General features: G+C 40.5%; 5 protein-coding genes across 13 annotated transcripts; 3 read left to right on the top strand and 2 right to left on the bottom strand.

Moving 5' to 3' along the window:
• Nucleotides 1-4,312: 4,312 nt before the first annotated feature.
• Nucleotides 4,313-8,063, top strand: nmu (neuromedin U). Of its 3 annotated transcripts, XM_028404437.1 has the most exons (10): nucleotides 4,313-4,505; nucleotides 5,362-5,417; nucleotides 5,495-5,542; nucleotides 5,624-5,677; nucleotides 5,754-5,783; nucleotides 5,917-5,967; nucleotides 6,716-6,787; nucleotides 7,407-7,460; nucleotides 7,548-7,589; nucleotides 7,966-8,063. In XM_028404437.1, exons 1-9 carry the CDS (start codon nucleotides 4,358-4,360, stop codon nucleotides 7,581-7,583), a joined length of 549 nt encoding a protein of 182 aa, XP_028260238.1. In that variant the 5' UTR covers nucleotides 4,313-4,357; the 3' UTR covers nucleotides 7,584-7,589; nucleotides 7,966-8,063. The 3 variants fall into 3 exon arrangements, with proteins under 3 accessions (XP_028260238.1, XP_028260239.1, XP_028260241.1); XM_028404438.1 differs by lacking the exon at nucleotides 5,917-5,967; XM_028404440.1 differs by lacking the exons at nucleotides 5,917-5,967; nucleotides 6,716-6,787.
• A 2,196-nt stretch (nucleotides 8,064-10,259) lies between these two features.
• clocka (clock circadian regulator a) lies at nucleotides 10,260-32,274 on the top strand. Of its 6 annotated transcripts, none has more exons than XM_028403332.1 (23): nucleotides 10,260-10,413; nucleotides 14,850-14,923; nucleotides 21,971-22,158; nucleotides 22,245-22,344; nucleotides 22,460-22,519; nucleotides 22,730-22,878; nucleotides 22,959-23,050; nucleotides 23,144-23,233; nucleotides 23,327-23,447; nucleotides 23,559-23,672; nucleotides 23,755-23,873; nucleotides 24,228-24,310; nucleotides 25,300-25,406; nucleotides 25,509-25,656; nucleotides 25,768-25,843; nucleotides 25,930-26,071; nucleotides 26,185-26,285; nucleotides 26,419-26,526; nucleotides 26,787-26,939; nucleotides 27,043-27,252; nucleotides 27,385-27,572; nucleotides 27,682-27,955; nucleotides 28,192-32,274. In XM_028403332.1, exons 4-23 carry the CDS (start codon nucleotides 22,325-22,327, stop codon nucleotides 28,432-28,434), a joined length of 2,598 nt encoding a protein of 865 aa, XP_028259133.1. In that variant the 5' UTR covers nucleotides 10,260-10,413; nucleotides 14,850-14,923; nucleotides 21,971-22,158; nucleotides 22,245-22,324; the 3' UTR covers nucleotides 28,435-32,274. The 6 variants fall into 6 exon arrangements, with proteins under 6 accessions (XP_028259133.1, XP_028259131.1, XP_028259132.1 ...); XM_028403330.1 differs by having other exon boundaries at nucleotides 26,416-26,526; XM_028403331.1 differs by having other exon boundaries at nucleotides 25,927-26,071.
• A 104-nt stretch (nucleotides 32,275-32,378) lies between these two features.
• tmem165 (transmembrane protein 165) lies at nucleotides 32,379-36,697 on the bottom strand. Its single transcript, XM_028403335.1, has 6 exons — nucleotides 36,361-36,697; nucleotides 35,871-36,099; nucleotides 35,612-35,787; nucleotides 34,895-35,077; nucleotides 34,588-34,693; nucleotides 32,379-33,945 (listed from the first exon to the last, which is right to left on the bottom strand). The coding sequence occupies exons 1-6, from the start codon at nucleotides 36,508-36,510 to the stop codon at nucleotides 33,869-33,871; spliced, it is 921 nt and encodes a 306-aa protein (XP_028259136.1). The 5' UTR covers nucleotides 36,511-36,697; the 3' UTR covers nucleotides 32,379-33,868.
• Nucleotides 36,698-37,364: 667 nt separating this feature from the next.
• Nucleotides 37,365-38,857, bottom strand: srd5a3 (steroid 5 alpha-reductase 3). The gene is made up of 5 exons (XM_028404290.1): nucleotides 38,610-38,857; nucleotides 38,321-38,472; nucleotides 38,050-38,235; nucleotides 37,852-37,977; nucleotides 37,365-37,689 (listed from the first exon to the last, which is right to left on the bottom strand). Exons 1-5 carry the CDS (start codon nucleotides 38,828-38,830, stop codon nucleotides 37,430-37,432), a joined length of 945 nt encoding a protein of 314 aa, XP_028260091.1. The 5' UTR covers nucleotides 38,831-38,857; the 3' UTR covers nucleotides 37,365-37,429.
• Nucleotides 38,858-41,396: 2,539 nt separating this feature from the next.
• On the top strand, nucleotides 41,397-54,302 carry kdr (kinase insert domain receptor (a type III receptor tyrosine kinase)). 2 transcript variants are annotated; one of them, XM_028404121.1, is made up of 30 exons: nucleotides 41,397-41,733; nucleotides 42,528-42,621; nucleotides 42,703-42,905; nucleotides 43,039-43,160; nucleotides 43,894-44,059; nucleotides 44,270-44,409; nucleotides 44,660-44,843; nucleotides 45,522-45,642; nucleotides 45,752-45,918; nucleotides 45,996-46,152; nucleotides 46,883-47,003; nucleotides 47,095-47,206; nucleotides 47,290-47,634; nucleotides 47,723-47,869; nucleotides 47,959-48,090; nucleotides 49,429-49,535; nucleotides 49,940-50,075; nucleotides 50,412-50,516; nucleotides 50,613-50,726; nucleotides 50,913-51,001; nucleotides 51,198-51,360; nucleotides 51,443-51,534; nucleotides 51,643-51,765; nucleotides 51,845-51,956; nucleotides 52,047-52,146; nucleotides 52,240-52,345; nucleotides 52,675-52,817; nucleotides 52,900-52,984; nucleotides 53,363-53,448; nucleotides 53,545-54,302. In XM_028404121.1, exons 1-30 carry the CDS (start codon nucleotides 41,667-41,669, stop codon nucleotides 53,759-53,761), a joined length of 4,056 nt encoding a protein of 1,351 aa, XP_028259922.1. In that variant the 5' UTR covers nucleotides 41,397-41,666; the 3' UTR covers nucleotides 53,762-54,302. The 2 variants fall into 2 exon arrangements, with proteins under 2 accessions (XP_028259922.1, XP_028259921.1); XM_028404120.1 differs by having other exon boundaries at nucleotides 43,891-44,059.
• The last annotated feature ends 4,141 nt before the right edge of the window (nucleotides 54,303-58,443 follow it).

Raw genomic sequence — 58,443 nt, 5'->3', positions numbered from 1 at the left:
AGCCCCAGTGACATGCACCACAGATGACATGCAGATGTTACATGCAAACAAAAGAGCTTCTCATAGTGATGCAGCAGCATCAGGGGAGGGCGATTACATCTGTGCAATCTACATTTGACATTCACTCTGCTGATTAAAGGAAGATAGCATTTTCTCTTTCTGTGTGGCAGAGTTGCTATCTGGATGGCATTTTCTGCAGCATTTAAAATGCTTGAAGAAGACCTCATCAGTGTTGTTTTCAACCTATATTTGCTTTATTGACAGCATCACACAGATGAATAAATCTGCATATTCCTCTGACCCTCTTTGATTACTTTGACTTATTGTTAAGGGTTTGAAATTACCCCAAACAAGTAACCTGAAGTATGCACGACTCCTCTTCAGACATATTGAATAGTGTCCTTCTGACACTGTTATGATATTGACCCCCCCTGCTGTGACCTTTGCAGGTATAGAAGTGTATATGTGATATTTTATGTAGACACCTGACTGTATCAGTACAAACACATTGTAGAAGTGAGTGTGTAGCTGTATGGAAACTTGTGCGAATGCCTGCTGCACTTTGGTAAACTCATCCTGAGGTGAGTTCTTTGCTCATCACTGCCAAATTACACACACAGGAGGACACGCTAGTCATCCAAAGTGAAGTAAGCATGAGAGCCGCTATTACATGAACAACAACGCTCCATGCAGAGCTCTCTGCTTGTTACAAGGGTCAATCATGTGTGCGATTTTGTTTTAAAGTAATCATGTAATTTAAAGTGTGTGTATGTGTGTATCAGGAGTGCTCTGCTGATTGTTTATGTAGCCTCCAGGGACTTGGAAAAATAAAAGTTTGGGATTTTCAGCTGTTAAAAGAAAAAATGAGTCAACTGGATGACAAAAAACATAAGGCTATTTTTGTGGCATGTGTGTTGGAGTAAATATCAGGACAACCTCTTTTTGCATTACCACAAATGTACAGATGGACATAGTCATTGGTAGCTTAGTATTAAGTCTCTGTGCAAACATATGTGAATGCAGTGCCAGTGTTCTTCAAATACTTACTGCTACCTTTCCCAAAAAGGTGTCATACATTGTCTAAGTATTAAGGGTCTAAAATTCCCTTCAACCGGTGGCTTATGAGGTCTCTGTGTGTTAACACCCATTCACTGATAAACCATACATCATAACCTTACTGGGGAGCAACCAGAAACCACAATAAAACCCACACTGCAATGATAAGACATAATGATGCTTACAGCTACGTAGTGGAACATAACTGTGCAAAAACCTTGTGTAACATGAGACAGTATCTCTAAGTGGTTTTTTCTTAGGCTACTTGATATAACCAGCATATCCACCATTATGAGTTGAAATTTGAAGCAGATTCTGAGGTGGAAGTGATCAGATTTATGACAAAGATCTCCTCCAAATGTTAATAATTAAGTTAATAATCACTTTTTATGGGCATGAAACATTAAACCCTTATTTTCTGATTAGGTTTGCAACCTAAAGCTGTAGAATATTAGAAAATCATAATAATAATAATATGAATATCATGTTCATTAATTTATATTAAACTCACTTTATTTGAAACTAGTTTTGTAGTGGTTTTTTAGTATTTTGCTGTCATGTTGCTACCTCTATGTGAGGTAGCAACATGACAACAAAATAATAAAAAAAATCACTGTAGTTTGCAGGATGTTGGTGGCTCGGTGCTGTTTGTACAAACTTATTTTATGATTTGTTTACAATTTGGAAATGCAATCAACTCAGCAGCTTGTCATTTTTATGGGGTTAACAAATCATCTTTGTAGGAGGATACAACTTGTTAATAGGTTACTCTCCCGGCTCATTTTCCTTGTTGCTGATCATGAACATTCGTCAAAGTGAGCCAAATGGATGTTTTGATGGGTCTGGTTATTGACCTCCTAATTGATGATGCTGGGTTTAGTAGATAGTATAAAAGTTTTTGGTGGAGAGTCTGGTTTTGGAAATTAAAAAATGATAAGGAAAGCTTTGGCCAGAAATACTAGACACAGAAAAAAACTTCTTTTGGCTATATTTTCTAGTTATACTAACAAACCTGGATGCTAGCCATAGCTTCATATTTAGTCAAATGTATTCTCTCCAATTGGAAATATGTTCATGACAATACCATAGGACACTAAAGAATTAAGAAGCAATCCAGGATAGCATTATGAGCAGAAAATAATTACAACGGAAGAAATGGTATGTACACGTTTTGAGAAATGTATTTCTAGGTTTGTGGATTAGAATTAGAATCAATATAAGACTTCTGTGATCTGTGTTGTTGCTTTAATGTTCAACAATGTGTGAATCATAAACAATAACCTTCCACCAACACCTCTGGGTTTAAACTAAAATAAACACCAATTAGATGAGCATATGCAAATGCCAGCGTCAAAATCATCATAATAAAATCTTTAAAGGTCATGACATTTCAAGACTTCTCCACAATGGTGGACCAATGGGGGATTTTCCTTAGTGCTTTCAAGACAGGATGCACTTCATGTTACGGAAGCAACTTTAATGTCAACAAATTGTCATTTCACTCCAAAAATGAATGCACAAACCATATATCCTGTCAGGCTATTGCTACACTCGGCCACTGGTCTTCCTCTGTTTGGTACTAATTCATGATAATAAGGAAAAGTGGGAGATTAAAGAGGATAGAGAGATTAGTGTGGGAGGACGACATGGGTGGAGATGACTGAATTGCTCAATTATCAGTACACTCCATTTGTTGCTACTCGTTCTATTAAGCAAACACACATTAGATTTCGAAGACAAAGCTGTGATGAGGGCAAGACCTTATGATTATGGTCAAGTGTGTCTCATGTTTCCACAGCAGTATGCCCTATTCATGAGCTTTGCTTATACAGGATAGGATAACATGTAAATATTTCACTTTCATGGCAGGTAATAAAGACTATCCATCAAAATGCTATGCTTACTAAACACAACAAGATGTGTGTTCACTCTTAAGGCAGCAAAGCAATGCATCGCCCATGGCTCAGTGTTCTAAATCCTCATGGGATAGCCCTGAATCCAATAAATCTCGTCTTCCTCCTCAGTTTTCCCACATCTCGTCTTTATAGCACTATAATAAATACTTCTTGTATGAGTGAAACCATTACAGCCAAAGTAAACTCACCTTCCTTTGTAGTACTCATTCATTTTATATGCAGGATGTTTTATTACGTCTGGTTTATTGTAACAGATCAAAATGAAATGTGCTATTGCAGAGCAGCTTTGCTCTGCACCAAACAAAGACCAACGCATTACCTGACTGCTGCCAGAAAAGATAATTCTGTAATGATCCATAATGAGCCTCTTACAAACTGAAGCAGATTCAAATGTACACAAAAGAGTGACTGCATCAAAAGTTTAATAAAAGTTGAAAATGATGGCATAATTCATGATATTATTATAGTATTTAGTATTTTATGTGCTTGTCTGGACTGGGAAGTTGGATTGGCCTTAAAAGTGTGTGTGTGTTTATTTATTTTCAAAGTAAAAGCACGATCCATGCTTTGAAATAGATTCTGAATTTTACTGATGTAAGCTCCCTAAAGTCATCATGGCTGCTACTTTATGAAAGTCTTATAGGTTTTTGGCTTTTAATGTTTAGTGTCATCAGTGTGTAACCATGCAGAGCCCTGATGGATCTTTATCTGTAGATACATTCCAAAAACAAGAATCAGCAGATGTGATGTCTCTAAAATATTATTTTACATTACAGCTTATCACTGATAATAAAACAGCGGAACTCAAGTGTGAAATAACAATGTGCATCAAAGAGGCCAAGTGATGTTCTGCTGACGACAAAAATAAACACAACAGTGTAGACCCCTCAGGCAGATCTGTTCAATATTGATGCGTTCATATATTTAAATATTTGTCGAAATGTTTGTTTCCTTTTTTATTAAAAAAAGAATAGTGATAAACAGCAGGACTGACGTGCATGGATACATGGTGATGAAATCTGAAATGGATTTTACTCCTTAGGCTACAGAAAGGTAAATGTTGGTTACGCTGTTCTAATTAATCTGAAAAGGAATAGAAACAGAAGAAAGTACCACGTTTTTTTTTTCTGAAGATTTTCAGTTTTTTTTATTTGAATCACATCACCATTTATCCCACCTGAAGCATCACGTTCCTCTGACCTGTTGATCCAATCTAATAACTTTACGCGCGCGCGGAGCTTGTAATGACGCAGTCAAGTGTCAGCGCGCAAAAGGAGGGTGTGTGACACGAGCCTTCATATGTCTCTGACGTGAAACAGAAACTGTCAGAAGAGCAAGAAGTAAAAAAAAACACAAAAGAGAAGAAAGGCCAGCCAGAGAGGGAGATGAGGACCTTCCAAAGCCAAAGCCAGCGTGCGCAGCGCGGAGCCCTCAGCAGCCTACACAGCCTCAGCAGCAGCGCCATGAGTCCGCTAGGCACGGCCAGCATCACCATTGCAGCCCTACTCATCCTCACCGTACCGGTCTGTACCAGTAAGTCTGAGAATATTTTGTTTCATCTCAAGTAGGCAACTTATTTTCTGTCTTAGAAACTTTTTCACAGGTGTGAAGACTTAAGATTTACTCAGTTGTCTGAGATAAACTTCACAAAGATTAGAATTAAGATTTTATTTATACTGTTAAAGAAAACAAAAGTAATCCAAGACACTTTTAAAAAAGTAACGTTTTTTTGTTATAAATAATACCCACTGAAAAGATACCTGTATAGTTATTATATATGTATTTTTCCTCTTGAAAGGGAGTTTTAGATTTTGTGTGTTTTATAGCTATTAAATTTTAAATTCATGTTTTAACAGATATTTAATATGAATTCATGTTTTATACATATTTATTTTGTCCATCCGTCCCTCTTAGCTGATGTGATATCCAACTAGACAAGACAGACGAAGTAAATAAATAAATAACACCTTGTGGTCGTGCGACCTCAGCCGCTGTGTTTACTGACATAACCACACATGACTGAGAGGTGCAGAGATGCAGCCTGACAGTCACTTCATCCCCTCATGTCAAAGCCATCTTCTCATTGGTGTGTAAGCTTTAGGTTTCATTGTCAACACTGCAAGTTGTTGACTGACTGATAGAAACATGGAACATTTGATAAAATCCTGTGATTTTTTTTTTTTAAAGATTATTTCCCAGAGCAGATATCCATTAGGATGTAATTACACATCAGCTTGACAATAACTGTCAGACAGTAGGACTCTTTCTCTGCTAATGATCACTATGCTGCAGCTCACGCACCGATCATTATTACTGCATTACTAGGATCAGGTGTGTGTATGTCAAATTTCATGTTACGCGTTGTGTTTCTGTGTCAATGATATAAAAGGCGCTCCGGCAGATCTTCAGCAGGCCACGACAGATCCGAGGCAGCTCCTCAGCCAGGTATGCAGCACTGCTCTGTTCTGTCCTCACTTTTCCTGTTGGTGCGCTCCACCATCATTCTCTGTGCTGCTCCGCAGTTAGACGCCGTCTGCTCGTCCTACCTCTCTGCAGACCTGAAGTTTTGGGTGAGTGCGGTCTGATGCTGAAAACAGCTGACATGTATTGCATGGTTAGAATTGTTTACAGCTCTCTGATCTTTTTTCCAGACTTCTGATGTCTTAGGTGAACTCTGTGTGTTGATGCTGGTTCAGAAGTCAAAGGTACCTCAGACTGGATCTCTTGTCATTTCTGTATGTTAATGTTCTCCTGTCAACACAGAGTTTGTTGTTTATTCAGGAGCTGAAAGTGCGAGAAAATAGCAAAAGGGTAAGTGAGAGTTTCCCTCATTGTTTTCTCTGACATGGTCATCAGCAGACAAGACCACAAACCACAAGATTAAACCTAATCTGTGTTGTCTTGCCTTGTTTTGTGCGTGTTATTGTTTGCACTATATGTGCAGTTTTTATTTCACTACTCTAGACCACACGGTTATCCCTTGTCACACAGGGTGGTAAGTTTAAAGATTAAACTGCACTTTTACACACATTGTTTTAATGCTACAAATCTTTAAAAAGAACCTGCACGTCCTTCACTAAACTGAACTGCATGAAGGAATGAAGAATGTCAGAATGTATGCATGCAGGTACCTGGACAATGGGCATGCACAAACACACAACACAGACACAAATACAAAATAAAACCTTCTCCTTTATGGCTCAGATCTTCTTGTGTGTTCTAACTGTGAAGTCTAATTACCGCAAAGCTCCAACATTTTGAGGCGGGGGACGTGGCAGCTGGTTGCATGAGAGCGTGTGTGTCTGTCTCTCAGTTTGGGTAACAGGGATGTCAAAATGTGTTTGATACTAAATCATCACATCATTCATGCACATCTGATAATGAAATGCTTTCCTTCTGTATGATGCAGTCAACATAGTCAACAATTCATATATTCATATTTACATTGCTTATATTTATTTTCCTTCATGTGTGTTTTGTTTATCCAAGCTAACATACCCATAAAACACCCCAGGCTGTGCATTCACTTATGGTACACTATATTTCTATAATGAAATATGAAACTATTTTTGCTCCTCCTCATTACCAGGACATTGAATAACACTGAATGTGATGTATGGGATGCATTTGTATTTGTGTTGTATGGAAACAGTGCTTCACAGTGTACCGGTGTACATTCCATGTTCTGTACTTTTTCATTCTGTGTCTGGTTTTGAATCTGTGTGTGTGTGTGTGTGTGTCAGACACCTCCGTTGCATCCTCTTCTGCATCTAGTTACTCAACTCCATCCCAGAAGAGAGAGAGAACTCACAAGCGTATGTACATCCACATCCGTTCACCGTTTTGCCACTGATTGATCATACAAAGATATTTTAAAACAAATTCTTTGTTTTTTGTTGCATGCAAACCTGATTCAACCAGTGGTGCAAGCTTCTGACGAGATCCTGTTGTTTTTGTTTTTTTTTTATTAGTGATAGCAATTATCTCTGCTGCAATACAACAATAATACAGTTATAGCATACACAGTACAAGTGTGTACACTGTGCTTTGCAGTAAATGTTAATACTGACATGTGTGTGCTCCAGTCTGTAGTTGATTTCGGTACATTTTCCCTCTCATATGATTACATCTCAGTAATGCCGCTTCATATCTCCTCACTCTGTGTACGAGCTCAGTCTACATTAGTTGTTCTTTCCCAAGCTGGAAGTAATTATGAAATAAAATTGGTGCAGCTGACAGGTGAACTTATTTCTCATTTCTATCAAGCACTGACATTCACAGAGTGCACACAGAGGAATTGTGGACAGTGTTTGTTTTGGAAAATCCATATGTACGTGTTTCAGTGGGTGTGTACTGCTAGCTATGCTAGAGGATGTTGTAGTCAGTATAGCAAATGAGAGTGAGTTAAAGTGTGTGGTTTTTGTGTTTATACAGGCAGAACTTCAGGGACCAGGAGGAATCCAGAGCAGAGGATACTTCCTGTATCGGGTATGAATGTGGTTGTGACAGGAAATAATAATAATAATGATAATAATAATAATGATAACCATTTTGACATTGTCTCTACATTTACAGCCACGGAATGGAAGAAGATCCTTAGAATACGAATAATTAGAGGTAATATCACCATCCTTTTATTGTCGAATATGATAACTGATCAAATAAGAACCTTTTTTCATGTGCACTGTGACATGAGAGTGTTTTTTTGTATGTAAAGGCACTCCCTTCACAAATCATGTCAGTTTTAAATGTGTTTTTCCAAAAAGTTGTCAGGACAAATATTTAAATATGATGCAATAGAATAAGTGATATAAAAGAAACCATAGTTTATTTATTTAAGGTTTTACTACATTAAGTGTGTGTGTTTGCATGTTTTCATATAGTCCATAATTGTTGTTGTAAATCCTGTCCTTATCATTCACATTAGTGCTTGGTAAGTCATGGTAATGTAAAATCTGTGCATCATCATCTAATCATGTGTTAATGTCTGTAGAGTCTCCACCTCTGAAGCTTAGTGTACAGAGACGACAAAGACCCCAGCCGCTGCACCACGATCGAGTGATTCAGACTCCAACCACAGCCCTCTGCCACTGCTGTATAGTGATGTTTGAATGTACACAATGAATATTAATTAAATACTATTCATATCCAGATTTTAACCTGTGTTATACGTGGTCATTTGCATCATTGCAACTGCAGTAATATATGAAAATTATGATTAAAGTTATTTACAAATAAGTAAGTTACAAATATAACTATAGTTATATTGCATTTTTCAATTAAAGACATATAGACAGCTGCCACGATCACAGGCCTATTTAACAACAAAATAATTTTATAGTTACTAATATAGTTACATTTTAGTAATATGGTTACTTGGTAGATTTTAAAATACTTACATGGGATGAATACATTTTCTATCCTGTCACCATACAATGTCAAATTGCTGACAAAGCTGATAACATGATAAAAAACCTCAAGCATGTCCAAGGAATCAAAGTTATTGCATTATAGACTGTATCCATTTACTAGCATTGTCTGATTTATATATTTAGTTTAGGAAGCATTATCTTGTTGCAGTATTAGCAGAAACCCCTTCAGTGTCAGCTTGATATTATTAACAGGGAACATGACTGTAGTTACCATTGAACAGTAGATGTCACTATCACCATCTATTTAAAGTTGGTTGCTCTGCTATCAGTTTTATTGATGCATTTGCTGAGTATAATTGTTATATTTAGAAATGCCTTCATTAGCCTTCTTTATATTGATGCTGTCGATCGGCATTTAAAGGTGGATATGACCAGTTTGCAAAGTTGTTGTTGTTGTTGAATGAACACATTATATAAGAGTAATAATCACTGGTACATTGTTATATATTTCTTACATCTCAATTTATTAATATAACGTGAACATTTATCAACATTTTAGCTCAATTTATTGTTATTTTATTTTTACACTGACATGCACTAAAGTTTTATTTTGTACTAATGCCATCATGCCAAGGCATCATTTTAAGCTGTGAATGGATGGCAAGATTAATTCACTAAATGTATCTCTATCAAGTCTTACAAGTCAGTGTGAAGACCTGGTTTTAGAATTAAACCATACTGGTTTATCTAAGATGAGGAGGCAGTAAGTGCATTATAGTGCAAAATGCAGGATGTGTGAAATGTAATATCTTTCAGTGTGTAGAAACCAAACCAAACCAAAACAAAACCTTTTACTGCCTTTAACCACTGATGCACTTCAATGTAATGAAGTAGAAATGAAGAAACTATTTTTCCCCTAATATGTACCTGTATGTATGTATGTAGATGTCCAATGTGGCCTATATAAATAATTTCTGATATTGTAAAAAGTGAGACATTGTTAGAACACTGCTGCAAAGGTAAACAATCATTAAGTTTGCCCAGTTTTGGTCGATTGCAAAATAGGAAACAAAAATATATATTACATTTAATAGCTAAATATATATAATTAATTATTTACTGGTAAAATTGTATATAGTTCTTACATCCAATACACTCAGTTTATCATAAAGTTACTGAAATTATCTCACTTATTTTTCTTGCCTCACGCATTCACTAAAGATGCGCTGATTCGTCCTTTTACTCCTCCCCGCTCGCAAAAGTGTGCAAACAGCGCCACAGACCCTCGACTTCCTTCAGTGTGGCCAAAAACGGTATTGCAGCCTTTTCTACTTTGACTGTTGCCATGGTGACAAGTAACACGCCAGAGATGGGGAAACGCTAAAACAATGTGATGGCCAAAGGGCGAACAAGAGAATGATAGGGGATAACAAGAATGTCTGCATATAAAAAAAGTGTTGGTTAAAAAATATCAGTTTGTCCTGCAAAATATAAAAGTAGCATAACACGTTATGATACTATAAAAATATACATGATTTGTTTTGTCTTTTCAAAAAAGTTTTTTAATGTAAACATCTGATTCACATTAGAAACATTACAGAAAAATTAGAAAAGGGGGTTGTATGTATTCTTCTATTAAACTCTGGCTAAACAAACACAAACAGATCATCTTAGGTCTACTCTATGAAACAATAATTGTAGTAAAGAAGCTAAAGAAGTGTCCAGACTCCATGACCAGTGTTCCCCTGGTGAAGGAGAAACTACAGTGATTAGTTTAAAATGGTTAAATGTCAATAAGTGGTTACAAATAATTTAACAGAGTTTAGCTGACAGAGCAATAGAAGCCTCATAACGACCAGCTGGGGTACCGGAGTATCCGGTGCAGGTGATTTGCCTAAACCAGGATGTGGCTCCGCTCTCTCCAGCAGACATGTGTGGTATCTGGAGTAGCGGTAGGCCCGTTTGGCTCCAGTTCTAACTCCAGTCAGTCTGCTCTGCCCTGCGCAGTCAACCGTCAGCAGCGCCACTGGGTGCAGGGATATCCCGATGAAAAGGGAGACTGTTCGGGGGTAAGTGTCACATCTCTTCCAGTAAAGTCGGCTCCGTATTTATCTGCCTTTTTTCCTGCAGCCTCCGTGTATACCGTTGGCAGACACATAGGCGTAAACGGAACAGTTTAGTTTTTGCCTGTTTGGTGACAGACACTGGCCAAAGGCCCGGTGACCCACATTCTTATCTAATGCTGCATGTTAGCTAGCTAGCTTCAGTTAAAAGTGGGTTGACATAGATACGGCACATTGTTGCAGACGAGTTAAATGCTCGCTGCATTACATTATTAAAAGTCGTTAGCCAATGGAAAAATAACCTCGGTCTGCTTTGTTCTTGGATGAAGATCCCTCGGCAGTGTGTGTCATGCGTCACAGTAAGTGTGGTAAACTATAAAGCTGTTGTTTTGCTGTAATTGACGTTAGCAGGCAAGCTAGGTGAAGTTAGCCTTCTAGCAATCACAGCCCGGTTTGCCGGCCGGCATCGCCGGCTGCAGGGAGATAAGACAGATAAGATGTGCTGTACCTGTGTTATTCACTTCAAGGCTGACTTCACCTCAGTGGGCTTTACGTTCCCAAACACCGTGCACACCTCACAGCATTAGCCTTCGTTAATGAATATATCTGTGGTAGCTGCGTTTCTCTTCATCATTGCAGTCATGTTATCGCATGTGACTGTTCGGCTGCTCTTCGTTCAGCAGATATGTTATTGATCACGAAGTCTCCCCATTAGTCTGCCAGGCTCGATGAGAAGTGTATCAACTGAGCCGGCTGACAGGTGACTTCATGGACCTGGATCAGAGTACTTGATCGTGTCTGTCATAGGTCAAACATGTCGTACGTTTGAACCTGCAAACACACAGGTCAGGGGTATGCTTCATGTTAGGACTACAGAGGTTTCATTTCAAAACTGTAATTGAGCCTTTTTTTGACAAAGACATTTATTGAGACATAATTGAAACATAGGTTGTCACAGTAATAGCTTTTTATAATATGGTAATTAAATAATTATTTACATTACAAAAACTGCAGCTTCTATTAAGGCTCTCCAACTTTTGCATTATTTTTCCAAGCTAATACTGTCTTTAAGAGTTTGTTTTCCAATATTTTATTATATTTTTGCATATGGCAGAGAAAGCTGTGTTGGCCCAGTATTACCTTACTCCATTTATTTCAAAGGCACATGTTTGATAGGGACTAACTGCAGCACTGAAATGCTAAGCTCACAGAATTTACCACCCGGTGTGTGTGTTGGTCAGAAAACCAATCAAAGCCCTTAAATTTGATATCGGTATGGTCAGTACAGGTCAGTTGTGATAATTTATACTTTTGTGTTTGCACACAATACAATCCAGAGCTCCATTTTCACCATAAAGAGCTGTTGGAGTTGTTAGTGGGGCATGGAAAAATACTTTGACACCTTTTTTTTTATGCTGGCGTGCTGCAGGTTAGTGGAGGAAAGAAGGACACTCTCTTTCTCTGTGAGTCCATGCATCCTAGATTATTGCCATTATGTTTTGTCTCTTGTACATCATTGTTCCTTAGCTGCTTGTACACATTGGAACATGTCATGGTTTTCACATTTCTCTGGGTTTATCATACATCTGAACTGTAGTGCATTTGACTTATTATTAAAGACGTATTGTACATTATGCATAGTGTACAAAAAGTGGACAAGGTGCAGAATATAGCAAATGTATTGAAATAGATAGGAAGATCAGACTGACAGCAGCAGCAGCAGTGATGAGGGATGGTGAGGAGCACATACAGATTACTTCATGTGGCTAACACTGAAACTACTGAATGTCTGTCATAGGTCTCTTTCAAATCAGATGCAGTGTTGTCTGGGTTTGTTGACTCATAGTCAACTGATTGAAGAGATCATCCCTACATGAGATGTGCAAAGGACTGCTGATGTAGTAGTACATATTGCAGATGTTTCTGCATCTTAGGTGGAACAAAAGGTTGACTGTCTGTGTGTAATCGGCCAGGCCTTGGGCTTAGAGTAGTGGCTTAGGGATGACTGCTGTAGCGTCATTTCTTCAGGGTTATCTTCCTGCTGACATCAGAGCTACAGCAGCTAGTTGTACAGAATTCAAGCACCACATTCCATTCACTGGACATTAGTGCTCCACATCCATTTAAAATGTATTTTCTAAGATTCTATAATTTCATTAGTCAAGGTCAGCCATGTGTTTGCTGTTGGAGCAGCTGTCAAGAGGCTGAAAACGTGTCAGTGTTTTGACTCTTTGTGAGAGCTGACCCTGACATCTCAAGTCATTTGCAGTAGAATCTTGTTACTTAGAAAAAGAAAAGGTTTTATATGTAAAAACCGCTGCAGCATGTTGGGTTGACACTCAGCTTAATCTCAATGGTTTGACTTTCTCTTCCCATTGTGAAGTGAAGCATTTGTTTAAGTTGGTTTAGGACATTATCTTAGATCAAAATGTTGTCACAGTATTTTAAAATGAATTACTTTTCACAGAACTAGTTGGCATTCTCTTCAGCTCGGTTTCACTTTCCTGTGTGCTTTTAAATGATGATGACGCAAGCTACCATTCATTGATGTGGCCCCTTTTTTTTTTTTTTTTTTTTACTAAAATCTGCTGTTTATGTTTGCTTAATGGAGACGGTTACTCACAGCCAGACTGACACTTGCCACTACACTGGCCATGTACGATGTAATGAAGTTATATGTCACCCAGTGCAGGAGTATGATCTGTTTTTCTTTTCAATGGAGGTTTGAACAGCCAGAGAGATATGCCATAATCTGGTTGTCAGCTACACAACTAATTATCCAGATAACTCTGTTTTTGTTTTTGATATGACAACACAATTTCCTTCAATAGGAAGACAGCGCTGACTATAATTACAAGGCTAATAAAAATAGGGTATCGTGTGTTTTCTTGTCCCTCATGTTAGTATTAAAAAGTAAAACATCTGAAGATTCGTTTCTTATAGGTTTCTCGTTGTGTCCTAGAGCGCAAAGACTGACATCAGCATTAACCGCTGACAAATCCTTTTTCCTCACAGGATGTTTTCTGTCAGACCGTGAGATTCACAGACTTTGAAGTAATTTCTTGGTGTTGAGCTGAAGGGCTAGTAATAGTAAGCCACTATAAAGACACCATAACTGGAAAAAATGTACATTTCTTAAATTCTGTTGTTACTATACTTACTAAAATTGATTGTTTTTATCACTAAATATCTCTGTATTGATAAACCAAAAAAAAAAAGAAAAGAAGAAATGACATGACATAATCTCAATTTATTGTAGCGATGTTATACACATCCAGAAGATATATGCCATCTTTATGAAATACAGAAGACATTCAAAGTAAAGTAAATGATTTCAGACAACAGTTGATTCTTGTAAAACTGGAAAAAGTTGACCTACATTAAGATCAGGGGCAATCAAAAAAACTGTCGTAGAGTCTTCCTATCTGATATGATCAAGAAAAAATGGGTCAAGTTTGTTGGGACTTCCCTAAAACGTAATGTGGGTTGTAGTGCAAACTGTTGTAACTGGTCTAACAGAAATACCACCATGATTTATAGCTCTTTATTACCTAAACTAGACTTGGAATACAGTCTAGTTTTTAATCTTCTTCTGAATGTTTTAACACATCACAGAATGTGAGATTATTGTTGTGATTTCACACCTGAGTCAAGTAAGCTGTAAGAATTTAGCATAACAGCTGTGAAAAATGTGACAAAATAAAAATGACTAAATACAGGCTCCATAAGGGATTTGTTGTCTGCAGCCGTGGTTAACTAAGCCAACTCACAGGCTTTTACTATTGACGCTGCCAAGCCTGTAATTTACTGCTTCTAGTTACATCCACACACTACTGCTTGTAGAGGCATAGCTGGTAAATTGTAAACACTGTAAAAGCATCATGTAGAGGGAGCTAAATAAAAATGTTATCTCAATTTCTGTCATTTAGTCATGATTAGATTATTATTATCAGGTAAGCATGCAAAACACCGGCTGGCTGCTGTTCTAGGATTTGCTTTATTTCTAGCTTTGTTATTGTTTTTTCAATTTTCTACGACGTGATATAAATTTTATGATTTTTGAGGTTAAAATGTTCTGTGAAAAAGTCTCAAAGTACTATTAATCATTGTTAGAAAATATCCAGGCTTTACACACACACACACACACACACACCCATAAGCACCGGTTTTTCTGAAAATTGACAATGATATAGATGCTTCTTTACATTGCCTAGAAGCAGACAGACCACCCTCCCAGCTGATGGCCAGGGTCTTGGACTGTGAATGAACTTAGAAGAGACCCGTGTGTGTGTGAGCGCGTGTGTGAGTTCAGAGCTGTTCTATTATTTCCGCAGTGCTGTGGGAGGCTGACGATGACCCAGATGTTTTAGTTCTGATTCAGTGATGTGAGTTGCTTTAAGCCACTCATTTGTAAATTTAGCTTTTTTCTTTCTGCTCAACAGGTGAAGAAAACAGACAAGATTATCTACAAGTGAAGTGAAGAGTTTGACTAATTAACCATTATTCTAAGGAAAAGGTAAGACCTCCTGGACACCGCTGTTGGTTGCTGTAGTGGACTGTTTAAGGCTTTTAATTGATGTTTACAGACTGACAGCCTGGGATAATTAGCAGTTTGAATTCTAATTCATCAGGAGATGCTACAGAGCTATTATTCATCCACCCTTCAGTGATGGACTATTTTTGATTTGCAGTCTGTCATTGTGAAACTAATGAATAATTATGAACAAAAATTATGTCGGCTGAGTCACTGGAGCTTTTCAGATCATTTTCTCATGAAATGATGCTGCTATAGAACTGGTATCCTGTGATACTCTTGGTTAACCTGCTGCTAAGATTACAGCATCTGTGTTGTGCATGTAGTGTTTGCAAAGATGGCAGGTCTGGATAACTAAATGTATGGTATATTTATTTAAATTTGCCATTTTCTTTTCTAGAGCTAAACATCTCCTTTAAAAAAATCTCATCTTATGGGTCACACATTAACCTTGATAAGACTTAACATATGTGATTTGAGAGCCTTTGTTTTACTGTCAATAATATTATTATTATAATTATTTGTTGAAGTCAAGATGGATAACAGACTGATGCAGCAGAGCCAGAGGTCATCTTTTTCTATTCCCAGTATTCCTCCTCCTTGAAGAAAGCTAATGTCCACATTAATTACCTCAGTTGGTATCCTGATAGGGCACCTGTTTCAAGCTGAAGTAGCTCAGTCCCAAACAGAGACAAGGACCAGGCTCCTTTGGTCCTGTAACTTATTTCTTTGGGCAGGTTTTTTGTTTACAACCAACACAAGTGGCATTATTCAAGAACAGACTCACACAGGTTCCCCTGAAGACATATATCTTTTTCACACATACTTTAGTACCAGTACTGACAACAAGACCTGTTAACTTTTGTAGAAATCTGTGCAGTTCCATCTAAATCGCTTTATACAACTCCTTAGTAAAAGCTAGAATCGGTGTATTTTTGTTTGATTAATGAATAACCAATTAAAACGTTTGCTGTTTTTTTTTTCTCCCATTGACTTATTTACTGCAGTGTACGTCTAAATAGGCCTTGTGGGATTATTTAGATCCCATATCAGTTGTTTGTGAGTTATGCATGATTAATTTAGGAGTGTGGTAGCAAAGAGTGAAAGTGCTCTTCTTATCTAAGATTAAGTGCAGTCAATAAAGTGTGATTTTGGCCTGTACAAAGTATGTTGGGTGTGCTGTAGTATATTAATCTGTGTTATGTGGTATGTGAAGTGGTCCAAAGTCTTCTGGGAGGAGACCAGGCCATGTGCACACATAGAGCAAAGTTAAGTAGAGGATTACTTATGCTGCTGCTTGTCTTGTATTTTCGCCGTAGACTGTGGTCTATCTGGGTTGTAGGTCTGCAGTCATTCTTGATCGCTTCCCCCTGTGCTGCCAGTCATCCTTCTGAACTCCAGTGACCCAGTTGGCATCAAGATGAGGCCCCTGGCTGAGGTCCTGCTCCTCTGGGACAGGAGGCCAGCAGCAGTTGAGAGGCCCCTGCCAACCACTGCTGCTTGCCTCTCAAACATTCCTGTCTGTGTGCTGTGGAGTGAAAATGCAAAACAAAGACTTCTTTTATGCTGCTGGCCCTACAAATGTGTGTGCAGTCGGTTTGATTGGTGCATCTGTGCAGCAGTATGGAAGGCAATGTTGTCAAGATTGTTGGGGATTTGATTGCAGGCTGAATAATCATGACATTATTAAACTCATCCTCAGCAGCATCTTTCACCAGCCACCAGAAAAGAGCTCTGACTGTAAACATCTTCTAATTGCATGGATGCCACCAGGATGTGCAGACCTTGAAGCTGCCTCTCACAGGATGTGTGACTGAGTAATTTATTCGTTAAAGTGTTGCTGACGATGTGTGTGTGACCTCCTTGGCAGCTATTTGGTGGTTGTTAAAACTGCATAAGATTATCCTAGATATTTCCCAGCACTTGGAGCAGAATTAACACCTCCTTATTTTATCTGCTACTCATCTGTGTACCAAGTCTGTTCTGCTGTAGGCTGTAGAGGATAGAGAGTGATGTTCCCAGTACTAAGTAGGTTTTTAAATTACAGACAGTTGACTGATTTAACAGTCTTTCTAGAAATCCTGGAAAAGCTGTGGCCTGTGTTGTGACACCTGGGATCAGGGAGGGTTCACAAATCCTCTGCTCTCGGGTGTCAGGGTGTGATGTGGATGATGAAGAAAACATAAGGGTTGCTATGAAACCAGAGATAACCTAATCATGTGACACACGACCTACCAGACAGTGTTGTCTGCAGATCAGTTTGAAGTCACACAAAAACGTCCCTGTTGGAGGAAAATGTTTCCATTTGGAGGGAATTTAACAGATATTTGACGCTGAAGTTAGTCTAGACAGTCCTAAGGGTAGGTTTCTGATGGGCTGAGAGATCATTCAGATCGACTGAACAGCCCCATTTGTATGCTCTCTCTAGCTCAATCAAGTTACTCACTTTGGCTGTGTATATGCATTTATAAAAGAAAATACATGTTATGGCAGTGGTCCCCAACCACCGGGCCGGGGACCGGTACCGGTCCGTGGGTCATTTGGTACCGGGCCGCACAGAAAGACTGAGCAAAACATATATTTTTCATTATCTGAGTCTGAAAGCTGTTTCATTTATAAATCGATCAGATTCATCCGCCTGTGCCTTTAAGCACCTGCCCAGACGCTTGTCTCGGTCACGGGATACGGCCCCCCAAAATTAAGCCCACAAGCAGCAAAAATGAATAAAAAACAAACGTCTTTGGAGAGCTTCTTCGGAAAGGGGAAAAGGCCTAACGAGGAGACAGAAGAAGAGGAGCCTACCCCTTCAAAGAAAAAGAAACCCGCATTTAAAAGACTATATCAGGAGTCCTATTTAAAATACGGATTTATTGCAACAGGTGATTCTCACACACCAAGTCCGCTCTGAGTGATATGTGGCGACAGACTCGCAAATGAGGCAACGAAGCCTTCAAAACTGCGAGACCAAGCACCCTGCATTAAAAGACAAGCCATGGAAGAAAACATGAACAAGAACGACTGAAGCAATTAATGACGGCCAAAACAAAATTACGGAGTGGACTGGACATAAGAAACACACTTCGGGTGTCATGTCTCCCATTATCCCTAGATGGGACCGCCTCATTGCTGAGAAAGCTCAAAGGCTCCCACTAATTAAGCATAAGAGTAAGTTGTCTCTTTATGCACTTTTTTTTCTGTGCCGGTCCGTGAAAGTATTGTTTTACATGATACCGGTCCGTGGTGCAAAAAAGGTTGGGGACCGCTGTGTTATGGGATATAGATAAAATTGGCATGTCTGCTGCATTAAATGATAACAGCTTTGAAATTAAGCTAAATGTCAGAAGGTGTAGGTTTCACATAATGTTGACTGTGAAAGGACTGTAAACAACTAGAAAAGGGCATTTCCTGAAGAAAATGCAGGTTTGATTGCTGCAGCTGAAGCATTGCTTTGTATGCCTCTGTGTGTCAGCCTGTCACCATGGTAACAGCAGAGGACACCTCAAAAACCACTCCAACTTTGAGAGCCCGGCGTGCGGAAACGATTCAGAATTAGAAAATTCTGAATACAAGTTTGATAGAGCAGCATCTAATGAGCGTTTCAAGACTAAAATGGAGTCTGTAGCTTGAAATTTGTAGGAGATACATTTGGCAGATGATGCAAAAATTGCTTAATATTTGAAAAAGTATAATTTTTGGAAAAAAATTGAAGTAGACCCGGAATGTCCTCTGTGTGGTGAACATTTTGATAGTTGAATGGCTGAAATCGGTCACTGTATGCTGAAGATACGGAAGAATAAAAAAGAAGAAGAAGAAAGGGTGAAGAACAAGAGTTTGATTACCTAGCAATGGCAATCAAACTAATAAACTATAGACAATTTCATTGACTTGCACCTTAATTATTAATCCATCAACACATGAACTGAGACTTAATGTTCTCTGTAATTAGGTGAAATTATTGTCTGCCAAAATTGGTCAGACAATGTCAATAAAAATTTAGTCTAGGGATTTCTTCCCTAAAATGTGTCCTTTACAGTGTTATTCAAACTGCCACAGTATAGGAAGACTTTGACAACACTGTAAATGAGAGAGATTTATCCTGAAATAAAGACGCATTGCAAGAGAAGCTGGCTTCCATGCAGAGGCTTAAGACTGCCTCTTCATCTGTAAATCCTGCTCCAGCCTTTGCATATGAGCAAATAGGTTCTCTCCTCTTTGCATGGTATTCTAATATACAATAATATGATCCCGGCCTGCAGTGCTTAAACCTGCCATGTATATTATGGTTTTTTGGTAGTTAATTCATATTGCTGTATAAAATGTTAGTTCCATTTTTGCTCTATCCTCCTTATTTAGTATTAAAACACTCCCTGATAAAGAGAGTATGATTTGTATAGAAATGGGGTGGAATGATGAAGTGATGATGTCCACTGCGTGAAAGACTAGTGCAGAATGTTTACAAGACATATTGCAGATCAACCCCTCACAGTGGTTTACATGTACACACTGAAGTTCAACACAAAGGGAGTTTCTCTCCTCAGTCTACAATTCTTTGTGCATGATGGAGGAAGCATCAGCCGTGGAGGAATTCGGTCGAGCTATTTTTACTCTGCATGGTGTGGCCGGTTGCTATGGTGTTGCCCATTGGCACAGTTGCTGTGCTGGCATCTCAGTGTGGGGTGTGGCGGGGTGCGTGATGAGCTGTGCCATAGATCCACTTCAGAGTGACTCATATCCTCAGAGCTCTGCTGCCCTACATCTGAGTATGCAGGCACACACCCACGTACACGCACACACACACACTTGATCTGAGACATTCAACAATCCTCTATGAGCAACATAAAAAGTGACGATAAATGAGTGTTCTCTATGTGTCTGTAATTTTAAGTGGTCCAGGGTGAAATATCTCACATGTGTGAGGTGTGTTAACCTGAATCCTGCTAGTACTGCATGTGCTTGACGTTACTGAGAACTGATAAAGGGCTGTTGAGCATGCAACACATCTGCATCATTTATTTTTCTTCTTGACGTCTGTGCCTGCTGAGGCCCGTGCGTATCATGTGATTAAATGAGGAAATGTGAGATGCAGGCAGTTTGATTCCCTTTTGTGAAGCTTCTTGCTGTGTAATATGGCCAGCTTTTAGAGGATTTGTGTTGACTGAGTGTAGTGTTATTGGTGAGAACAGGAAGGTGTTGCCTGTGGAGCTGTGATTAAGTTAGAACGGAGGAGGAGGAAAGTAGGTCATTGGGCCAGCAGGTCAGTGAAGCACAGATGACATCACAGTTATACAACCCCTGCTCTCACAGTTACACAACGCCAGCTCTGCATTGAAGCTATTGCTGCAACTTCTGCTAAAACATTGTCCATACAGCTCTTACTTTGCTTTCATCTCACTGACTGTCGTTACAGTTTTTTGCCTCTTTTTATGTCTTGGTGGGAGTTCTTAAGATGCCATAGAGACAAAATAGAAAAGCTGTTGGCCTCTGTTATTAAGTAGATACTAAATCTATAGTACACATCTCCACCCATTTTATAATGCAGCTGCAAAGTGTAATGGCCACTCTAGTTGACAAAGCAGTAATCTTAGATAAGACACCCATTCTCTGCAACATATTTTGTGTCAAAAGAGTCACATGCAGGGAGCAGTAAAATAACACTGCATAACTGGAAGCCAACGAGCCATAATAAAACCTGTCCCCCTTTTCTTACTGTTTTTTGTTTTAAGTGGTTTTGTATGTCTTTAGTTGAAGTTATTTGAAGTTAACAGCAGCAGGCAGTAAGTAATGACAAGGTTTTTCTTGCATATTTAGTATATATATACTGTCTATTCACAGGTTGCCAGTGAATAAAAAGAGAACCTTAAGTAAACTACATTAAAGTGAAAAAATATCTTTCACACAGGTTGTGATGGTAATTGGTACATGATGTAAATAGGTCAAATATTTTAGGCTTGGGACACTTAGGCCTCTTCACTTTTTAAATTTGTCATCTTTTGAAGGCTCACCTGCACAGTAAGTCATGGGAACTTCAAGGAGAAAGCATGGATTGGCTGGCAATATTTTATTTCTTTAATTCGCTGCCAGTTGTTTGGATGTTATTAGACTGTGATATTTAAGGATATTTGGCTCAACTTTTTTGACCTGTCTGAAGCCTGGGTATTGTTCTGATTCATGGAAACTTTAGACTTTTCTAAAGACTAGACTAGTAATTACCAGCTATTTTGTGCTACCCCTGGCATGTAATCACATCATGTTAGAGTTCCCCAGTCCGACCCCATCTACTCACTCAGGCATAAACTTTTTTTTTGGTGCAGTCATTAGCTTAAGTTGGGTAATTGGATGGTCAGACCTGAGCCATTTTGGCATGCAGACATGAAAAGCTGAAAACTGCAAGTCAACAGAGTGCAGTTTAGGTCAAGATCTCCCTCAGTGCAGCAGGTCTTAGCTGGCCTAAAGTCCAACAAGATCATCCATGTAAATAATTAATGGCACATCATGGCTCCCATACAAGATTTGACAGACAGCTTTATGTGTGCCTATGTGTGTCATAATAGATGTTCCGAGTCCATTTTTGGCTTACAGCTGCTTCATCATCAGGTTCATATATCGTCTTATATTATATATATATATTAGTCTTGTTTCAGGTGAAACAAAATCCACTAAATCCTGTCCTGATGTCCAGCCTATAGCAGTGAGGGCAGGGAAACCCTGTCTAGGGCAGGTGGTGCATCAGGTGTGAGACTGAATCTCTAGCTTAGCTGATAATCAAACAGCAGCAGGTGGCTCTGTTGGTTAAGTTTCATTGTCCATGTATTGAAGCCATGCAAAATATGACTTGTTAAAAAGCTGTTCTAATGCATGCAATTCTGTTTATGTGGCATATTCTGTGTACCATTTAAAATTGTTTAGAACTCTTTAATGTCCATTTTATTAATTTGTCTTTCTCTCTAACATTGATGTGAAGGCAAATTGAACATTACAAACAGAAGTGTTTGCTGTTTGGACCTCACAAGTTCTCCTATTATCTCATAGACTCCAATGTTGCTGCCATGTGCCACACGTATACCCGAAGCAGACGAAAAGCTCAGCTCATTAAAGACCTCTTAGCAACTTTTTGCGCCCTGATCGAAGAAACTTTCAGTGACAAGAATCCCGGAGGCCTAACTCATCTGGCAGCACCTTCCTCACCCTCTCACGGGGCGGGCTACACTGTCAGTGAGGTAAGATGTTTGTTTTGCCATAAATTTGTCTTAAGTTAATTAGTAGTGAAGACAAAGATCTCATGATACGTCGTATTTTTCTACAGGGTTCATGATTCATTCACAAATGTCTCCCTCACGATTAAAAGACCCCTCTCCAACACTGCGACCCTGAACAAAATACAAAATGACCTCAAGCATTGACAGGTAAGTTAAACAATCAGCCTTTTGGTGAATTCTAATAATTTTGCAGTGAGCTTATAAAATTTGACTGCGGAGTAAATTTTGGGGGACCTGCCCTAACTGTGGGTTCAATTTGCAGGGATGACAGCAGTATCTTTGATGGATTAATGGAAGAAGATGAAAAGGACAAAGCAAAGCGGTAATATCTCTGTGGTTGTTCTCAGTTCAAACATCTCTCGCATTCTCGTGTTCTCTTGATATTATTATTAGTTATAGGAGCTTCCTGAGTACAATTTCATTTGAAGTGCTACACCATATTATCCTCCATTCCCGTTAAGAGCAGATGTACAGTATATGGCTTATTTGTGGTTAAAACCATGTAATCATCAGAAATATTTTGAATCCACAGTGTGTCCCGTAACAAGTCTGAGAAGAAACGCAGAGATCAGTTCAATGTCCTCATCAAAGAGCTTGGTACCATGTTGCCGGGCAACACCCGGAAGATGGACAAGTCCACCATTTTGCAAAAAAGCATTGACTTTCTGCACAAACACAAGGGTGAGATGACTATTAGAAAACTATGCAGCATTCAGATTTATGTTCAGAGTTGTTTGTTTATATCCCTCTTTTTTTATCAGAAATTGCTGCTCAGTCAGAATCAACTGAGATCAGACAGGACTGGAAACCACCTTTTCTCAGTAACGAAGAGTTCACACAGCTGATGTTGGAGGTGAGGTGGATGTTTCACTTAAGCTTTTATTATTATTATTTATTTTTGCAAAAACACAAGTGAATTACATCAGATGATCATTGTGTCTGCCAGGCTTTAGATGGATTTTTCCTTGCAATTATGACTGACGGGAACATAATCTATGTCTCTGAAAGTGTGACATCCTTATTAGAACACCTACCTGTGAGTACAAGCAGTTTCACTCCTGAATTAATGATAAGATACACTTATGTGTCAGTCGCTGTGGTGCAGAGATTCATTGGTGTTGTCTTTCAGTCTGATCTTGTGGATCAGAACCTGTTAAACTTCCTGCCCATGGGGGAACATTCAGATGTCTACAAGGCCCTGTCCTCTCACGTCATGGAGGGAGAGACACCGACACCTGAGTATCTAAAAAGTGAGTGGAATATCTGCATCTTGGAATTTGTAGTTGTTTTGATACGATACAATAGTATTAACTGGCAAATAAGCAATGTAGTCATTTATCAATTTCCAAAATTTTGTTTAGCAAAAAATCAGCTAGAGTTCTGTTGCCACATGCTCCGAGGGACAATCGACCCCAAAGAGCCCCCTGTCTATGAATATGTCAAGTTTATTGGAAACTTCAAGTCCCTGAATAACGGTGAGCTACCCTACACAAAGTATGCGCTTGGAGCTGAACTCTTTTGGAAAGTTTAATTTTTTCTTGTTTTTATTTTCACCAGTGCCTAACTGTACCCGAAATGGCTTTGAAGGAGTGATCCAGCGATCGCTTCACTCTGCCTTTGAAGACAGAGTGTGTCTCATAGCAACTGTAAGGCTTGCCAAGCCACAGTTCATCAAGGTGAGATTCTTTAGCTGTTCCTTAACTTTTCTTTTTCCTGGTTGACACTTAGTTAGTTGCCTACTCAGGGTTTGAAACCCCTTACTTTTGGCACATCTGTTGGCAACCACTTTGTCTTAAAATACTATCATTTACTTTTTTGCCCGAAAATCGTGGACCTGAGACAGCAGAATGAGGAATGAATGAGAGAAACTCAAGTCATCCTGAACAACAGAAAGCGTTGTCTGTGGCTTTTAACAGATCATGGGTGCTATAATCAGGCTAACCTTGTTTCTGCAGATTCAGTGTAAATATATAATTTTGATTAATATTGTTCATATTAAAGTTCTACACTTCTTCCCTTATCCTTTACAGGAGATGTGCACTGTAGAAGAGCCTAATGAGGAATTCACCTCCAGACATAGTTTAGAGTGGAAATTTCTCTTCCTGGATCACAGGTACAGTGATTTTAAATGAAGATGTGTAAACTTTGCTTTACTTTTTCATGACTTTAAAGAGACCCATTTGGTTCAATCCTGTGTAAAACTACCTGAAAAGGAGAAATGTGGTCCATTTCCAGATTGTTAGGGGTGTGAAACTACATGAATGTGAATAGATATGGGATTTAAATCAATACACAGATATTGAAATGAAAAACAAATGCATAACCTATACTATACAAATATGCAAATGTAACACAATTTTGCACATGTAACACAACTGTGCAGATTTTCTGTTAAACCACAGCTTGTTCTTTATATCATAACACTGCAAAATAGTGAGTATAACTGAGCTGAGTGACTTATATGTTCCATTTCTCTCAGTAATTTTTACACATGATACCACATGATTTGTGGTCCTGTATACATAAAGTTTGAGTGGGTCTTCATGAGCATGTTTCTGGACCAGATAACATGATTAAAAGAACAATAAGAGCAACCTGACCTGCTACCGGTCACCTGTATTTGCCCTGTGAGCCCACGTCATGTTGATGATTCACCATGACATCACTAAATTGACTAGCCTCTTAGTTTCTATGTTATAAATGAGTGTGGACATAAACTGGAGTAGAGCTAAAATGTGGCATACTTATTTCCTGGGGACAGACCAAAGGAAGTGAAAAACGGTAAGAGTAATACTGCTATCGTACTTGATTCAAGACATTACAGGACAATTTGTTAAAATGTGACCTCCAAGATCTCTCTGAAGTGTAGCTTGACTTACTAAGAATAGTTTTACACATGCAGCAGAGATGGAATGCTCATCTGTGCTAGTGTGATTTCCATAAAGAATTACAGAAAAGTAACTGTGCAGTGATAATAATACTGGTACTTAGCCCCTAAATGACAGTTACTTCTATACATATGTTCCTAGGACAGTCTGTACAGTCTGTGCACAGAATAGCTTCCAGTGACGTGTGTCAATAATATTTACTGTGCTTGTCCAGAGCTCCCCCCATCATAGGCTACCTTCCATTTGAAGTCTTGGGTACGTCAGGTTATGACTACTACCATGTAGATGACCTGGAGACACTGGCCAAATGCCACGAACATTGTGAGTACACATCTATCAGCTTTCAATAAGCTGTACTGATCCACAGTTGTCAGCTTCTTCTTGAGCTTTCAGATGTGAATGTCAATCTTCTGTCTTCTGCAGTAATGCAGTATGGCAAGGGGAAGTCCTGCTACTACAGATTCCTCACCAAAGGGCAGCAGTGGATCTGGCTTCAGACCCATTACTACATCACTTACCACCAGTGGAATTCCAGACCTGAGTTTATTGTCTGCACACACACTGTTGTAAGGTACATGGAGGATTATATTTCCAGAACAAAGTCGTGAAACTTATCTGTGTCTTTCAGTTGAATTGAGATGAAATGTTCATGTGTGTGATTCTCTGTTTCACTGTTCTACAGTTATGCTGAAGTCAGAGCAGAACAGCGCAGAGAGCTTGGCATTGAGGAGTCACTGCCTGAGATCTCAGCTGACAAGGTGAGACAATTGTCAGACATGAATTACTAAACCTTAATAAAGACGTAGGCCTGGTAGTGACCTGTAACAATGCTTTGTAACAGCAGTCCCAGGATTCAGGTTCTGAGTCCCAGCTCAACACGTCTAGCCTGAAGGAGGCCCTGGAGCGCTTCGACCACAGCCGGACCCCCTCAGCCTCATCTCGCAGCTCACGCAAATCCTCTCACACAGCTGTGTCTGATCCAGCCTGTAAGCGCCTTCGGACAAACAGCTGTCCATTATCAAGCAAGCCACAACTGATTTCTTTCATATTCATTATGTTTGTTTTAATCAGAGCGACATGTTTATGTTTCCCCCATCAGCATCACAGATGAAGCTTCAAGGAGATAGGAGTACACCAGGTCGCCAGTCTGTCTCTGCTGTGGAGATGACATCACAACGAAGATCATCTATCAGTAGTCAGGTCAGACAAGGAAACAGAACTGAGTCGGTTGTAACATTTCTAAACACAGTAACTGTGTCTGAGGGTTATAAGATTTCAGAAGGACTTTGTGTTCCTAACAGACTTCATCCTTTCTTCTTGTCTTTTTCAGCAGTCTATGAGCTCCCAAAATACTGGGCAGAACATGGCACCATCCATGGTTTCACAACAACAACAGCAGCAACAGCAGCCACAACAACAACAAGTTCAGACCAGCGGCCAAGTACGATACGCATCTGATTAGTTTTAAAACCGAACTTACAACAGCCACCTACTTGCAGGGCTCCTAATGCCTTGGTCTCATTTTATAATAAGACTGTAACCTTAAAAACTGTTTGTTGGCTAATGGATCAAGTCATAAATACAACTTGCATCTTTTTTTAGCCACAAGAAGTTAATTTGTAAAATACTAAATCTGTCCTTAAAAGCTACAACAATTATTATATTTTGTGTTTACACGTCTTTATCATTGTATGGTTAAAGGTGCAGTTCTCCAACCAGTTAGATGCCATGCACCATCTAAAGGAGCAGCTGGAGCAGAGGACCAGGATGATTGAAGCCAACATTCAGCGACAGCAGGATGAGCTGCGGCAGATCCAGGAGGAGCTGCAGAGAGTGCAGGGACAGAGTTTGCAGGTGAGGCCTGCTCAGGCGTGTTTGGACGTTTGAATGAGCAAACCGAATAGCTCACTAAATACACTGTTCAAGCTGGAGTCTGATTCAGTGATATGTGTCCTAGATGTTCCTGCAGAAAGGATCTGGAGGACTAAATCTCAACTCTGTTCAGATGGTACAGGGGAACGCTATCCAGCAGGGGGGGACGCTCAGCATGCAGAGCCAGGTGGTCTCTGCAGGGACTCTACAGAACAGCATACAGCAACAACATGCCGTCCAGCCTCAAACCCAGCAACAGGCACTCCTGCGAGAACAGAACACAGCTCTCTCACAGGTCAGCCAAAAAAAAAAAAAACATATCGCCTTTTCTTTCATTAAAAACACCTGACACAGTCCAGCTTTGTGTGTTAGAAATCTTTTCCTCCCTTATGCTATAGCTCATGTCACTGTGGTCTGTGCGTTTCAGTCTCAGCGGTCATCTCTCACTCTACAACCTCACCAAAATCCTCTGCCAGCATCGATCTACAACACAATGATGATCCCTCAGCAGAGCCCTGCTAACGTAGTTCAGATTGCCACAAGCCTCGCACAGAATACTGTACCCAACACTCCTGCTGTGGCAACATTTGCACAAGACCGCGCAGCTCAGATTAGGTTTGTGCCTTCTTTTATATCAACTTAATTTACTGTTATCAAATGGTTCCAGGCCCCGTGTCTGTGAGCTCTAGTTAAACTGACTTGGCCCACTTCCTGTCTCTTACAGATTTCCTGCAGGTCCTCAGCTGCTTACCAAGCTGGTGACGGGACAGATGACGTGTGGGGCAGTCATGGTCCCCACGACCATGTTTATGGGCCAAGTGGTGACGGCCTTTGCTCCTCAGCAGGGCCAGACACAGACCATCAGCATTTCCCAACAGCCACAGCAGCAGCAGCCGCCACCGCAGCAGCAGGAACAGCAGGTCCAACAACAGTCACAGGTCACAGCCATGCAGCAGGGCCAGGCTTCACTGACCCAGCAGCAAACACAATTCCTACAGGTAACAAAGTGTACAAAGTAGGCCCATGCTTATCCATCATCTGTAACAGCATGTACACGTTGATTCAAATTTAAATATCAGGCTAATGTTGCCAGTTTTAGTAGTTTAGATGGCGTTTAGTTTGGTGTGAACACATTGCTTCTTGGGTGTATTGATTTAAAATGCTGCCTGGTATAAGATAAAACACGGTCCTTCAGGTTAGTTTCTATCCAGCTAATCTTTATTTTTCACACTAGGCTTCTCGGCTCCTTCATGGAAACCAGTCCACCCAGCTGATCCTGCAGGCAGCGTTCCCTCTGCAGCAGCAGGGCACCTTCACTGCTGCAGCCCAACAGCAGCAACAGCAGTTACAGCAACATCAACAACAACAACAGCAGCAAAAGCAGTTACAACAGCAGAAACAGCAACTTCAGCAGCAACAACTGGCCCCTCACAGAGCAGATAGTTTGTCTGACCGCTCTGCTACGCAGCCACAGTAGCTGGCTGGCACCAATCAAAAGTGGAGCAAAATCAAGCGTCTTTGTGTTGAGAATCTAAAGTGCTGCTCTGCTGAAAGTGCAGCCTGAGGCCGTGCTTCAGAGGCTGAGAAGTGAATGGATGGGCAGGCCGCGGCCTCCCTTCTTTTACAATGATCCATTGCTGTTTGCACTTAACTCCTGAGCACAGAGTGCAGCAGAGGACCCGAGACTGGGCTCCCTGTGACTCTGGCAAGCAGGTTGTGGCTCTGGGTTAAAGCCTTTCCTCCAAGAAAACAGGGAGCCACAATCCCTGCTGCAGACTACTCCTCGCTCCCCCCCATGGCTCCGACCGTGTGTGTTTATTGTGTGTGCGTGCTCTTGTCCCCGTCACAGAATTCTTTCATGCAGAACAGTCAGTGCAGTGAAGATGTATACTTCACTTCCAGGACATCCTGCAGAACAGCCAGAGGATTGTTCGTTTGGGATGTTTTCTCCTATTCTTGTTTTTCCATGTAAAAATAATTATGGGTCAGAAAATATTTTTAAGAATGTGTAGTTTGGACTTTTTCTGTACAGAATATCATGTGTAATATATTTTGTAAATATACTGAAAAAGAAAAAAACTAATATTTTATATGATGCATGAAATGAAATGCATAATCTGTTATTTGCAGCTTTGAATATGCTTTTTTTCTAGTATCGTAAGACAAAAAGATCCTATAATGCTCAGTGGTTGATGTCTTCACAGACTTCCTTTCTCCAAGAGGATGTGTTTGTTTGTGAGTCTGCAAAGCAGACGATGCCAGTGTTGTTTGTTGTCACAGTTCGTTTAGTCCCTGGCCCATATTTTTACACAAAATGGCAAGATATTTAAAATTATTTTAAAGATTATTATAAAGATGTGCATAACAAAAACACTAACACTTGTACTGTCAATGGAAGAGACCTCAGAGGTTTAGCAAGATGTATGCTAACATAATCCATATCTTCATATCCTCATTCTCACCACTTCTGTCAAGCCACACTGGCACCTGAAAATACTGTATTCCACATCCTGATCCTTCATTCAGCCACTCATTGCATCTGGGTCAACAGGGCATGCAGAGCACCAAGGGTCATCCATCCAGGTGCTCCCTGGGAGGCCCCATTCACCTCTGTGGCAGCTCCAATTCATTAAACTAGTTCTTTGAGAGGCATCGTTCCCACACAGAGATCACCTTCTTTGAACTTTATGAATCAGGAAGAGAGCAGCCACCAGTGTCTTTATCTGTAAATTCATCTTATAGTTACTAATCAGAGCTTAATGTGCATTTTATGAGAACATTTCTTCTTATTGCTCTGCACACTGCTGTGTAATTAACAGCAACTCTTTCTGTTAGTATAAATCAATGCAGTACATGGACACAAGCTTCCCAATGTTTTGCCTACACTCCTGATAATCAGGTGTTCTAAGTTTTATCCGTTCTGGTAATGCATAGTTATAATGGATAAGAAGGAAGCGTTTTGAGTGAGCAAAGCTGCTAATCTGCTGCCAGAAAACCAAAAGGTTGAGCTAAAAAAAGGTCCTTAAATGCTCTACAAGTAACCCAGTTAACAAGCAGTTATGTGAGTCATTGTAAATGTAAAAATACTTATTATAAAGGGTGCATTAATAATAATAATGTCATTGCTACAGGAGAGATTGTAAGAAGAGACATTTTGCCGATTCCTCCTGTCATCCACTCTTGTTCTCATCAGAATCCCAAATTATCAGACAGTTAAAATATTTCCTTTCACAGCAGGCTTTTTAATACTTAGTTTGTACTTTCTTTACATTTCCATTCAGGAGATCCCAATCTCACTGCAGACAGACATCTACTCTCCTCACCCCCACCCTACACTGGTTTATAGGCCTGCCTGACAGCCTCCACACCATCTGATCTACTTCACTGCCAGATGGTATGAAGCTGACAGCTCAACTTCTTCTTCATCTGTATGAAGTGACAGACTGAGCTCTACACGTGGTGTCAGTCACTCTTTGACCTTTGGTATAACGTGTCTGCTGCAGAATCTCCTGATGATAAGAGTGTAGTGAACTCCTACAATTTTAGTTTAAATATGTGATCTATACCACACTTAATTGACAATGGAACATTACTAACAGAGATATCGGATTCATTTCAGGTCTTTTCTTTCATCCACTCATACACGTTTGGATTTGACAGGAAATAAATCAGTGAGCATGTGCAGCAGCTATTTATCATGATATTACAAAGCTTTGCTAATAATTAGGACCAGATTCAAATGTTAAACTCTCACTCTCAAAACAAAGGTGTTGGTCTTTCTATCGTGTTTCCCTTGTTGACAGACATTCTGCAGGGTTATTCATACTTGATTTAGATATTAATATTTTTCTCACCTCAAAACTTACATTTAAACTTGCAATTTCAGTGGAACACTCATTTCAACTCATAGCTGATATTAAAATGTCTAGATGATGCATTTAACTACCACATCTGACTGCTCTCATGTGTAAATTGTTTCCGCAAGAGAGAATTACAAAATGTAGAACTGATAATTTCCCAAAATTACCACCACCTGCTCCTTTACTAAATCCACTAATGATTCATTCTGTTCATAGTACCTGCTTCCTCCACTGTGTTGTTTATGCGTAATGTTCCATTAATATCTGCTCATAGATATTATAATCTGTACTTGGCACACAGCACTTCTCTCCCTCCCTGTTCTTTGTGGTACTGCAACACATATCAGTGTTTAATGAGACGATAGCTATCACTTACATGTATAGTGGTCCTGGTGCTGTGCTGTATGTAAGCAACAGTGGAGTTTGACACGAGTGGTGCAATATACCTTACAAGAATGTATTGAATATCATTAACGTGAATATTTTGCATGAGATGTATAACTGCAGGAGACTTTGCACAATGTATGATAGGAGATTCAGTTAAATAAGAGAACTTATTTTTCTAAACTTCTCAAAGCTAGCGTATAATAAACATTTTAACAATATTGGTTTTAAATGAAAAACTAACCATTTATGTTTTCTTTATATATGAAGGATCTGAACTAACTGTGACATACACACAAGGCTCCGAAACAGTTGTGAGTTTATGGTTTTGAAAAGACTTGGTATTAAATTTAAGTGCCCCCCCCCTCCCTCCAGTTCTTGGATTTAAAGTTGCCATTTTAAATTGTCCCAACATTGAATGTTATTCAGCATTTCAAAGTTCCAAATACATGAGGGGAAAATGTTAAGTTATCCAAAGAGAGGGAAAACTCCTGGATTCAAGCCCTTGACAAAAAGAGACAAATGTTATATGTTGTGCAGTTCTGATGTACTCAGTAAAATATCCATCAGTGTTTTCTCTCTACTTTCACTTCATATTTGTGTGGCTTTTTTCTTTGGCTCAAGAAATGAACTGCTGCGGTGCACTAAATCTATGCTAATAATGGGTTAATCCATGCCAAATACACCCCATAAAGTAGTGGCAACGTCACTGTCATGTTGGCCAGAAGATGCTATAGTGATCCAGATACCAGTGCAACTTTCTGATAATGCGCCCTTTAAGCAGGGATTCCTGATCTACTTTAAAATTATGCTGCATATGTGTCATTTATAACTGTATCATTAAAATAACATGCAGCTCAGCTCCAATCTATAGTAATATAAATCATAACATTTCTGTAGTGTATAACAGAAACACTATTATAAACTGCTCCACTACTGCCACCTGCTGTCCAGCTTCAGTGTAAACACCGACTTTTAGGTAAAGGTGCCAATCTTAGAAAGCATCGTGTTTGTTTCTTGAGCCAAATCCTTTAAATTCAAACATAACTTTAAAGCAAATGTATGAATCGTTTGCTCCCCTCAAATTCAAAAATAAACCTGTATGAAATGTCTCAGCTTTTCTGTATGTTTCTATGATTACCTGTCAAAGATGTGTCATGTAACACAAACACATTGGTTTAGAAACAAGACAACACATGAAACATTTTTATTGAGTATTTCAGATTTTCAACCAACCTGTATGACAAACATAGTTTCTGTTTCACAGCTGGATACGGCCTGTCAAATATTGACAATGCAGCTTTAACCTGTTCACTTAAAAAAATAATTCGATTCCTTGTTTATAGTCACCTCTCCCACTTTTTGTTTTACAGTACATATATGCCTTCAAGGAAAGATAAGGAAGCTAAATAAATAGCATTTTAAATAAAATGTAGGTGTAATGTAGGTTGGAAGTACACTGCTGTGTTGCGATGTCGCTGAAGCTATAACAAAGCTAACAGGACTGACTTCTGCTGTGTGTTATGTGCTGGATAAGACATGATCCTGTACCTGATGTATTCATGTTTACCTTCTGTCACACTGACATCATAGTTTGGGGCAGTAACTGCAAGATTCATAGAGGAGGAAGAGTTATCCTTTGTTGGTGAATACTGGCCTATTGTCTACCATTTAATCTATTTATTCACCTTAAACCAGCATGAGAAATTATGATCCACCTTGATCGCTGTCTCGGTTATGTGATTATCATTTTCAAGACGTGCTAATTCACAGATATTAATGTACTGTGAAGAGCCACACTGGGACACAGAGGTACTGTAGTGGTTCAGGACTCTGCTTGACTACTCCTATATGAAACTAAGGGGGGTTGATGTTCGCTGCCTCATATATAATCTCAAATTAAATCACTAAATTCTGTGGTTTGTGCTGCTGGTTCTGCTTCAGAGTGACGTAGGCCCACTTCTTATTAGCTCACACTGAGAGCTGGGAACAACAGAATAACATGAGCTGCTAAACACACGGCAGCCCGGACCATGAATAGTATGCTGACAGCGCTAGGGCTCATGTTAAAGATACAAATAAAGCAATCATTAAACATTTAAAAACAAACAATAAAGGCAAAATATTTTTAAATGAACATTTGACTAGCTAAGAAGGTAAGAGTGTGAGGATAGAGCTGTAGTTTCTGAGCCACAGGACCTTGTAGAGAGTGTCAGAGGGCAGCATTCAAAAACAAACCTATCTCCACTCTCCTACACACCTCACAATGAGAATACAGTTCTCACAGAGAGGATGTGTGTTCTGCCACCATTCCTAGCGGGCCTCTATTACTCAGTGTTTTCTTCTCATTGAGGTTTCTCAAACTGGAAATATATTCTCAAGGTTTTCTGTTCTAAGTCAAATGTCTACACTTGAACGAGAAGAAACAACAGTCAACTACACCTCCCATGAGGCTTTGGTGCAATACAGGTTCAGACTCAGGAGAAATGTTATTTAATGCCAACCTCCACCTCCATGAGAAATCCCACTGATTCCCAGACTGCAGTGGAATAGAAGCTTTCTAGGAAAGGCAAACAGGACTTCAACTCCCTGTTTGACCCGTCACAAATACAGAGTCAAAACCACAGCAACGTATTTAGAAGATTAACCTGAAAGTCTCTAATCCAATTAAATTCCACCTTCTGGCTTGATGAAGAGGGCAGAGAAGGCAAACGCCAGAAAAACAATCCCTCCAATGATTGTAACTATGGAAACAAGAAAGCAAATTTAATTTGACAACTATCAGTTTCTGCACTTCCTTATCACAGATCAACTGGAATATTAAACATGAAGTCAGTCATTATTGATTTTCTTCACAGTATTTACATCTGATGCACAAATATAAACAGATGATGGAAATCTTCTTGTAAAAACTGATCTTTTCCAGACAAATTTGACATCAATACTAATGAATAACAAGTAGATCACAACGCTGAATCCAGTGTTTATTATAAAATGGTAGAACGCCCCCAGAGCTGTAAACCTTGGGGAAACACTGGAATCCCTTGGCTGCACTGTCTGCTCCCCAGAAATGAGCATGTTAACTGGTAACCAAATGAGGAACGTGTTTGTCAAGTTACTGTTTCTACCACATGACGCTTCCCCCACCTTTTTCCCCACTAGTGAAGCCAACAACATAGTCCAGGCTCTGTGCTCCATGATTTTAGAGGGAATTTGAGACTGAAGCACTTTTAATACATCAGCAGGCCAATTTGCCTAATCTCCTATCTGTGGAGTCACTATGAGCTAACAGAACTGTTACCCCTGAGCATTGTGGAAAAGCATCTGAAATACAGATTCTTTAACAAACATTAATTAGAGTAAATTATTGCTAAAAACCATCTCACCTGTTCTGACAGATATTTTCTGGGCGATCATCCTCCCTCCAATCACAGCCAGTCCTGTGCACAAACAGTGTCCAATTGTGCCACCCACAGCGACCCCAAATGGATCCTGATAATTAAAAACAAGGACCATGTTATTGCTACAGAAATGCATTTCTTTATTGTAACTAGCTGTGTACTGATATAGCAGTTAGGTGGACTTTTTGTTTCCCAGTTTAGCTATCCCATGTCGTTTTCAGGCACTGTTTTGTAAACAATAATTTAAATGTTGAAACTAAACAGCTGTGTGCTTTAAAATAAATGTACAAACCTCCCGAGCAGCTAGGATAATGGTGGTCAGCTGAGAGCGGTCCCCCCACTCTGCAAGAAAGGTGAGAGTGAAGGCCTGGACGAAGACGGGTGAGATGAAGCTGTGCCACTTTCCCTGAGGCAAGGTGGTCCCTGATCCAGCCTCCACATCTGCAGTCCCATTAATGAGCTTAGACCGCTGGAGCTACACAAATAAAACACACAGGGACTGTACAACATCACTGCTCATAATGGTTTATTTACAAATTGAGGCATCATACTTCTTCTCTCCTACATATAGACCTGCCACCGACCAAGGTTCAGGTACCTTATTCACAAGATTTTTAGATAATAAGGTGAAGTGTGATCACTCCTCTGGATCAATCTACAGTGTGGTTGCACTTCATCACTGTTTACACTGAGGCTGTTTCACATCCACAGCAATAGGAAAATGTCAACACATCCATGTAGTCTGGTGATAAAAATGGTTTCAGGACAATGAAAAATCTGCTAATAAATAAATCATGCTGACATACGAGATATACGTTTTCATCTTTAAAGTACGTGAGAGCCTTGCTGGTGATGAAGTAATGTGTGCAATTTGATACCAGCTGGTAACCAAACCCAGTCTGTGTATTTTTGTGTGGCTTCTTAAGTAAATTATGCATGTTTATCGTACATAGTGATGCCGTGAAGTTCCAGGAATCTTTCTAAGCTTCAAACACATAAGTCAACCTACCTCTTCGTCCTTCTTCTTGATCTCTGCCTGCACCTCCTCCAGCTCCTCTTGACCTTCATCTGGACTCATTTTCAGCCCCTCTCTCAGCATGCGGACACCAAAAATGGCAAACAAGGCAGTAGACACATAGTATGTGTAGATTCTAGGGATGACAGTGGTGGCGTAGCCAAACAGGACTGTGGAGGAAATACAATAATTCGTAATTGGTACCTAAAGTAAAGTTAAAAACAAACAAAGCAAAAGATTAACGTATACAAACCAGAAAGACAAGTCATGATTCCCAAAGCCAGCATAGCCCCTAGCAGCACGGTGAGGCGGTTGTAGCGCATGGCCATGATGGCTGCGATGAAAAATGTCTTGTCTCCCAATTCTGAGACAATGATAACAGAGAAAGAGGCAGCGAAGGCATGAATGAACCCCAGGTTTCCTTTAGGAGAGCCATCTTCAGAGACTGCTGGAACTTCTGGATGGGGACTTGAGGCTTTCAGCTGATAAAGTCAACACAGCAGCACAGTGTTAAGTGACCTACGATACACGGTAATTGATAAAGGTCAATATGTTAAGTTAGGTTAAGCATAAAAGAGAACCTTCGCCCAGCTAACGCTACACCCGGAACTAAGTGCGGTGAGTTAGCATGTGATGGCTAGCTCGGAGGTGCTAAGTAGAAGCGTCAGCCCCAGTGTCAGAGACCGCACCATTCAAATGGTATTGAACTGTTTATTCAGTGAAGTGTAAGTAAAAGCGCTCACCTCTTGTGGGGGCTGCTCTTGAGCAGGTTTGCTTTCCTCTGGAATAGCAACAACTCCGACCGACAACAACAACACGGCGGCGAGCGAAAGCAAGACGCTCATCACATTTTTGTTAGCCCGTCCATATCTTCCGGCGACCATGAGAGGCATTATTGCTTCCTAAATACCAACCAACTGGATTAGCTTGTAATGTTCTCTCCTGTGAGTCACTTTATATCATCGGTAAACAAAACCAGATAACTTCATATTAGCAGCCTGTACAATTTGAGGGACTCTTTGATGACACACGTCACGATCAGACTAGACTGACTGACTCAACCTTGCTGCCTCGTTGAGGAACACATTCAGACAAACGATTGGGCGATCCAGGGAATGACGCAGGCGGGTATGCTGACGTATGCAGTAGGCCGCGCAGTGATTGGACAATTCCACTGTCGGTATCTATACCTTTTAAATACGTTACAATTCACACACTTCTGTAAAACGGCATCACGTTATCATGATAGGTTGTTTCCCTGAAATCAATATAATCTGACTGTTTCAGAATAAATATTTCCGTAACTATCCATCCAGTGGATCCTAATCATTTGCTTTTTGGCTAGAAGTGTAGTGTATATATTCCCTGATCACATGTGTAAAATATCATTTTACAATATTTGTGGTTCTAAAATAATAAGCAAATGGTAATATTTATGAATCGTATTTGACAGTGGTTATGTAATGCAGAAATGAAATTACAGCTACAATATTTTACATATCACTAGAACATGAAAAATATTCTCAGAAAAGTTTTCCTTTTCAAATCCATCCTTTATCAAAAGCAATTTAAAAATGCATATAAATTACAATTTGTTTTTTTTATTTATTGATATTATTTATTTGAAATGCTTAAAAATGTGAATGGAGCACCTTTATATCACAGATGTCCAACCAAAACCTCATTAATCTTTATCACAGAGAACCCTGGTTGATGCTAAAAAAAAAAAAACAACAAAAACAGCAGCTCCTTGGATATCTGTGGTTTTTCAAGGTCTTTTGGTATCTTGTTTTTTCGGCAATGTCTGAGCATTCACAGCAAAAAGGGTATAAATGCTCTTCTGTTCCTTGGGTATGACTCATATTTGCTAGTGTAAAGGTCATGACAAAGCTGTGCTGCTAGTGCCTGGTTGAAGAGCACATAAAGGACCACAAGCCACCAGGTGAAAGACAGGCCTCTGAAGACAAAGCTCAGTGAGATGTATATCAGCAGCTCAGCAAAGTAATGAGGGCATGAAACCAGCTCAAACCACCCTCCTTTTGGCACTCTATGATTCAGTGTCTCCACACTTCCTACAAGAGGTGACAAAAGACAAGCAGATGCAAACGTAAATAACTTTCCGATTCTGTTAACACAACTATTAATAAACTATATTAGAATTAACAGAAAAAGTGTACATTTAAAATCACTGATAATTGGTAGCACAACAAGCAGAGAAAACCACATGGCCTCACCTGATTTTCCAGTGCGAAGCTGGGCCAGGAGGACCATGGACTGATGCTGCAGCAGTGAAGACCCAATGAAAAGTACAAAGCCCAACACATGAAGCCATTCCAGCTGAGAAAGCAAGGTGCCGGTCCCTAAAAAGAACAGCACAACCATAAATACAACCTGGGAATAAAGTGTTTAGACTGTACTAGAACCAGACTGACCTTCACCCTCACGATCTGAGCAGAGCACCGTCAAACCCAGTATGACATAATACCCCAGGCCGAACACATACTGCACTACATGCATGACTCCATCAGAGAAAACACTGACAAACAGGCACTCCAGCAGCCTTCGGAGGGAGTGGAGACAGAGCAGCAGCTGCACCAGCACAGTCGACAGCTGTGGAACTACAAACAGCACTGATATCAGACATGTGTAAACATCAATGAGCAAAGCATGAACAAAAATCAAACAAAATGTTTGGTAGCTCACCTTGACTGTCAGTGTTTGGTACACCTGAAAAAAACTCTACAATCCCTGTCAGCCATGATGGCAGTGACTGACGTTGAAATATGAAGTTAAGGTAAAAGACCAGAAGAAGACCATTCCAGCCAACAGAGGTGGCGTAGAAGTGCCAGAACCACCTGATCAGAGAAGACAGCGGGGCCAGGTAATGACTTCTGTGCTGTGACTGCAGTAAACACACTAGACTATTTATTTAACGAAATAACGCATATTCATAATACATTCATCACATCAGAATTTTGTGTCGTTGAATCACCTTTTCGGGACGTCAAACAGTCGCATCCAGGCGTCTCGTTTGATGGTTTGTTTGGTTTTTCCGTACCGTATAAGATCCTGAAACAACACTTGAAGACGGAATGTTCCACATTTCATCCACACATGTGGCGACTTGTGAGCACAAAAAGCTACGAGAAAACACAAAGCCAAAAAGGACCATAATATATCAACAGGGCTAAAGCTAACACCATCCCAGATCATTTTTGAGCCCTGCGGGTCGTGGACATTGTTATGTGCAACGCAGAAAAGAGCCCGTCGGAAACGTTTCGTTAAGGTTCCGGATGAAATGTTATAACAGGAAATACCATTCAGTTATTTTTGCAAAAGTTAAATGTTGTAATTGCATAAAAAAATCACGCATTACGTCAGAGAGAAGAACGGTGAGATTGGTATTTAGATTTAAATCAACACAAATGGCTCAGCAGGTGGCAGCACCTGAATCTCGGTTCACAAACCAAGCAAATATACTTCGATTTATACAGCTGATAAAGCACTTTCTAAAACTTGATTTATTTGATGATATGTTTTTGTATATTATATCTTAATGGCTTTTTAAAGATAGATTTTGAAATCAATCTCTGCCGTCCCTGAAAGTTACTTAGGTCTGCTTTAATTTGGTTTTTGCTGTCTCACATAATCTGCTAATCCACTTGTGTAGTAGCGGTCAGATTAGGGCAGCAATTATTGACATTCTTTCCATTCAATCCACAATCAACTGGTAAATTAAATGTCATTCAAACAAGTATATTTTGCTCTAAAAATACATAAAAAAGTAAATATTGCATTTTTTGGCATCTAATCTAAAAATAATCTGCACTGTTATTATCTCAATAGCTGCTGGAGACTGAATCAGATTTATCATGTCAGCTCTCGTTCAAGCTCTAAAATCATCTTCAATCTTTGACCTAAGGCATACTGAGTGGTAAGGACTAACAAAGCTGCTTGGAGGAGCAATAAAACAACTCAAAGGTTAACAAGTCCAACATTCCTGCTTCCAATCCTTGAATTCTCACATCAAGAATGTCATTTTACTGTTGATGTGATATAACTGAAAGAGCAGCAGGGGAGCATTTTGATGCGAATGTAAACAGTTTACTGGTTTCACATTCACATATTGAAATTTCTGTAAGAACAGTGTTGGTGTTTTTGACCTTATGGCCTCTACACTTGACTCAGGCTCAGTTCTTGCTGAGCTTTCTCCTCACATGATCACACTTATGTGCTTTCTCTGTACAATGTGCTAATATGTCAAAGGAAAAGTCGGTGTGTTTGGATAAAAGCCTTGGTAAAGCCTTTGAGGCACCAGATTCCAGGATGCCTCTTAGAGGAGCACAGTATCCTGTCTGAGGAAGTGTGGACTGTTTCCTGTCCCCCTCCCTTCTGTGTTCTCCTCTGTTTTTTACTGTGCCAAGAGTTGGACCCTCGTCAGACCCCTTAAAAATTTTACATATCTCCCTTTGTAATCAGGATGTTGCCTACAAACCAGAATCAGGTTCAAGAAGATTGTGAGAAATATTTTATATTGCACAATTATGGGAGATATAGATTCAGTTACAATTAATGCAAGATGGGCACAGTGAGGTCACAGTCTCATCACTGTATGTATTTGGTCATCTTGTCCCCACACAATTGAAGTCTATCACACGAGCCAAGGATTTATGCCTTATTCCAGGATTTGCAATACATTTTAAACTCCATTTGAACTTGTGCGCTCACGATCACATACATGTACCCAAATAAAAGTTACATTAGCAGATTCACTACTTGTATTGTTGCCAGGATACTGGGAGGCTAGTATTTAGGAGAGCAGCAATGTACCAATTTTTAGTTTTGACAATGTACATAAAGAAAACTGTATCATTTAATTGGGGCTACATTAACCTGTTCATGTATCCTTGCCCACTGCATCACCCCTTTCCTCATAATTGTGCATACAGATCTCCTCTTTCTTTTTTCATTGATTAGGACAATGGAAAAGTATGCTCTCTCTCTCTCTCTCTCTCTCTCTCTCTCTCTCTCGTCTTTCTGTGTTGAATAGTCATGGGACGTTGACCTTTAAAATTACTTTTTTCAAAGCAGTGTTGAGACGATTCATCACTCCAATAAGACTTTTGTTGATATGTGTGTTAAAGAAGTTTGCTTTAGTAGACTTTTGGGGTACACTTTTTAATTGTTTTTTCTTCATGGGCTGTTTCTTTTTCCATGGTAAGTGGGCCGATGTTCAAAGCAATCCCCTCAGAGTGAATGTGGAAAATAAAGCAGATAGAAAATGGAAAATGTTTCCAGCCTTTCCAGAGGCTCATTTGGTTTCCTCCGTGAAGTGATGGCTAGGAGGAGGATTAGTAGGCAGGGAGTCCCTGACAATAACAAACAGTGGTGCTCCTTGTTAAAACATGTCAGCATGTACAGACACAAGCCACCTTGCTGTATATAAAAAAATAAATTGCTGCTGGAACCCTGCATATACTACAAGAAACATGAAAAAAATCTTATATTGCTATATATGTTTCTATATATTTAAAAACAACAAAACACTGAAAAATTGTCGTCTCTCTCTCTCTCTCTCTCTCACACACACACACACAGAGTAGGCTACATAGTTGGTGTGTTAAACTAAATGCAACACTGAATGAATGTCAGCGCATTAACATCACATCTCAGGGCGATTCGCGATGTGCGCTGCTCGTTAAAGTTTCTAATATAAAAAAGTTTTACGCTCTGTCAGAGATCAGTGTGTGTCCCTCCAGCAGCCAGCAACAGGTCCCGTGTCAGTTTTTTAGTGAGAGAGAGACGCTCCTCCCCCGCAGGCAGCCCGCTGAGGCGCGCTTCTCCATCCTCAGCAGCAGCAGCTCTACAGGGACGCACTACACTCACCATCCACTGCTGGCTGCTTTCATGACTTTTACACTCTCCCTGGAGTGGAATATACAGCATCAGTGGTCAATGGACTAGTAGAATGAGGGAGTAGTATCATTTGATTGTTTTTTTGGTTTTTAAATTGGACTTTGATGAGGACTCTGTCCATGTCTTCTGGCGGATGATGGCGCAGGCAGGCTCCGTCATTCCACTTCTTGGCATTATTCTGAAAATCACTTGTGTAGCTGGTAAGATATTAACATCACAATGATTTACTGGTTTATTTAAAAGAGAAATGTGGGAGTTTATACTCAATGGCTGTTCAGATTTTCTGTCAGGTTGAGTCATCTGGCGCAGGAATTTCCTTCAGCATACTGAAAAACTTTGTGTGGTCTTTGGGTTCATCTTGTTATGATTTTTCTATATGAGTATGACCGTATATTTGCTGCGGGATTAATTGGTAAAAGTTAGAATTTGAGGTAGCTAAACTTTTGTACAGTAACATGTGAAAAAAGGCTGCCTAACAAAAGAAAAGTTGGTTTTCAGATGTGTTAGTTTAGGAATGTGTCATATTAAAGCAAATGTGTATGATATGATGAGTTAAACGTTTAGTTATTTTTTTTCCATACCATGCACAATGGGCCTTTGGGCCTCATAGGGAGGAGGTGGGCAGCCTGTGTCCTCAGAAACAGGAACCCCACCTATAGGCCACACTGTGCTGGGCTATTGAACGTGAGCCTTCCCCTGCTTCCTGTTTTGACACAGCTCCGCCATTTGCTGCAGCAATGGAAAAATGACCCTGTGTAACACGAGACACAGTTAAACTCATTCTTTATTGAAAATTGTTGGGTTTTTTCATCACATTTTGCTTTTGCCCTGATTGCATTTCCGCGGCGTGTGTATGTGTGTGTCTTTCCAAACAATAGTGACCTCTGAGCTGACCCTACCTGTCTGTTATAGACGTACAGACTAATGTCATCCCTGCTGGTTGTGTTTGTTGCTGGTCTTATCTATGATTGAATTGTGTTGTTAAATCACACAGCCATTGAACTGCGGTTTATGCCTGATCCTCCAACGCTCAACATCTATGGCGTCCACAGGATGAACAAATCTGACAACCTCGAGCTAACATGCAGGTGAATGTTCCTTTCTGCGTTCCTTCTCTTCATTTAGCACATAAGCAGCATCCATTAAAAAGCTCTGTCTCTCTCTGGCAGAGGTCGTCAGTACCTGAAGTGGTCGACCCCTCCAACCAGCACTCGCTTCTCCACCAGTGACTGCAGTGGATCGGGACTCTTCTGCACAACACTAACGATCACCAATGCAACAGTCAATGAAACTGGGCAGTACCAGTGCTCCTACAAAGATCTGAAAGTTGAAGATGGCAAGACTTCAGCGGCGGTTTACGTGTTTGTCCATGGTAAAACTCATTTAAACATAGCCTACTCTCAGGTGTTTTGAGGCAGCATGTGTTACCACCTTCAGCCTTGGCCCTGTTAGTGTTGATATGACTCTGATGCTTTATACTAATTGCAGGTGTGCTTTTATTTTAGATTACAAGGTGCCATTTGTGCCGTCTGAGAAGGAATATGAGGTGGTGTTCATCCGGGAAGGAGAGCGAGTGGTGATACCGTGCCGAGGCTCAGTGGAGGATCTCAATGTTACTCTAAACACTGTAAGAGTCTCACAAGTTGAAGCAACTTCTGTATCAGCGATAACCATTGTATCACCATTTAAAAGGATTTAGCACTGATTTTCTATAATGATGAAGCGACTAAAAAGAATATTAAAAAAATAGATGTATGCTGCCTATCTCTTTCCCTTGTAGTCGTCCACCAACTTTGGATTCTACATTATCAAATAGTACTGTTTATGTTGAAAAAACTGACCTAGGTGATTTTGGACCATTTTGCCAACTACCTGCTGAATCAGTGATTTTCTTCTGTTTGCTTTAAACCACTTAGTGTTCCTTGTTGTGACCTATTAGGTGGATGGTGTCGCAGTGTGAATTATGCACAGTGTACAATAACCTATAGGGTCAGTGAAGCATTGACTCCACTTTTTCTTAATGGCTAACATGTTATTTCCACAGCTAAGGTTTACCACTAGTTTTGACAGGTCAGTTGTCGATGCTGCGTTCATGTGTGCGTGCGACCACTGCTCACTTATTTCTGGACCAATCACAGGACACTTACGTAACTCAAAGTTCCTGTTGTGCTGGGAATGACAATGAAACTATCAAATGGAGTTCTAGGAATCGTTCTCAGATGATCCCGAGGGACCCATGTTCCTTATCAGTTCAGGGCTCTTCATTTGTTTATTGTTATGTAATATAAGTGTAAAATATGCTGGTGTTGATTTTTGGTACTTTTGGTTCAAAATCAGTAAATTTCTGTTTCTGTCAGAAGTATCCCATTAAGGAGCTTCATCCTGATGGGAAGGACTCTCTGTGGGATGCCAGGACCGGCTTCACTGTTCCCACTCACCTCATCAGCTATGCCGGTGTTGTGTCCTGCCAGACTCATATTGGGAATGAGACATTTAAGTCTCCTCTCTACATTGTTGCTGTTGTTGGTAAGATATCAGTCATGAAAATGAAACAACATATCAAGTCATTTTAATCTCCTTTTAAGACTGTCCAAATTAAGTTTCCCATGTTGTGAGTCATTGTGAGTGAAACTAGATTAAGCGCTGAGCCAGTGAGTGAGTCTGTACAGAGTGTGGAGTCTCAGAAAAACAATGGGCTGTCCACTGACTCCTGCGTCTTCCCTCCCTTTTCCGCAGGATACAAGATTTATGACCTCACCCTGACCCCCACACAAATGAGGCTGTCTGTGGGGGAGCGGCTGGAGCTCAGCTGCACTGCCCAGACTGAGCTCAATGTGGGCATCGAATTTAACTGGACGCACTCTGGTGGAGCTCTGGTCAGTATCCAATCCTTCCCTGCTTTTAATCCCCCCCATTTCACTAATGAACTCATGTGACAGTCAGCCGCTTTGACTCAGAAGTGCTGTATCTCACTTCCTGTTGTCTTAGCACATATTCGTTACTTCCTGCTTTCAGGAATCTTTCACTTATCTGTGCAGCTCCATGTCAAAGGTGACCAGAGGTGTTTTTGATGAAATCCTCTGCACAAAAGACAAATTGCACATCTGTTGTGTCTCCCTATTTCAGACCTCTGCCAATGGTTCAAGGCCGTCCCATGCGGTGTCTCACAAGAAGAAGCTGTGGGACACTCTGGAGCTGTCCAACACGCTCATAGTGGATAATGTGACGGTAGATCACACTGGAGAATACACCTGCACTGCTTCCAGTGGGCAGATGGAGAAAAGTGCCACAGCGTTTCTGAAAGTTTATGGTGGGTGACGTGAAAACATATTCAATTTACTTTACAATTGAGAATTGTGTTGCATTACTGGAGCTACTGACTAGGCTAAATATTTCTTTATTCTTTGCTCTAATGAATGCACCATGGCATCTAAAGGAACGAGTGTGTCGTCTACTGCTGGCCGACATTTGACACTGGTAGTACTCATACTATCATGCTGTGCACGAATGACCTTTAATTTGTTGTCTAGTAGAATGCTAAAACTAAGAAAGTGTCATAAAACCTGAAAAACTAAATTATTAGCAAAACCTTTATTTGTCCCACAATGGGGAACCTGAGTGAAATTCTTTTTCCCCGTCGGGGAATCGAACCCCACACAATGTCTTTATCCTCCTTTAACATTTCTTCCTTGTCCTAAATGTAAATATTCTGTATTTTTCTGATTGCCTTTGATTTTCTTATCAGTTCTGACAGCAATGCAATCACTTACAATCCACTGTTTATTCCTTTGTTTGTGTCAAGCAGTTTCCTGTTTTTCTGATCGTGTTTATCTTGAAAACAATGCTGGTTAACTCACAGAGAGGAATCATTTCAATTATATACTGACGTATTTAGTGGGATTTTTGACCCATTTTTCTATACTTTCCTCTGGACTTTGCATTTTATTTTAATTATAATTGTATACAATTGTATTTCCTGTGTCTCCAGAAAAACCTTTCATTGATATGAAAGAGCCCTGGGTGAAGGTGTGGGAGGTGAAAGTGGGAGAACAGACGTCTACAGTCATTCCTGTCAAGTACTCAGCCTACCCTGAGCCTGGCTTTAAATGGTATGTTCTCCAGAGTCCTAAATTTTACCATAAATAGGTGGTCATGCAGTTACAATCTGATGAATGAGGGTTGGATTTTGTGTAACAACACCTTCCTCTGTCTGCCCAGGCAAAAAAATGGACAAACAATGAGGGATGACTACAGAATAAAGCAGAAGAGCGATGCCCTCATCATCCGTGGAGTCACAGAAATGGATGCAGGGAATTACACAGTGGTCCTGACCAATAAGATTACTAAAGACGAACAGAGACGCTCCTTCCAGCTGCTGGTCAACGGTCTGTGTTCTCTGTTCTTGTACCTTGTTTTATTCTCTTTGGAGTCAGAGAGAGTAACACTTCATCTTCCACAACAGTGCCTCCTCATATCATTGAGAAGGAGGTGGCAGGGGACACTGATGTGTATCCGTATGGCAGCAGCCACACCCTGAGGTGCACCGCCCGTGGATTTCCCACACCTGCACACATCCAATGGCAGTGGATGTCCAAAGATGACTGTCCAGAGGCCTTCATGTAAGTCACCTTCCATTCGTGTGTGAGTAAAAGAGAAGAAGTGAGGGGGGGTTCCCTTTGTGTAAGCCTGCAGTTCACGTACTCAGTCACTCATTGTCAACAGGTTGTTGATTTAGAAGAGGAATAGCTGCTTTCGTGATGTTGACAAAAACAAGAGAAGAGACAATGAGAGCACACTCTGACCTGATGCAGATCAGCGGATGTGATTCATTCTCTGCACAATGTCCATTTTTAGAAGAACATCAATTATTCAGGCTCAGAATGTGCTTACTAATTTTGTACTGTCACAAACATGTGGCACAAACTGTGCATGGCTGTTACTTAGCCATCAGCTCTGTCTCTGCAAACGGCAAACAGGACAGCCTAAAAAACCTTAAAAATGAGAGTCTCCTGCAGTGATTTGACCAGTGTTGGTGGTGTGTGTGTGTGTGACCGGAGAAGATCAGCAGCAGGTTCCTTATCTCCTGCCTACACATCCCAGTGTTTCCTCAGTGCTGCGCTGTTTCCTGTTGTCATGCTCTCCTTCAAAAAGGAGAATCTTCCTGCTAGAAATCTGTCTTTTCTTGTATACATTCTTTCCCGTTGTTTTATAATGATATTTGAAAAAATACCCCAAACATTTTTATTTCTTGTTGTAATAGTAGTTTGTGTGTGCCTCAGATAAAATGTGCAAAAAGTACAAAGAAGAGTGAAGCAAAAAGATTTTTATTTTGCTCTTGTTGTCCATCAGGTCCGGGCTGGTTAAGTCTAAGATACAGCTGGAGGATTGCACTGGTTGGAGAGATATCAGCAACAGTACTGGTCCCAACCATGTAGAACGTATTTCCACTGACACTGATCATGCACAGAAGGTAATGATTCCTGGAGTACACCTCCACCTCTGCCTTTGATGGGGTACAAATGAAAGGCTGAATAACTCACATATGAAATGATTATCTTTAGAAAATCATGAGCTCTTTGAAGATTCAGAGGGCTGAGGTGCATGCTCTCTACAGATGTATGGCTGCCAACAAAGTAGGAGAGGATTCACGCATCATCTTTTTCCATGTGACACGTGAGTGCTGAGATCTGTCTTTCTCATTTGACCTCTTTTTTTATGAACTTAGTGTTCACTTCTCTCTGCATCTCCCTGCTTAGGTGGCCTCGAGGTGAGCATGTCCCCATCTAATGAGCCCTTGGAGGAGGACCATGTGGTTCTTCGTTGTAAGGCAGACAAGCTGATCTACGGCAACCTCACCTGGTTTCGTGTCACCAACGTGTCTGACTCGGAGCAGGTTGCAGCAGTGCAGCCATGTCGCTCCCTGACTCTGCAGCAGAGGCCCATCTCGCAGGCTGTGATGTACAGGGTGCAGGGCACCAACATGACCTTGGAGCTGTCGCTGCCCAATGCAACGCATCAAGATGAGGGGCTGTATGCCTGTCAGGTAGTAAACAAAAAGAGTGGAGAGAAAACCTGCCTGCTGCGCCGTCTCTCTCTCAGAGGTGAGACAAATTTAATGTTTTCATTTTTGGTAAACAGTGTTTCGTTTCTGTAAGTTTTTAAGTGTGTCTTACACTTTAAAAATTTTAGATCTCGATGCTGCAAAGATCCTCAATAATTTCACTGACCAAAAAGTTAATGTGAGCGCGACAATCACTCTCCACTGTGAGGCTGCTGGGACGCCAAATCCAAGGGTGGTGTGGACCAAAAACAACCACACAGTGGTGGAGGGCTCAGGTGGGATATGATCAGCTTTACACTGAGAACCAGACTGAGGTTACAAAAGCTGTTATATAATAAAAAAAAACATTTTGGATTGTTTTCAGGGGTGATTCTGAGTCAGCACAACCACAGTCTAACAATTCAGCGTGTGAAGAAGGAGGACAGTGGTCTGTACACTTGCACTGCATGTAACAGCCGTGGCTGTGACACCTCACAGGCCTATTTGACAACCGAAGGTCAGTCTCTGTAGTATTTCCAGTGTGCTTGTGGCCTGATGGTTTAACATGTACCAAGTGGGACATATAGGAACACAATGCTTCTAAAATGTAGTCGTTATCTGGGTAGCCATTTAGCCTGTCCTTGGTGTGTAGTTGCAGTTATTTGGTGTCTCTTTGCGTGTGTTTTGTGCCTGTTTAAAGTCATTTTCTATCCTTTGATAGTTTTCTTCTTGTCCCCGTTATCTTTTATTATATTTTGTCTGAATAATCATTTTGTGAGTTTATTTTAAGCTTTTAGGTGATTCCATCATTACTCACAAAGATCACACATCTATAACTGGCCTCAAGATTTCACCACTACACATCACACATTGACATTTTTGATATCAAAGATACAGAGTAAATATAACTTTGCTTCCGAATGACAGGAAGTTGGCCCAGTTAACGCACATCCTCCTGGGAGGTTCTAAATCCAAAACAATGAGGAGACTGCAGGACAAAGGGAGAGGCCAGCCCTGCCCCAGCTCCAGGCTCTGCTCTACTGTCCACCCTTTTTCTGTCCTGAGCACAGAGACACACACACACACCAAAAAACAAACAAATGCACTAACTAGAAACAGGGCCTACGTGACACTGTCCCCGCCAGAAGAATGTAGACCCAGTTACAGCAGCTCAGGGCTCTGCTCAGGCGCCAGCGCTGCTAATAGGACTGACCTGCTAATGAGAACATCTCTGTATATCTGGTAAACTAATACTAAAACTATACAATGAGTAAATTTAGCCTGCTGTGTGTCTTCTGATTGCCTTATAATAATTCATTAGTCAAAGTATAAAAAAATACAATGAACCTAGGATAAGAAAAAAGTGCCCCAAATTACCCTCATCCTAAACTAACCTTCAATAGATGAAAAATATACAGAAACCTCCTTTTTATGGCATTTCCCCATAGTTTATTTTTTTACATTCCCTAAGCTGGATTGTAATGGAGAGAACTGGACCTTTACACCGTGCATCCACACACTACTACAGCTCTATTAGGCGTTTACCAAGTTGTCTTTGGCACTAGTTGTTCGTAATGACTCCTGGCTATTTGTTTTGACTAGATAAAATATCAGTTTGCTTGCAGTCCAGATTCCAACAGTCTCCTTCCTCCAAACTAAACACAGACACACATGTGTACTGTCAAAAGACAAACCCAACCTGTCTGAAGTTTATGTAACACTGACAAAGAACGTCATTGAAATTGTATCAACATTCCTCTGTCACTGACCTACATCTTTCCTCCATTAGGTGGGCATCAGTTCATCTGATCTAAACATCATCTTTAAATTCTTCTTCAAACTATGTTGTTTTTAGGTGCAGAGGAGAAGACTAATGTGGAGCTGATTGTTCCTATCGGATCTGTGGTCATCGCCATGTTTTTCTGGTTACTGATCGTCTTTGTCATCCGTGGAAGAAAGAAGGTAAGAACTTCCTCATCCACACGTCTTCTTCCTGCTTATTGTCCCTGCTCTTACACACATGGGGAGCTGATAATGAAAAATACCACAAACAAAACAAAAATGGTGTTACACACATGCACAATTACACACACTGCAGGAGTGTGTGATTGATTAGAAATGACTGGTCTGGCTCTCGGTGGACGTTCTCTTTTGTATCCAGAAACAACGAGGCCACTCTCTGCTCCCATAAGTCACGTAGGCCTGCTTCACTGACTGGGCCTCTTTTACTGGAAGGGGACCAGAGTCACCAAAAAACTGCTGTCTAGTTTTATTGTAGTGAAAGGGAGGAGCAGAGATAGATAGCATTAATTCACATTTTATCTTTCTGCTTGTCTTTGATATTTGTCACTAAATCACTGTTCCAGCCAAATGGAGGAGATCTGAAGACGGGCTACCTCTCCATGATCCTGGACTCAGAGGACATGCCCATGGATGAGCAGTGTGAAAGGCTCACCTATGATGCTAACAAATGGGAGTTCCCTCGGGACAGGCTGAAGCTAGGTAAGACACTGTAGTTAGTGCTGTTTAAGGAGGCGCTTCTCACCTTCAGCTGTTCTTCCTGTGAGGAGGGCAAAGTAAACATAGGTTTCCCCAAAGCTGATTCCCCTCTTACAGTGCAACACATCTCCACTGTAGCTAAATTTGTTTATTCAAACTCACAGCACTTAAAATAGAAGATAAGGACAGAGAAGGGATCACCACTGGAGAATGATTAAATTCAATCAAAATAAGAATTGAATTTCTATAAAATAAAATAAAACAAATGAGCAACAACAGGCACGTAAGACAATCCTGGCAGTGACATTGTGTTTCCATCACACACGTTTTTCATTAAAGGTGAACCACTGGGACGAGGGGCGTTTGGCCAGGTGGTTGAGGCAGCTGCCTTTGGTATTGAGAAAGCTACAACATGCACCACTGTTGCAGTCAAGATGCTGAAGGGTGAGTGTTTTTTTTAATCCTCGTTTCCTGCATGCTGACAGTATAAACACTGAAAACCCTCAGACATGTAGAACTGATGTCCTGTCTGTGTTATAGAGGGAGCCACATCCAGCGAGTACCGTGCCTTGATGTCAGAACTGAAAATTCTCATCCACATTGGACATCACCTCAATGTCGTCAACCTGCTGGGAGCCTGCACGAAGCCCGGGGGTGAGTAATTACTACCACAAGGACCTATGGTGTACAGAATGATGAGCCCTCTTGTGTCCTGAGCAAAGAAGCACACTTTAATAACATCTGTGTTTATATCGTCTGTGGCTCTGTAAGGTGTCATTATAAGTTGCTGCCCCCTCTCACTTTGATCATTAACCTCTATACTCTTCCCTCATCTTGCAGGGCCACTGATGGTGATCGTTGAGTACTGTAAACATGGAAACCTCTCCAGCTACTTGAAGAGCAAGCGTGGGGAGTACAGTCCCTACAAGGTAAATGATGTGTAACCCACAAGCAGCCATTAAAGCCTCCCTCTGATGTGGTTACACGCAGCTCAGATGGCTGCACTTACAGCCACAGTTCTGACCTCAGATCATTACGCAGCAGTGCACTCCACTGTTAGATTATAGCTAACATAGATATTGCATGGATATTTTTAATGGTGCTTCTATTCCTCTGTGGTAACAGAGAAGGCGGCTGGACAGCCAGAGGTGGATGTCTGCAGAGGAAGATGTGACTGACGGAGATTTAGGTCTGGGGAAGGTTGCCCAGCTGGACATTTGCACGGGAACAGCTGTCTGCTCCACTGCTGGAGACAAGACTACAGGCAGCATCATGGACATGCAGGAAGGTGCAGATGACAACACAGTTTTCAGGCAGCAAAGTCCTTATGTGTCCTTGTCAGGCCTCATATTTGTGCACCTCTCTTGCAGAGAGCTCAGACGATGACCATCTGACCATGGAAGACCTGATAAGCTACAGCTTCCAGGTGGCCAAAGGGATGGACTTCCTTTCATCTCGCAAGGTGAAATCACTAGTGCCTGAAGTTCTGTGTGCACATGCAGTCATTAAGGCTGGAGATAATTCTCAGTCTTTGGCACTGTGAATGTAAAAGCATCTCTTTGCTCTGTAGTGTATCCACAGAGACCTAGCAGCCAGAAACATCCTGCTTTCAGAGAACAATGTGGTGAAGATTTGTGACTTTGGTCTCGCTAGAGATGTCTACAAAGATCCTGACTATGTCCGCAAGGGGGATGTGAGTGTTCAAAAGTGATCTATAGACTTTCAATGACTTCAATATGGTCAGCCAATTTACATTGCAATCACTGCTGCAGGCCCGTCTCCCTCTAAAGTGGATGGCTCCGGAGACCATATTTGACCGTGTTTACACAACACAAAGTGATGTGTGGTCCTTTGGGGTCCTTCTCTGGGAGATCTTTTCCTTGGGTAAACCTAGTAGCAATCATTCAACAGATAATACATAAATTACCTTTGTATACGTGCACCATCATCTTTGTTGTCTTCATCTCCTTGCAGGGGCTTCTCCCTATCCGGGTGTTTGCATTGACGAGTCCTTCTGCAGGAGACTGAAAGAGGGCACCAGGATGAGACCTCCAGAATACGCCACCACTGAGATGTGAGTGGGGAACTGATGCAGCTGAGCACTTCAGAGAAATATAGCTCTCTCCAGACTTACTGTGATTGTGATTCAAATTGCATGTGTTGGTAGATACCAGACTATGCTGGACTGCTGGCTGGATCGTCCTACAGACAGGCCGACGTTTGCAGAACTGGTTGAACATCTGGGAAATCTGCTACAGGCTAGTGCCCAACAGGTCTGTTCAGGACAAAACAAATATTTAAAATGCCATCAACACATCACACATTCAAACAGAAAACAACAAGCTTGCTGTTGTTACTGCTGTCACTGTGCTCTGATTAACTATCCATTCAATTAGGCACAGCTGACACAGCAAGCTCGCACCCAATGTACTGAGTGTTGCCAAGAACTTGTGGGAAATGAAAAAGCAAACAAACTAAACCAAATGACCTTGTTCACAATTTTATGGAAACATTTTACAGTTTTCACTTTGATCTTAAATGTGATTTTCACTGATCCAGTTTAAATTTAAAATAAGGTCATTAAAGTTTTCTTGATCTCTAGGATGGGAAGGACTACATCCCCCTGACAGTAGGTGAAGCTGAAGGATGCCCAGTGGTCCCCGACCCCAGGAGGCCTTACAGCAGGCCCCAGAGTGGGGAAATTCTAGAAGCTCAGCTTCACTATGACCACCCATCATCCCTTGGGTCAGTATGACGCTCTCACCTGTCACTGTACATTGCACTCAACATGTGTGTGTGTGTAACTAATTGATTCTGTTCTGTACAGTCTGTCCCAGCAGAGTGAAAGGTGTGGCCGGCCCCTGAGTGTGAAGACTTTCGAAGACATCCCTGTGGCACGCAGCAGTGTCATGGTGACGATCACAAGCAACAACACCCTCATTCAGAAAACAGTTGTAGTCACACATTATCTGCACTTTATCTGTCAAGAACAATATTTAAATTTTCCTCAAATACAACAGGAAATACACATTTATTTGAACAACAGAAGTACATAGTGTAATTTATTCTCATGTAGTATTAGAGAAAAATGTCCTCTAATTACATTTAGAAAATAGAAACTGTGTTTTTTAAGGAAGTATATCAAATAGTCCTAATCACTAAACAGAGCCTCACTGAAGTAGGAACTAAATCTTTCTTTATACAGCTACAGTTGTTTGAGTAACTGACCAAAAATGCACGCACACATGCAGCATCCACCAGTGTTCATTTGAACTGTTGGCCTTTGACAGGAGGGACACATAGACAGCGGTATGGACTTCTCACCAGAGGAGGTAAAGGGTTTGAATCAACAGCTGCCAGCCACACCCAACTTCAGGTGAGGACTAAACATCAGCATACAACTTAATGTTACTCATGTATCTGGGAGCCATTCATGTCTTAATGTTGTGAATCAAACTTTGAATCTGTGCAGCCAGCTGCTGCGCTGTAAGAGCAAAGAGTCTCTGGCTTCGGAGTCCTCGAATCAGACGAGCGGATATCAGTCAGGCTACCACTCTGATGACACAGACACCCCCATCTATGCTAACGAGGAGGTGATCATGAAGCACAACATGCTGAAGAAACCTCCGCTGCCCAAGACGCCCGAGAAGTTCAACATGGAGATCCGCTACAGCACTCCGCCTGTCTGACCCCCCCCCCCCCAAAAAAAAAAGTCTTTTCACTGTACAGTAGTAGTTTCCTTTCCACAGGTATGTTACATTCTATGAACAAATGCACATGCAGTAGAAATGGGTTCACTGTGGTGCTGAGATATTTTCACAAGAGATAACTTATAATATACCAGCAGGAAAATATGAAGGTTGAATGATAAGTCTGTAAGCTCTCTTTGGACAGCCGGAGGAATGCTATCATGTTTACACAGCGAGTAAATGTCTGAGGAGCCCAAACATGGGTTCACGCCTTCTTCCTGAGGCACAATTCACCTACTTCCTTTACTGCAGGAAATGGTATCTGGAATTTTTAGATAATTGAATCAGCAAATATTTTCATTCTTTTATTATTCTTTTGTTTTTCGTTGGCTGGTAAGGCAGTTGTCCTATATCAGAGTTTTTTGAGTCACATTTGTACAGTTCCTTTTTTCATATTACCTACAGTATTTTATTAAAAGTGTATCACTAAACTGGCAATAAATGTAACTAGTTTTATAAAATAAAAATACTCACAGTTTAAGTGTGTTCTTCTGAGTTGTTTATCCTTGCAGGTTCGATGTGGAAAAAAATCTCCATCACTGCCTTTTCATACAACCATAAAAACTCATGAATCTGTTTCTTTGTATCATACACGTCTCATTTCCTGTCAGTGTGTTTTACACAAAGCAAACAATGCCTTCTCAGCCTTGGTGTGAGAGTGTGTCCTATAGAAACAATGCCCCTCCAACCTTGGGTATTTTCATCAGTGCATTCAGCTCACAGTGCCTGTAATAGCCCCGCCAAGGTCAGCATGAGCCAGTAGGGCAAGAAAACAAAATTAAAGGGCACATTTTCAAAACAGGTTTACAAGATTATGAGGAATTTTGGATGCTTTTAAATGAGGTGTAATACTCACACTATGGCTTGTCTCATTAAATGAATCATTAAATGTTCACAGAGCATTATTATGGTTGCTGGGTTTTTAAGGGCATGTGGCCAGTCTGGGTGGATGATGGTGAGGGATGCATTAGAACAAAACGTATTTTGTCCGCAATCAAGGACAACAAACCAGGCTAATAATAGCACACTAGAGGAAACAACTCGCAGCCTCTGAGGAGTCATTTCCAGACTTCCACACACAATACTACGGAGGTTAATTTTAGAGGACCTCCCTTTTACAACTGGAGGACAGTAGGACAGCCAAATTACTGGGATGATTTATTGAAGTCGTACAGATTTGTCTAACACCCCTCGTTATTTAAACCTGTCATCCTGTAGGAATGTAAAGGAGAAGTAGGCACTAGTGCCCTCTTCTGTGCCACAGATGCTTCTTCTGTAGATGAAAACCTTCAATCAATCATGATAATTAGAAAAAAGGCAAAACAAGTAAATGCAAAAGCATTATTAGTTGTCAGAGTCTTGCTTGTGGCAACGTTAAGAAGACAGATATGAAAATTGGAACAAATGACTGACATGTCTTCCAGTGCAGGACCTCAGAGTAATTTCCTCAGGAATGGACAAACAGGCCAAAGGCAGAGCTCTGCATGGACAGGAAATACCTTGGCATTCACAAACAGACTGTGAACCATCACCAGTCGCAATGCAAAATATAGCACAGCCCCAGCCAACCAGGTTGCCAGCTGACCAAATGGAGCCATTCACATTCCCTCTGAGGCCCCACACTGTTGAATCTTTCCGTTGCTACAGCGATACACAGGTTTATGGTGCAGTGTCCTCTAATCCTGGGCTAATTAACACTAAGATATCAACTTATAAATGACCAATTAGGACAAAACTCATGTTCTGGTCATTAGCACCTATAATTACAGAAAGAGGACATTTGTACAGGGGAAAAACATAATCATATCCAACAAGGGTCCCTTTAAGAGGAAAAGACGTTGATTATATTATAACAGGCAATGAAAACATTCTCACCTCTTTTGTTGCAATCATTTAAATAATCATATCTACAGTTTATGTTCTTCTGATATGTTTTTGGGTGTGATAGGCTTTATGCAAACGGTATATCAGTGATTACTGAAACCAACTCAAAGCCCTTGGAGCTCCACAATGATCTCATGTTGGGATGAGCACAGGGATCCTTTCAGCTGAAGCTATAAATTCCACCACTAAGTGGTAGTAATGCTCCAATATGAGGTTGCCACACTGCTGTCTGAGGTCACAGGCAGGCAGAGCAGCAAAATGGGATCTCCTGACACATGATGGCACACCCTAAACTCTGCACCCTGACATCCTGCTAGTGTGTGACATTAGGGTTGTGATGTGCAAGGAAATGAGACAGGCTAACAGTACTGAGCAGGATCATGCGCACATGAAATGTACCTTGCTCTTTCTGCTCATCTGTCTAATCACATCAGAAAAGATTAGCTGAAGTCCAAGACACATTTACACACGTAAGTCTGGAGCTGATAGATTGGCTTGTTAAACTGTCAGACTTGAATCAGTGCGTCACTCAGAGATAATATGTGATTTCCTCCGACCAGGCCCTGCTACGAGGCTGTCACTTTCTAAATAACAACCTCATCTCGACAGAAAAAGAGAGAAAACTACCAATCACACACAGACACACATTGATTTGAAAGATATGCTTGTTTTACTTACATGCCCACAGCACCTTTATCTCAAAGGCTGCCTATACACGCCTGTCACTCTGACTGGCAGTCAAGATTGACTTGTCTGATACAAAACAACAATCTAGAAACAAATAAACTCCTGTGGTAGCCTCAGAGGAAAGCACTTCTCTGAACATACATCAAAATAAGCAGAAGCCAAACTTCATTCAATTATTATATCATAATTATTGCTTAACTAAACCACAATGAACAAACAACAATAATTATATGCTGTGTGCACGGCAGAGTAAATGAGAGGATTTTAGTGCAGCTCCCCGAGGCTGCAGGCTGGCTGTGGATTTTGTCTAACTGTCTGCATAGTGAGCTGGCAGAAGCAGAAGTTGATGGAGTTCTGTTGGAGCCTCTGGGCACAGACTGTAGTGTTTCTATCAGCCTGTCAGCCTGACCTGCCAGCCGCCTGCAGGACACGCTGCTGGGTCGCAGGGGCGCTTTTCCTCCAGGATACAAATATATGTGAATATGATATGCGTGACTAAATGCAGCCTGACAATAAATCTAATGAGGCAATTGTTCATGGATGATATATATATACTAGATGTATCATTTGCTAGAGGGTTGGACACATATCTGAAACTTTGTGCAACTGGTCTCATGGATGTATGGATGCATTTCTATCATGCCTGACTGAATGGATGAATGAGTGACTCACCTCAAACATAACCACAATGTTGTATGACCAGCTGGTCCATGTTAATCTAAACCAATGATATATGCTCAACAATTACACACACAATCATTCGAGCAATTATCCAACCAGCCATTTGTGGGGCAGTTTCACTGTGTAATAGGCTCGTACTGTTGCATGGGCAATTAAACTCTGAGTGATCATTCAGAAAGTGTGAAGTCATTCATTTTTGTGTTTTTTTTGGTCTGCCTTCATCTAGGAAATTGGATAAGAACTTGTCCAACACTTGCAGGTCTTGAATCAGATAAAAACTGCAGATTGACTCAATACAGCCTGCAGCTAGCTGGTTAGAAAGTTCTTCCCACTCGTGTGAATAAATCAATCAAACAGCTAGCTGCTCTTAATTTATTACAAGAGAAAGAAGATATAAAGGTGGAATAGTCTCCAATGAACAATCAATATTGATATCCAAACAATGTTTGTGGTACATAAATCATCCTAGAAACCTGCCATTAGGTCCAGACTTCCAACAACAACAAGGACAAAGAACTCTTTCAAAAAAGATGAAGAGTCACATCTCAGGACAACCTTCAATGGATTTCACTCTTTAACTAATGTGTTACTTAGTACTTAAATGTAACCATTGTCTCCACAGGGGTCAGTGTTGGTACATTTGACCCCGACATCACATATAATGTTCACCCACAGGGGGCACTGCACACCTCAGAAGATCCAACACCATCTTCATTCGGTTTGTGCTCAAACACAACGAAAACCTGAGGTGCTATGGGTCAGCTCGCCTACACACTGTGGTGTCCTGTTACCATGCTGTCGTGCTTTGCAGGAAGTGAGTGGCACTGCCCCTACACTCAGACAAGGGGCAACGACACCTTAGAGCAGGAAAGGGCTGTGTGAGGGACATGCTTCTAATTCCTCTACACACATACATTCCAAGGCAGGTGTGTAATATGTAATACTGTGTACACCTGTCTGTAATTTTCCAAACATCTGCCAACACACAGCTGAGCTGAAGCTGTTACCTAACCCTCGAGGTTCATACCTGTCTGGTATTTAATATAGACAAGGTGATATATGCTATGCTGTTGTAAAGACAGATTTTATTGGTTTAAGCTCTGTGGTGTAATAAAAACAAAGACACTGCTTCAGTCCTGTTTTGCTCACTATTTTTCTTGAAAAGGGGGGAAATTGTCCTGAGATTGTAAATATAGATGTATTATGTGTTTAACAAAATCATAAATATTATCAGGCTGGAAATTGTACTGTATTAGATTAATAGCATGGAGAAACATGAAAAACTGTGTCATAAATCACATTAGAAAACCTTTCTAAGATATGTGAGTGGGAACTATTATTCATAAATGTATTATAATAAGATTAGTTTG

Source organism: Parambassis ranga, chromosome 4 (genome assembly GCF_900634625.1).
Source record: "Parambassis ranga chromosome 4, fParRan2.1, whole genome shotgun sequence".
Classification (NCBI taxonomy): Eukaryota; Metazoa; Chordata; class Actinopteri; family Ambassidae; genus Parambassis; species Parambassis ranga.
Note: the sequence above shows the minus strand (reverse complement) of the source record. Positions and strands in the feature narration are given on the sequence as shown.

Excerpts from the sequence above, each read along its gene's own strand:
- nmu (XM_028404437.1), top strand. The coding sequence starts at position 4,358 with ATGAGGACCTTCCAAAGCCAAAGCCAGCGTGCGCAGCGCGGAGCCCTC. Across the intron at positions 5,678-5,753 it reads TGCTGGTTCAGAAGTCAAAG|GAGCTGAAAGTGCGAGAAAA; the intron begins GTACCTCAGACT and ends TTGTTTATTCAG. Across the intron at positions 6,788-7,406 it reads GAGAGAGAGAACTCACAAGC|GCAGAACTTCAGGGACCAGG; the intron begins GTATGTACATCC and ends GTGTTTATACAG.
- clocka (XM_028403328.1), top strand. The coding sequence starts at position 22,325 with ATGACCTCAAGCATTGACAG. Across the intron at positions 24,311-25,299 it reads TTTCTCTTCCTGGATCACAG|AGCTCCCCCCATCATAGGCT; the intron begins GTACAGTGATTT and ends GTGCTTGTCCAG. Across the intron at positions 26,527-26,786 it reads AAGTTCAGACCAGCGGCCAA|GTGCAGTTCTCCAACCAGTT; the intron begins GTACGATACGCA and ends GTATGGTTAAAG.
- tmem165 (XM_028403335.1), bottom strand. The coding sequence starts at position 36,510 with ATGCCTCTCATGGTCGCCGGAAGATATGGACGGGCTAACAAAAATGTG. Across the intron at positions 35,788-35,870 it reads AATCATGACTTGTCTTTCTG|TCCTGTTTGGCTACGCCACC; the intron begins GTTTGTATACGT and ends TTTCCTCCACAG. Across the intron at positions 35,078-35,611 it reads TCAAGAAGAAGGACGAAGAG|CTCCAGCGGTCTAAGCTCAT; the intron begins GTAGGTTGACTT and ends TTATTTGTGTAG.
- srd5a3 (XM_028404290.1), bottom strand. The coding sequence starts at position 38,830 with ATGATCTGGGATGGTGTTAGCTTTAGCCCTGTTGATATATTATGGTCC. Across the intron at positions 37,978-38,049 it reads CTCAGATCGTGAGGGTGAAG|GGACCGGCACCTTGCTTTCT; the intron begins GTCAGTCTGGTT and ends TGTTCTTTTTAG. Across the intron at positions 37,690-37,851 it reads GCTTCGCACTGGAAAATCAG|GAAGTGTGGAGACACTGAAT; the intron begins GTGAGGCCATGT and ends CACCTCTTGTAG.
- kdr (XM_028404120.1), top strand. The coding sequence starts at position 41,667 with ATGATGGCGCAGGCAGGCTCCGTCATTCCACTTCTTGGCATTATTCTG. Across the intron at positions 51,766-51,844 it reads ACTATGTCCGCAAGGGGGAT|GCCCGTCTCCCTCTAAAGTG; the intron begins GTGAGTGTTCAA and ends TCACTGCTGCAG. Across the intron at positions 52,985-53,362 it reads TGGCACGCAGCAGTGTCATG|GAGGGACACATAGACAGCGG; the intron begins GTGACGATCACA and ends GGCCTTTGACAG.